The following is a 54,013-nucleotide window of genomic DNA, read 5'->3' as shown; positions in this document are numbered from 1 at the left end:
TTGGAGTCGTCTTTAGCCCTAACTTCACCGACTGCGGGCAGGAACGACGCGCTAGCGCATTCGTGGCGACGTGCTTCGCAAGCAACGAAGCTGTAAGCGGCGGCACGATCTGATTACTACGAGTGGCCGCACCGGATGCACAATCAGATTACTACGAGCGGGCGCGCGGCAGTCTACGAGTGCGGCGCGTTATCGGAGTCGGCTTTAGGCCTAACTCCGCTGACAGCGAGACTGCGGGCAGGAACGACGCGCAAGCGCACTCTTGGTGACGTGCTTCTTCGCAAGGAATGTACCACATCACTCGCTAGCTCCTCTGAATATTGTACGGGCATTTTACGCATCGGCAGCGGACAACACAGTCAAGCTCGTCACCCCCCCCCCCCCCCCCTTCTCTGCTAAGGATCGCTCGGAACAGCGGCTAGCAGTTTCGCGCGTCGTCATTCGAAAATGCGATGCCAAGTGCAGTGCGTGCCGATTTTTTGTCTTCGTAGTTACACATTTCGCACATCGTCATCGAACGCCGCCGGCAAGTGCATTACGCGCCGGCTGCACTGTCCGCGCGGCCGCGCACTCCACGGTCATATGAAGCGCTGTCAATAAGCTTTTGTGATGCGATTCAGACGTGCTTGGAGCCGTGCTTGATATCGCCACGAACATCGATGAATGTTCCGAGGTTAATGAATTGCTGTAGATTAGAGTTTCCACGACCGGCTGTAAGATGGTGCGTTTCACGGCTAGAGCGGCGAAAGAGCATGTGTAAATCAGGGGCACGAATTTTTATATGCCCGTTTCGTGTCATTAATTATACTGCTAGAAATTCCCGTGCCACCAGTCTTCTGCCCATAACTTTAGTTATTTAGGAAGAAGGCATAGGCCGTCATGGTGTGATCCATTTTTCTGATGCAATAAACTTCTCTCCAAATAAAAAAAAGTTCAGTGAATATATGTAATCAAGTACTTAATTATGCTAATTACAACTTCAGCACAAAAAGTATATTTAATAATTTCAGTATATGGTTTTATTCAATTACAATCTTTTCTGTCATACCTATCACACCACTCCTTTATACAAAGAACTTGGTTTGAAATTCATACTTGTTCTTTGTAACTCATGAAAAGGAGTAAATCATGAAAAAAAGTCAAATATCACAAGACAAACCTGAGATCACAATTTTTAGGTGTCTTAGAGACGTAAAGAAAAGTTGAAACCTTAAATGCAGCTTTCTCAATACTGTGTTTTTTTTTTGACATTATGCTCAGCCCCTCCACATGGTTCAATTAAGAAATAATTTGCTTCTCTTAAAGTATTCGTGGTATCGCTTGAAAATTTTCATGGAAGCACTGTGAGGTTATTATTAGTGTATGTGCCAATTTTCATCAATATCCAACGAGAAACAAAAAAGTTCATTGAAAAAAAGCCTGTCGAAAACTTCGACAGTCTTTTTCTCACAAGTGTGTTTTGGACATTGTGCATTGCTCGTGGAAAGAGTAGCACGAGAATGACTGGACCGATTTTGATTCTGTTTTTTTTCCCTGAATCCCTGAACACTGCTTGTGGGTACAGCAATCTTCAATTTCTGTTTTGTGGCCCTGTTATTTTTCCAGACGATGATTTGTCTGTGCCATTGTTTCTGACAGTGTGTGTCGGCAGCCATGATGATCTCTAAAAAAAAAAAAGAGAACTTATTAAAAAATTCCGAAAGTGTCATACCCTGTAGCTTTCTTTTGAGTAAAGATCAACATCATTCGCAGCTTCCTGGCATGTTTTGTTGCAGCGCTAGGCTTTCCACGAGCAGACCATGATTGATTCGTGGGGTTTAACGTCCCAAAACCACGATATGATTATGAGAGACGCCGTAGTGGAGGGCTCCGGAAATTTTGACCACCTGGGGTTCTTTAACGTGCACCCAAATCTGAGCACACGGGCCTACAACATTTCCGCCTCCATCGGAAATGCAGCCGCCGCAGCCGGGATTCGAACCCGCGACCTGCGGGACAGCAGCCGAGTACCTTAGCCACTAGACCACCGCGGCGGGGCCACGAGCAGACCATGTAATTGGATCGTGTAGCATTATGTAACTTGAGAACTACTGAAGCTATCATGATGAAACTGCATATTTCCCTATTCTAGACACTTATGAGTATGCATGCCAAATTTCATTGCTGTAGGTCAACAAATAAAAAAGTTTTTTTTCAAAGCCACCTCCCCCTTAAATAAAAATACTACCCTCACATCGATAAATTTGTTGAGTTTAAAAGCATGTTGTACAGACTTGTATGCTCTTAAGTATAGCAAATTTTAAAATATAACATACCTTACTTACGGGCTATTCATTGCATTCTATTGAAATTGAAATCCTGTTACTATTTAATGTTGTTTGCACTTCCTTTGAACCAAAAATGCCATTTTCATACAGCTTGCTTCAATTTTTAAAAAATATTGTGCAGGTTAGCTAAACTAGGCCATGACAAAAATGCCATTTTTCTTTATAATAATGTGTCGTATATGTACTATTCGAATTCAATTTGAAAGTATTCGACCAAAATCGCTGTTCTCTTCGAACCTAAACTTCACCATTCGCACATGCCTACTAAAGTTGGCGAAACTGTTTTGAGGTTGAGGACGTGTTTAAGATTCTTGAGTGCTTCAATGCAACAGCATTAAACTGCCCATGTCGCTGATATGCAGGTGGCATCATTATTTACGAATGAACAATACTGATGGACACAAAGAACAAAAATCCAGGTTCAAGCTGTAATCCAGGCATTCTGCATGGCATTTGGGTATTTTACTGCAGAGCCATGCTACTGGTTGAGACTTCTTTGCAAGAAGAAGACCCAATACAGGCATCGTGTTGGGCCATTAGTTGCGTTGACCGATGTATTGCGTGGCGAAGGTCGTGCAGTATTGCAATGAAGGATGCAGCTGCACAATGTAGAGCTCTGTAGGTGCCTGTATCGTATACTTCAAAAATGTGCTTGCGAGAAATTGCGATGGCCAATGTTGTGCACAACATGTTGCTTTTTCCAGCTTTGCAAGGTACTCAAAATTGCTTCAAAACCAGATCACATGGCTTTGACCTCGAAACTAAAGTGCTCCAGAGTGGCCTCGTTTCAGATGATGTAAGCATTGAGGTTATTCCTAGAGTTGAGGCATTTGTGTAATAATTAAAACTGTGCAAAAAGCAAAATTTTGGGTGCGAAGCAAATTCGAATATAGGAGTGTGCGTGCAAATAGAGTATTTTTCAAATACTTAACCAATATTTGTAAAATATTTTCCGAATACTTGAAAAAGAAGTTAGAAAGGACCCCTAAGCACATTCTTATATGAGATAGCAACATGAAAGTGTTTCTTGCTAGTTTGGCGAAGCACTGGTGGGCTGATGTTTTATACTAGTTGTCTTATCAAGAATGAGACAACGCAGAGGCCGAACTGCATTTATGCCCATGGTTTGGTGCAACAAAAGTGTTGTCGACAACACATTATACGTGAAAGGCAAGTATGCTATTTGCTATGCCTCACTTTCAACTTGAAGCCCAATTGATGTGGTGGACCGTCGAGTTCCAAATCTCCCTCGTGAATGTCAATACATAAGGACAGTTAAACTTTGGATGCTAAACATGTGCAGCGTTTGATTTTTCGCACTTCCCACCCAAATTTCAGGTACAAAAAACAGCATTAATTGACGACTCACCTTTGGCACGTCTGTTATCCTCCTGTTGAAAGCAGCGTTCTCTCGAGTCAATGAATTTGCCACAGTAGTGGAACCTTAAAAACAGCTGTGTTGCAATAGGAGAGTGTGATGAAGCAAAGCATATTAAAAGTCTTAAAGGGTCACTTTTTATTGGACGTTGACCGTATTTGTCGTTGAAAAATTCTACCGCAGCGGAAGCTGAAAGGTAGCTTTACTGCAATGCGAAACTGTGATGAGGTGAAGCATAGTAAAAACCTAATTGGATGCTGATTGTACTTGTCTTTTGGAAGCTCAAATAGTAAAATTTCCGGTGCGAATCAAATAGCAAACACTGCTAAAAACATTCCAAATTTGGAATATTCGCACGCCCCTAGTAATAATTTACGCGACGCATTTTGTTTCGAAAGAAGCAGTTAATGAAATTAACATTCCTCCCAAGCTGTTCCTTTTATTCTCAATTTCACAGAGCAGCCTGGCTAGACCTTCACGATCATCCTAAGGTGTGTTATAGATTATTGAGGTGACGAATGGTGCCTGCTTGGTCTCTTTGCCGCCAGTCACTCGGCCAATCGCATCGGTTGTGTGATGTCACAAAACAAGGGTGGCTGAAAGCTCTGTGTGGCGTTCCACGGAAACCTGTCGTGATTCGCACATCTGAACCCTTATACTGTCGAACCCTTTTATAAGAGACACCGCATATAAGAGACAAGAACTGCTTCCTGGTGCATGTGTTATGAAGCGTTTCAACAGTATACTACACTATATGTAGAATGCTTACATCAGTCTGTTGTTGATCCGAAGGACCTGTTCTAACAGCTGAATGTAGTTTTTCAGAATTGCCAAAATTATTTCACAGTCGCTGTAAGAAACACGTAATATTTACTCGGTTGTAACGCGAGGTGACTTCTCATTGCGTACTGAAAGAAAAAATAAAGCAATTGCTACGTGCCAGCGCATAGAGTTGAAGAAGACAAAGCAGATAGACTGGCGCGAGCTAATCTCTGTGGCTGGCGCTGCTCGCCTAACCGGCTGTAAATACATCGGTGACTACCCCTCTGAGTCAGTTTCCTTCTCGTAACACAATAAAAGAATTTCGTGCACTTTTTAACTAACTCGAAATTTGGTATTAAATTATAATACAGGGGTCAACCTCAGCTAGCAAAAATAAAAAAAAGAAAGCATACAATACATTCGAGCAAATGTGGTACTACTGCTCCACTCGACGTGAAACCTGCAGAAACGGCGCAGAAGTGGTTGGCGTCCATTTTCCTTGCGATTTTCCGCCATGTTCAGTGATTCTGCATGGGTGTCTGTGACATCTGTTGGGTAGAGATGCAAGAGAAGGGATGTGTGAGGGCCCCTGCCATACCAGTCCCTGCTACAGTGACGTCGGGCGCCGTTCACGTTGAGGCCATCCTTACCCATTTTACTGCGCGGCCAAGGCAGTCACCCCGTCATCTACGGACATGTTTGAGAACTGCAGCATGACATCATGGACACTCATCTGTCGTCGGGCCTGGCTCTAAAACAGCTGTGCTGCTAAAAACCTTAACTGCTGTGGTGTTGCTGCGGTTATAGCGTCACACTGCTAAGCTCCGAGACACTGGTCCGATTCTTGCCTGTGGTGGCCGCAACACTTGGAATCATTATTCAGATTTAAGCAACATTAAGTGTAAAACCTACATTCATAGCTTAATAGAAATTGAGCAAGTTTCGCTTGGCAGGAACTACACAGGTGTCGATATAGTCTGTTGGTTTGATGCATGGTCATTGCACATGAGAGCCGTCTAAAAATTCTCTATCAATTTTAATTAAACTCACTGTGTATGTACATTTGTGTGTTAATTTCAAATACATATGCAATTTTTTTCCTTGTACAATATGTGGTTTTTAAATTACAGCTGCTAGTTCGAGAGCCACAGTTTGCCTAAACTGAAAGCTTAGGCAAACTACCAAGTAATTAAGCATACCCTAATGATCTGAAATGAGTACCAAATGGAAGTGAGCAACAGCGAATGTTTTAAGCCAGTTTAGACTAAAGTTGTACATATGTCGAATGTTTGTGACTAAAATGCTAGCTTGACGAAGATTCGTTTGCGAATGCTCAACATGGCATAACTTTCATCCAAATCAGTTTGGAACATCCATTATTGTTTTCTCGCGTGCAGTGCTCATTCTAAGTTCCAGTTTAGGCAAACTATGGCACTCAAAAAGCACATGATGTTTGATATTTTAAAAATCATTTATTGGGGTAGAAAAGTATTTTCATATTTGAAATCTACTAACAAATATGCGTAAAGTGAGCAATTTTCATTCCGGTCAATAAACGAAAAAAATTTCAGGAACCATGTCTCCCTTAAAGGAGCACCGACACAAAAATTTTACACCTTGTTGTTTTCTGTCGCAATAAGTAGCTAACTACCCCCTTATCACAGATGGAAACCTCTTATTGCCCCATCGCACTTGCCAGCTGTTTCGGAAAAGTGATGGCGAGGATAATATTGACTTGCCTAGAACGGTACCTGGAGCATCACAAGGTATACCCTGATGCTATGACGGGCTTTCGGCGTGGGCGGTCCGCTATTGATAAGGTTATTCACCTGGTCTCATCTGTGCAGCATCAAAAAAGACTGATACGTTTATCTGCAGCATTGTTCTTGGGACTTAAAAGGCGCATACGGTAATGTATCGCATGAAGCCATTCTGGATGTCATGAAAAATGTTGGATTAGGGTGTCGGGTTTACCAATGAATCGACAGCTATTTGAAGGGCAGAACTTTCTTTGTACGGACGGAGAATGCCACGACAACACATCATTGCATCCGTCATCATGTGCCTTAAGGTGGTGTTCTTAGCCCCACGCTTTTCAATCTAGGCCTCCTCGGCCTGGTTGACGCACTTCCTGAATCAGTCTATCTATCAATATATGCAGATGACATCTGCATCTGGGCGTCAGGCGTAAAATGCCTTCATTTGTGTGCCCTGCTTCAGAGAGCTGCTACACTAGCGACAAAGTAGCTTGAAGAACCGGAACAAGAGCTGTCATCGGTGCAGTGCTCGCTTATAGCATTCGCGCATAAGGCGATGGATCCATATGTTATTAAAATCAACGGGCGCATGATCAACTACGTGAAGACCCACTGATTCCTCGTAGTCATAGTTGATCACGACATCTCCTGGAGCCCTCTCCTCGCCCACATGAAAACGAAACTCACCATGATCATCCACGTAACCAGGTTTCTTGCTGGAAAAACGTGGGGCGCATCGGTGCATCTTGTAATCCCCTCACCCCTTTCCCCTGCACAGGGTAGCCAGCCGGTTTAAGAACTGGCTAACCTCCCTGTCCTTCCACTTAATCTTTTCTCCCTCTCCTTGTTTGCTTGAGCATGCAATGGTTAATTAGAAAAGGTTTTATACCTACCAGTCCCTGTTATGGTTTCAGTAGGCTTGTGCGAATATTTGAACAAATATTACTGTACTCGAATTTAATTTATTGAAAAATTTCGTAGCATTTGAAATTAATGAATAAGTAAATATAAGTACAGATGTAACCCACTGTAGAAGTGGTTTCACTGCAGCAAAGAAATGCTTAACCGCAAAAGCACCTACTCGGGGAAAATCCACATTGCTGCAAAGCTCTACTTTAATTTAAACATGCGACAGAAGTGTGTATGGTTGGGTATGAAACTGGGAGATGGTTTAGACTTCAAAAAAAGTTTTGAAGAAACCTGACATTTCAAAAGCGACTTGGTTCCTTCCTCAGGGGTGACTGCAAGACTACGCAGCAACGGCGCCTTCAAAGCACTCGCGGGCGGATAATGACCCCACCTCTCTCTGGTTTTGCTGTGGAGCGCAGTCCATGTGAGACGTTGGATCACCAGATAAATTTCGAAGCGACGACCATCCTTTAAAGCAAGTCGAACTGGAGGAGAAGGTTATTACTCGAGTCGTGGCACATACAGAGGACAGCCGATAACATCAACCGCTCTCTCGGAACCCTTCCCCTAGTGTATACACATGGACTGCACTCCACCGTAAATCGAGAAAGAGGAAGGGGGGGGTCATTATTCTCCCCGCGAGCGTTTTGAAGAAGCCGCTGCTACGTAGACCTACAGTCACCCCTGAGGAAGGAACCAAGTCGCTTTCGAAACATCGGGTATCTTCAAAACTTTTGGTTGGTATCTAAATCGACTCCCAGCTATACTTAAGCATTAAGTGAACTTATTACTCTCACGTCAATTAGTTTTTTTAAGCTTAGAATCTTGTCATACTGGCTTATATGCTCCAAGTATAGTGAATTTTGCAATTTCATATATATTACAGGTTATCACTTGCATTCTATTGAAATTCAAATCCTGCTAGGCTGCTACTAATCAACGTTGTTTCCACTTTGAAGCAAAAAAAAAAAGACGGCATTTTCACACGTTTTGTTTCACCTTAAATATATTGTGCAGATTAATTGGATCATGAACCATATTCTCAATTTAAAAAATAAAATGTGATATATACTATTTGAATTCAATATGAAGTTATTCAACCAAAAGCAATATTTGGTTCAGATTCGCTTCGATCCTAGAATTCACTATTGACACAAGCCTAGTTTTTGTGTGGGATGGGGCCCAATGTGGTTTCAGTTTAAAAATTACATTAGCACAAGAAAACCATGCATGTGATCATGCAGACTGCATTTACAGCTGTGTTCAATGAAGGCTCTCTCTGAAACGTGAATATGCAAGACCCCTCCTAAAATTCACTGACTGCCAAGGCAAAGACATGAGCCTTTGTATTTCCATGCAAGCCTACCCCTTCTTTCCATCGAAAAAGGTCTGCTGAGAGAGAGCGCTCACAAGGATCGCAGCTGCTAACATGACCTCGTGACGCAGGTGGCGGTTAGCTGTTTACAAGGAAACCAGAGGCGCGTTTCACGTAGATTATGCGTGTGTGTCTACACAACTCTATCCCACAAGTTGTCTCACCTTAAAAATTTTGTGTCAGTGTTCCTTTAACCTTTGAAAGTGTTGAATTCCACTTGATGAGGTGTGCACTTGTGGCGTAATGGTAAGAGGGTTTGACTTTGGAAGCCTAGTAATTGAACCCTTTCGTCAGAAAATTTTTATTCGTGTTTACTCTTTAAACGCATGGGCTGCACAAATGTACTTTTGTGTGTGGTATTACTCACTGTTAAAGAGACCATTGAAATTGCTGTTGGTAGTTAGAGAAATGCTACATGTATGCAATAAAACATATCTGGCAATAAGAATGGATTGTTGAGCGAGATTGTACGTCGTAATGAAAATATAAAAGCACAAAAAATGAGCATGCAAAAGGAAGGCGACAACAGCAGTGCTCATTTGCCCGATAATTTATTCAATAATTCCACCACTAAACTGTGTGTCTTAGAATGCTCCTTTATGCAGGACCAGTGCTCATGTCATGGGACTGCAAGAAGGTGACAAACGAGAGACAACTCACACAGTTTTCTTTTTGTCTGTACAATTTGCGAGTCTTTAATAGTCATAGGGTCATTTCGGCGGCGACTTGGTAATCCTCATTCATGACGCCCTCTGCGCCTTCTTCTGGTGACTGCTCGACGTACACCTCGACGGGTTCCTGCTCGTCCGCGACGTTATCTTCCAGGCACACCTCCTGCATTCGAGTACACCGAGTTTCTGCTAAACACGAATGCCACAAGTCACAAATACCAAGTCTGTTCTGGCAGCCTCGGTCATTCCTTTTGAAAAACAGCATTGCATTTGTGAGGTTATTGCTTGACTGGTGGCAAACACTTAACTGTCCATCGCTTGGTCAACCCTCTCCTGGATTCTCACATATTTATCAGATGGCTATCGACTATCGGAGTTTCCGCTTTGAGCGCAACCCGCTCACAAAGCAACTTCTAAGCAGGTTGCGCTCACAGCGGAAACCCCGGTAGTCGATAGTTATCTGATACATATGTGGGAATCCAGGAGAGGGCTGACCAAGCGATGGAAACAACAGCGAATCAATAGAAAATTGCGCCACAGAATTGCTGAGATATCTGAGCGGGCGAACGCTTATGCGCAGCAGTTGGAAACGGCGAGCTGGGCGAATTTCGGCGACTCACTCCGAGAAAACTTACACACCTCCAAGACATGGGCAATACTGCACAGCATGATGGAACTTGGTAAAACCAAAACGGCAGCAACCGAACTCTTAAAAGCTCGTTGGGGAATTCCCAGGAACAGATGACACCCTCCTCGCTAAGCTCTGAGACAATTACATAGGCGCGTTCACAACTCCCCCGTGCACTTTAGCATACCAAGGCCAGGAAAACGCAGTGCTCGACGCACTGATCACTAAGGCAGAACTATTCGCTGCCGCGCAAGCAGCAAAGCGCAATACTGCCCCCGGACCTGACCAGCTAACAAACGCGATGATTCGGAATCTGAGCGATGAACACCTGGAACAACTTACTCGGTATTTAAATGAACAGGTATGGAAAAAGGGCGTGGTTCCTCAACATTGGAAGGAAGCCAAAATTATTCTTATTCCGAAGCCAGGAAAAACACCCGACCTACAAAATCTAAGACCAATATCATTAACATCCTGTCTTGGCAATTATTCGAAAAGGTGATTCACACACGTCTCATGATTTGCATTGAAAATCGAAACCTTTTCCCAACAAGCATGTTTGGATTTCGCCAACATTTGTCAACGCGGGACGTCTTCCTGCTGCTTCGGGAAGAGGTACTCTGCAATACCATGGTTGGTGCCGAACATGTTGTCGTAGCTCTTGATTTGAAAAGTGCATTTGACAATATGTCCCATGAGCTCATCTTATCTGAGGTAAATGACATCGGTTGTGGGCAAAAGATATATGACTATGTTTGCTCTTTTCTAACCTCTCGCACTGCTACAATATGCCTAGGCAGTACATGCTCAGATCCGTTTCCTATGCTCAATAGAGGCACACCACAAGGGGCAATACTATCTCCTCTTCTCTTCAACATCGGCATGAGATGCTTAGCAAGAAGACTAGACAGCGTTTCAGGGCTAGGGTACACATTCTATGCAGATGATATTACCCTATGGGTCAACAGTGGCTCTTTGGGACAAAAAGAGCAAATCCTACAAGACGCAGTGACTGCTGTTGACAACTTCGCTTATCAGAGCGGAATGAGCTGTCCTCTCGATAAATGTGAATTTATTAGAATCCGAGGCAGAGGCCGCCGCATTCAAGAGCCAGTCAACCTCTTTCTAGGAGACCACAAGATAAAAAAGGCACAGAAAATGCGAGTCCTCGGACTGTGGCTACAAAGCAACAAGCGAGTGGACCACACAATAAAAACCCCTAGAACAACGGTGAAGCAGATCTCTCGTATGATTTATAGAGTCACGTATCACCGAAAAGGTTTCAAAGAAGCTGAGACGCTCCGGCTGGTTCAGGCTTTTGTCCTCAGTCGTATAACATAGTTTTCCTTTTCAGGAGATCAATAAAACTGATTTAAAGGCCCTAGATGCGTTGATACGAACATTGTACAAGGCGGCTCTCGGCCTACCACTTGGAACGTCCACAGAACGTCTCGAAGCCCTCGGTATACACAATCATTATGAGCAGTTACACGCAGCGGTGTTCATCTCTCAACGGGAGAGGCTTAGCTTAACCACAACTGGGAGAAAATTGCTACGCAGTGTAGGTTACCCAGTTCGTCCTCAGTATGCGGGAGATGAACTGGAGTCCATGGCCAAACAGCTACGTGAAAAGATTCTAGTATCCCCTATCCCCAAAAACATGAGCCCTCGTTATCACAAAGGTCGTAGGAGTGCACGAGCTCGCAAGTTACAGCGGCAATTCGGGAACAATCCGGACACGGTGTACACAGATGTCGCCCTATGCGGCACGAGCAAGTACGTGCTCGCAGTCGTAGGAGCAGCCCCGGGTCAAGGCCTTATGACTTGTGCCACGGCACGAGCCGCGTCCGCGAATAACGCTGAGGCTTTAGCTATCGCGCTTGCTATTAAAGCTAAGGATATTCTGGGACGATCGTCCCTTGTTCTCACCGATTCCGTGGTCGCATGTAGACACTTTCTCATGGGAAAACTACCACACAACACCATTTGCCTATTAGGACCGGACCTAACGCAGGACCATGCTATCATCTGGTGCCCGGGTCACGCAGGACTTGATGGCAATGAGAGAGCGGACGGCGCAGCTCGTGCTTTAACTAACCGAGCGGCCTACCACTCCGACGACAGCCCCTTTTTACCGCGAGATATCCTTGAAAACCAACGGATTGAGCGACGAAGGTACAGTGTACCACACACAGCTTTACCCGGCCGGAATTCTTATGACTGGCACCGTATACAAACTAACACATATCCAAATCTTTCGTTGAAGCATGCTATTCACCCTGCGATGTACAGCGATAGTTGTCCGTGGTGCGGAGGCAGGCCCACTCTCGCCCACATAACGTGGGATTGTCGGAAAAGGCCAACCGAAATTAACTCGCCGCAAATAGTCGGCAAAATTTCCGCAAGGTAGCAGTGGGAGACTTTGCTCGCCAGCGAGGATCTGGGAGTGCAACTAGCGCTCCTCGACCAGGCCCAGCGGGTCGCTAAAACCAGTGGAGCCCTGGAATAGGGGCCCCACCCACATGCTCCCCGTATCTATTTTTTTCCTTGTTTTTTTTTTTCAAATAAACATTTTTTTAATACTTAAATGTCTTATGGGCGGCAGCATTTATGAGACCATGCCAAAGCAACTCCCTCATCAATGCGCTAGTGAAGGCTCTTTTGAAGTAAGATGTTTTTAGTACTCTAGCGTGTGTCGCTTGTGGTCTGTCACACTGCGCCGGTTTTGTCGCCCTAGCCGAAAAGGTTTTCCCCACTGTGCTTCGACATGCATGCTGTCAGCCACTCTCTTACAATGGCCCCCTCCTGGCTCAATGCTTTTCACTGAGGGGCTTGTAGGGTGTTTTGAAATAAACATGTCAACAAAAATAACAGTAAAAGTTGCAGTTTCACACCATGACGGCCTCGTCGTCTTCCTCGGGAAGAGACTCGTCCTCGGGTCCGCAGTAGTCGTGCTCCAGCTGCACCTGGCATGGGGTGTTTTCAGACAGTAGTGTCTGCGGGACACAAGACCAAGAAGTGTGTTTGAGAGCGCACTTAGCACACTACGCATGACAACTGAAAAAACGACAGTCGCGGTGAAACGACAGACTACGCTTTGTGCTCCGCAAGAAATTTTAACCTGAGGAAGCAAATTTCAAAGCTGGACTCTCTTTTTCTTCAGGGGTGAGGTCGGTACAATCAGCAGTCTCACTTTTAACTGAACGTAGTAAAAAAATTTCATCGTTTCGAGTCAACCTAGGCACAGACAGGCCTTGTACCAAATTGTTAATACGTTTGGGACACTGAAACTTGGCAATAAAACGTCAGTAACAATCAGATAAGCACTAACGATGGGCCCAAATTAAGTGCACAACCACAGAAATTGGGAACCACCATGAGTTTCCTGGCATGCACTTGACAGATTAGACAGCATGAGGAATTAACCAGAAACACTGGCGGCTACCATCTGGCATATGCATAGGCGCTGCACGTTCTATGCACAGGCATTGTCTGCTTGGACGAAATACAGTGGCTGTAAATAAAGCAGAGATTTATACAACTTACAAGCACTGCAGCTTTGATTAAATTGTAATGATGGCATACGTGGCCTTTTTAAGCTTTCATGTTGTGCATATTGTAGTCCTCCTAAAGAAAGATGCTACCTCAAAAATGCAGGTTCTTTCTAAACCTGCATATCTTATGTTTTTACTTGTTCTCACAGGCTGTTTTTTGAGCAAAAGAAAGAAAAAATCAAGGTAGTGATTAAACTCGAAGTAGGTCAAAATCGGTATTAAAAAGGCAGCTATTAAAAACTAAAAAGAGCTCATTGTCTAGGGTCCCTTGGAAATTGCCACCTGGCAGCTTGCTATTGCATTTTGCATGAGGAGTTCACCGAAGCCAAACACTAAATATACATGCTAAAAGTGAGCATAATTCCTAAGCTCTCACTATGGAAGAAACAACTTTAAAAAGGATACTTTAGTCACATAGAGGAACTTTTATTTCTACGTCTAAAGCGCACTTTCTTTCGCAACTTTGGACATCTTCTCGAGTTTGAACATCATTTTTTTGTATACTTTTGATGAAAAAATTGGGATGAAATTTTTTCCACATATTCTTTAACATGCAAAAAGTGCAATTATCTCCTTTAAGAGCGGAATGGATAGCATAGACAGGTGCACAACTAGTACAGCCCATCGCTCTATTATTTTTAAATCAAACTTTACAAAGTTTTGCAAGTGTCTTGAATGGGGATTTTACTATACGGTTTATGAATTTGGCAAGAAAATATAAAGCCATTCTAAAAATAATAAAAAATAAATTCCTTGACTGTTTTCATTTTTGAAGGAGCATTCATGAAAAAGCTTTTGCATGTAAAATGGTGAAATCTCTTCTGGCTATTACATGTATTCAGGGTATTCAAAATAATAATTGTTAGCATGACTACTCTTTACGACTAAAATTTCAGGGCTTCTCCCTCAAAAAAAAAAAAAGCTAGTAAAAGATACAGTTGTAGTGGCAAAACATTCTTTTTCTTTAAAAAGAGTGCATGGTATTCAGAACGAAGTCACAAAAGTTAGCATTCGATAGCTTCAACGGTTACAGAGAAAAATGTTCCTTTTCTGACGAAAGGTAGTGTTAAGAGAAAACGCCATTTAAAGCTCGAGTTTTCACGGTGCAGTCACGGGATCAGGTGCGTTTGGAACAATTTTTAAATGCTTCCCACTGCGCATACGAACAAGCCACTTCATGGAAGCACTTGTCAGAAATGCTGGCATATTGTGCCATGAAAATTAAAAAATCCCACTTTCACTCGTCTTTGCCCTTCATACCGCCTTAAAGTCTGATCTTATATCATTATTATAACTTGATGTAAGCGATCAGTATGGGCTGATCACTCTAGAACCTCCCACAAAAGAATATTTGTTAAAATGCTTTACACACACTTAAACATTAGTTATTTGCATTGTACAGTTAATGTGGACCAATATGAACCATTAACGGCTCACAATCATAACAGTTCAGTGGCAAAGAAAGTGTGTCCAAAAAGTGTTATATTTTACCCATTATCACGATACAAATTGAAAACTATAGAAGTTACTGTCAGACTAACTACACAATTGAAATAAGCGTAAACACCTACGTAGACAGCAAAAATGTCAATAGTTTAGGGCTACAGATTAAAGATGATGATGAACAAACTTTCATTATTTGCAGAAAGGTCCTCCTCCCCTTTTAGGTGCGAGAGGAGAAGGGAGGACCAAACCTAGACGACGGCCATGGGCCCTGGCGGCGTCTTCGGCCTGCCGTATTAAGCGGGCTTGTAATTGAGAGTCAGAGCTGAGGAGCGCGGCATCCCATCCACTCCCGTCTGGAAATTCGCCTCTTATGGGGGCCTGCGGGCATGCCCATAAAATGTGGCTCAAGTCCGCATTCTTGTGGCAAAATTTACACTTGTCCGAATGAAGTTCCGGCACGCAGCGGTTCATTGTTACCGGACTAGGAAACGTGTGGGTCTGGGGTAGGCGCTACGCCACCGCCTGTCCTTTGTTCAATGACGAGTGTGCCGGATCACTTACAGAGATATTACGCAGTATTACAGGCTATACAAATTAAAGAAAATTTTTTTTTAGAAAAGCGCCTGTCCTTAAAGAAGTACTGACAAAAAAACAGTAATCGATTCTTACGAACATGCATATATCATCTGCAAAGCATCAGCAACGAATATGGCTTGAAATACACGTTATATTTGAAGTTTGCACGTGCGATCCAGCATTATGCGCCAGACCTCACGGCGCTGCCACCCTCGAGAGTGACTCGACGATGACCGTCCCCCTACTTCCGTGATATCCAACACGCTGGAGCAAATACAAGTTATGGTGATGTCATAGTAAACATTACTCTTTCGCTATGCTTGTGGCAGCAAAATACTCTTCGGCAACAGCTAACAAGTACATGGCTGTGGCACACGCATTGAAAGTTTGGTGTTCAGCAGCACTGCTTTCCCATTTTCTGTACGAAAGGACCTCTTTATTCTCACCGTACAGAAGTGCGTCACGGTTCTCTGTGCTGACCAAGGTCAGTTTTGCGCATGCTAGGAGGTGATGGCTGCACCCGGCGAATTGTCATTCTTTAGGAGCTCTCTTGAACTGAAATTGAGACTGATAGGTAATGAGGACCCTAAAATTAATTATCTGCCAAACACCGCAGCAAACAATGTGCCCTGTTATGTTTAACAGACCTACAGTAATACATGACATAAAAAAACAAAAAAAACTGAGGCCAAAATGCTTGTGTCTGTATGCCTTTCAAAGTACAGTTGACACACGATAAATCTAACTCTGATAATTCATACTTTTGGTTATTTCAAGCAAAACTCAATTTTTTGGTTGGCCCTCTATTCTTTCAGTGTATTCAAAAGCCTCTTCATCCATACTTCATCATTCGATCAATTCATACTTTCTGCACTTCTGTACCAGAAAATATCTGCTGCTTTCCCACTACTATGCATGCTTATATAATCCTAACAGTGTAAAAATGAAAAATAAGCACCTCAGGCCTTCAAGAAAAGAAGGCCTTGCTATTAAAGGAATGTTTGAAACAACTCACACGCATGGTAAATTGTGATGCTTCTGAAGTGCTATAGAGAGCTTTGTGCTGAAGGCACGTACTTATAGCAAAAAAGCTATGTATTGGCAATGCACGACTGCTTCAAGAGGTCTGCTCAGCGATAAATGGCCAATAAACTTGTCACCCCTTCTCCAGAAGCGTGCAATGTTGAAGTGACAGATCGAGTGACCCCGCTCTCCTCACTGCACTACTCCTCTGCTCCTAGGTGATTCCACGAGAGATCGACACGGGTCCAAAAGTTGATATTTTAGATATTATTGAGTATTTTATATTTCATGCACCTCTCACCAGGTAGCCCGAAAGTCAACTTCGTTTTATGATTAACGGCATAACTTACGAGAAAAAAAATATCAAACTTCACCAACACGGAGGCACTAATTTCGTCGCCTGTCATTTTCGAAAATAGCAAATGATATAAAAATACAAATATTTTTGTTTTAAGGAAGATATTTTTTTACCTGAAATGCATGTCTAATGAAGAATGAATTCATACGGTTTCAAGTTTGTAGACCTTAAGAAAATAGCTTTTAAAAATGTCCAAGTTTGCCACAGTGTAAAATAAGTTATGTATTCCCAATTTTTTTTCTCCGAAAGTAATGCAAGTAGCGTTTTCAAACTTGACACGTTTTAAGGATATAGTGTGTTCATTAGGTACATAAACTATTGCTGCCGTAGGGCAAATGTCAACTTTTATATATTGCCTCAAAGTTCTCATATTGGCAAAAGTGTACTCCACTGAAATTTGAATAATAATAAACACCCATCTTCGATTTTTCTTAACATCTCGTAAATAAACAACCGAAGGCCAATCATACAGTAATATATAAAAACATGTTGCATTATTTTGTTTTTAGCGACAATATTTGTGCTACAAATCAGAGCTTTTCGAGAATGCGCTGATATGTTGAGAAATCTAGAAATCGGAACGGAAAAGCGGCAATAAGCTTCAAACGCGAGTAAACGTGACCGCATTTGATGAAGAAAGGCTGTTTTAGCAGATAGGAGTAACTATTTTGAACACGGTATTTTACAGTATCTGAATTCACTCTTATACGTAGAGCACTGAGACTTCTAATATGTGGTGCCTCTCCATTACTGACACACAGATGGAGCTGCTGTGACTGCCATGTTAGGGAGCCTACATGAACGGCCGTTTTTAGGGTGATGTCAGCCTTTGACCCACTATGCCGCCGCCCGCCAAAACACGATGTTGCCAGACAGCAATGCCGCGCTGTTGCCCCATCTTGGTGCCCGCACTGCGTCTACGCCCGGTTGCGTTTAGTTCTCAATAATACGGTGTCGAACGTTGCGGTGGCGTGTTAAACGCTGCCGGTGAAGCCTTAGAATGCCTGGATGCTGCGTACCACTCTGCACTAACCACAACAGAAAGGGGGTGCGAGTGTTCCGCTTCCCAGCGAGACCTGGCCGACGACAACTATGGCTGGCTCAAGTGAAGCAAACGGCTGGGAGCCCACCAGTGCGTCTCGTATTTGCTCTGTGAGTACTGTGTATTTCGTTCACTGTTTTTTCCTGCGGCACACGTATATGTGTTTCGCGGTGTTCGCGAATGAGTAGATAACCGAAGTTGTCGTTGCTGCGTCCACGCATTGCGAGTAGGAAGCCCACAAACGGGACGCGTCCGCGCGTTCGTACGGAGACGCGCTCGCTAGTCTGAGCTGTTGCCACGCTTGCGTTCGTGTCAGCGTAACCTCAGTATTATGTCGCAAGTGTTTGTGTGTGGGCTGCGAATTTCTTCGTGCACTCACTTTGAGAACTGGGTCGCTTACACGACCCTGAGAACCGCCGCTGTCAAAAGCCCAGGCTCCTTTTTGTTGCGCCATACTTCGCGTAGCTGGAGGGAGCGGCGGCTGGCTCCAAAATGGCGGCGCACAGAACACTATGCTGAATTTGGTGGAAGCTGGCAACAGCGTGCCCCGTTGCCCGCTAGTTTTGGCTGAGTTTCTTGAAGGCACTTATTAAGATGTCTCCACCCTAAAAACGGTCGTTTATGTAGGCTCCCTAGGCCATGTCTTTGCAACACGTTGGGTAAGAGAATGATTGGTGAATGAGTTCATAAACGATTCATAACAAATGTTTATCGTTTGGCGCACGAAGACTGCCGCATTAGACTGAAGAACACGCTTTAGGGCAAGTTGTCATCTGTCGTCTGCTCTACAGATGAATTGCTGTGCGCCGCATCTCGGAGGCAATGCTTTAGATCATATGGTTGAAAGTAGGGACAAAGATTACGCCTCCCGTAATACTTACGCACAAGTATCCACAGTGCGAATGCAAAACTGAAGTATAGTACGTTAAAATGAATTTCACAATGTTTTTGTCGATAAAATTACAGCAAATTACTTTTGTCGATAAAGTTACAGCAATTCCTCTGTAGAGCAGACGACAGATGACAACTTGCCCTAAAGCGTGTTCTTCAGTCTAATGCGGCAGTCTTCGTGACCCGAATGATAAAAATTTGTTATGAATCGTTTATGAACTCATTCAACAATCATTCTCTTACCCAACGTGTTGCAAACACATGGCCGTCACAGCAGCTCCATCTGTGTGTCAGTAATAGAGAGGCACCACATATTAGAAGTCTCAGTGCTCTACGTGTGAATTCAGATACTGTAGAATACCGTGTTCAAAATAGTTACTCCTATCTGCTAAAACAGCCTTTCTTCATCAAATGCGGTCACGTTTACTCGCGTTTGAAGCTTATTGCCGCTTTTCCGTTCCGATTTCTAGCTTTCTCAACTTATCAGCGCATTCTCGAAAAGCTCTGATTTGTACCACAAATATTGTCGCTAAAAACAAAATAATGCAACACGTTTTTCTATATTACTGTATGATGGCCTTCGGTTGTCTATTTACGAGATTTTAAGAAAAATCGAAGATGCGGTTTTTTTATTATTCAAATTTCAGTGGAGTACACTTTTGCCAATATGAGAACTTTGAGGCAATATATAAAAGTTGACATTTGCCCTACGGCAGCAATAGTTTATGTACCTAATGAACACACTATATCCTTAAATCCTGTCAAGTTTGAAAACGCTGCTTGCATTACTTGCGGAGAAAAAAAATGGGGAATACGTAACTTATTTTAAACTGTCGCAAAATTAGACATTTTTAAAAGCTATTTTCTTAAGGTCTACAAACTTGAAACCGTATGAATTCATCCTTCATTAGACATGCATTTCAAGTAAAAAATATCTTCCTTGAAACAAAAATATTTGTCTTTTTATAGCATCTGCAATTTTCGAAAATGACAGGTGACGAAATTGGTGCCTCCGTGTTGGTGAAGTTTGATATTTTTTTTTCTCGTAAGTTATGCCGTTAATCATAAAACGAAGTTGACTTTCGGGCTACCTGGTGAGAGGTGCACGAAATATAAAATACTCAATAAAATCTAAAATATCAAGTTTTGGGCCCGTGTCGATCTCTCGTGGAATCACCCTCCTGTTCTCTCACTGGAATTCGGCATAAGCTGTGCTTCCACATAGCACTACCTTAAGATATCAGGTCAGCGGTACGCACCTGTGCTAGGTTAGATCGTGCGATGAGCCCCGCTTCATCGTCTAGGTCCTCATCGCCCGGCACGCACCAGGAAAAGTCGCCCGCGGGCTCCATACTCAGAGACGGCTCGTCCGACACGTCATACCAGACGTCACCTTCGTCCACGCACAGGTTGTGGATCATGGCACAGATTGCCACTACCTGACATTGGAGGAAACGCAGTGAGCCTCCGGTCAATCCGAGTCGTTCAGAGCACGAAGCAGTGAACACATGGGCAATAATGTCACGGTTGTGACGATGGTACGAATGCAACACAGACTATGGTGAAGTGATGAGAATTTGTACAAGTAGAACGAGTACAGTGCCAAGATGACGAGAATGACTATGGCGTGACAATATGACGCTTAATATTGCCAGGTTATCTTAGATTGCCAATTAACATTATCTATTGCCCTTTACAGTACAGCATTACATGACACTATTTTACATAGTGCGGTGTTACAGTGACAGTGTCAAATTCTAATACCCCAGGCATGACTCCTGTGCACGTGAAAACAGAAGGAAGTGATGACTGGCCGTTACTGCATCACAAGGCAAGAAAATAAATCATCGGATTTTACATTTAAGGTGTCCCAAGAACCAACCACTTGTCTCGAAGAAAGAGCCCGCTGTATATTGAGGTTTTCCTGCAAGTGCGGTAAGTATTACAAAATAATATAGTTATTACAGGTCCCGATAAAACAAAGCAATAGTCGTAAACACATTTATTGAGCAAGTGATGTAATTCTGCATGAGAAACAAAAACACTAACAGATAACACTCACAGATACGTGACTATATGCAAATTTAGCATGCAGAGGTTGTGAATCTAAGATCAATCACCTATGCTTATTGGTAAAAATGAATCGCATTAATTGTAAGGGAGCAAGGGAACCTGCATCAGTATACCGAGCATACTGATGTTCGATGCTGGAGTAACAGCACAAAATTTTGCGTCGAAACTATGACTCTCATAGATGAATCTGTGATTGCAAAAATAACTACAATAGAGTTCCAAAGAATAACGTCTCCCTGAAACTGTTTTTCTTTGCCGTTCCCTTCTTAGCATATACCATCCAAGAAAAAAAGTGTATTGAAGGAGTGTTTCTGCCATAAAACAATAACCACCTGACAAGCTTGAGTTTCCTTCCTTGAAAACTTTGGGACTGCTGCTTCCTTATCAATGAGCTGTGTGATGATGATAGCTGAACACTGCTCATTACTGAGAATGCAAAGAAAGTGCAGTGACACTGAAGCTATCAGTGATCTTATGTGGCGATAGCACAACAAAAGCATGTGATAAGGATGATAGCTATGGTAGTGCAACAGAAACGCGCCCCAAATGTGTTTTCTTGTAAGACTGATCTCACTTGCCACGATTTCTTAGCAGTTAATGTGCTCGACTGCCGACCCGCCGGTCCCATCAAGTTAAAACTGTTTGAAGGCCGTGTGCTCAGATTTAAGTCCATGTTAAAGAACCGCAGGTGATTGAAACTTCTGCAGCCCTCCACTATGGCATCTCTCATAATCATATCATAGTTTTGGGACATTGAACCCCTACAATTATTATTATTAATGTCAGAGTGATTTGACAAGCCCTATATCAAACCCTCAACAGGCTTCTAAAGTACCTTTGCTGTGCGCTGCCTCACTGTTGACAGACGCCTCTCGAACACAAGTCTCCATCGTCCAGTCAATTGGGTCAGCGCGTCGTGAAGCACTGCCAGGCCTCGGTTGCAGATAGCGTTGAAGCTGGCTTCTGCTTCGTTTTGGAGTGGCTTGCGAAACGGTGGCATCACCGTTAACGGCTCCGTGAGGCATGGGTAGCCCTCGCCAGCAATCAGGAAGTATCCCTAAATGACACATCAGAGGGGGAAAAAAAATGAGGCTGATCCCTCCTTCTGGGGATCGGTATAACACGAAAATGAAACGTGTCTCCACCGAGGTAGTTGAGAATTTATTGTGAAGTGTTTCGCCACAATGACGAAGGAATTAATGCTACAGCAACAAATGTCAAAGTCGCGCAAAGAATGACAACCAGCTCAAAACTTGCAGCGCGCGCATCAAGCAGAAAGCAGGCATGAAATGAGAATACACAAAAAGTGTAAGGACTAAAAACTGTCACAGTTTTTTTTTTCTTTTTGAACAGCGCACTTAAAGTGCCCTGTTCAAAAAGAAAGAAACGTGTACGAAACGCACCAGTATGCACGGGACAAGTGCAAACAACTGTCACAATTCTTTCTATTCGAGTGCAAGCAGCGTGCTCCTTCCATAAGCGCGGCTGCGAGCGAAGTGACCTTTGTGCTCTCCTGAATCGCATGTTTGTGATTACTCCGTGGAGGCAGCCCTTACAGAAACGCTAGAAGATATGACCTTAAAAAAGTTTGGCCAACGTGAGATCTTGGCGCCATCTCGCTACGAATGACAAAAACGCGCTGAAGTTACGGAGATCTGAGGATTGCCAAATGGTATATACTGTATATATAAATGGCTTGCCATTAGCACTTTTGTCAATGTACACTTCGTGGCTAAGTGGTTAGCGCCACGCGGAGCAGATTGAGAGGTCACTAGTTCGACGCCGTGCAACAGAACCTTCTCTTCTCGTTTTTTTTCCTTTTTAATCTGTTAGTGGATATTTTACAACGTCATATCCATGACGGAAGTACGTCAAGAGAGCCGTGCCGAATCCCGGCATAAAACATTTTCGTGTTGAAAAAAGCATAGTGCTGTAAACCTTATTCCGGATCTGCAACATCGATCACCATGCAAAGTTTTAACATGCTGATACAGAATCAGAAGTTGGGCTGGTTGTTTGATTTTTATCATGAAATAAGTTATTCCTTGACAAAGTTGGGCAGCAGACACCAAGCTACACTAGAGCATTTCATAAATGATTTAGGTGACACGCGGTACTACGTATCGCAAGCCATCTTAGGGTATGGTCACCATAATTACTGGAATTTAACGCGCACTTTTTTCCCTGTTAAGCGAGCTTATAAATCGCATTCGCGTTGGAATCGAGTACGAAAAAAAAAAAAAATGAATACGGTCATTCTATTGCCATCGGCGTTCCCAAAATGGCCGCCCCCTACGTGCGTCGGCATGGCGCGTCGGCCATTTCTGCCTACGTGTTTCCCATGAGCGGCACTTCGTAGATGTGCTGAGGAGTTCGTCATCTTGTAGTGCATTAGCATCGATGGCATGGAAGGGCCGACTTTAAAAACTCAACGTGTGCACCACGATGCCGCTTTTAAAAGAAAAGTCATCGCGTGTGCCGAAACGGACGGAAATCGGGCCGCATCGTGGTCGTTCGTAGTTCCCGAAACGTGCGTGCGGGACTGGCGGAAACAAAAGCAGCAGATTGTCGACAGCAAAGATAAAGGCTTCAGTGGACCACAGCAGGATCGGTTTCTGCAAATTGAAGAGCTGCTCGGCGAGTATGTGATTGAGCAGTGAGCGGCACAGCAGCCCATGACAACGGAACTGCTCCAAGTGCAGGCTATGCAGTTAGCCTTAGAAAAAGGGCTATGCATCGCCAGTTTAAAGCGAGCAGGTGCTGGCTAACTAACTTTATGAAGAGGAAAGGCTTTTTCCTCCGAAGGCAAATGGGCATATGCGAAAAGTTGCCGGAGGAGTACAAAGAAAAGCTTCACAGTTTTCAGAGGTTCGTCCTAAACTTGCGGCACAACAAGGGCTCCCTGCTTGGGCAAATTGGGAATGCCGATCAGACGCCTCTTTACTTCGACATGCCTGTTACCACAACCGTCAAGAAGAAGGGGGCGAAGCAAGTTCACGTGCTGACATCAGGCCACCGTAAAACTAGAGTGACGGCAATGCTCCGTTGCACGCCAGATAGGCACAAGCTTCCCCCGTATCTCATATTTAAACAGAAGACGCTCCCGGAAGGAGTCCTTTTTCCGAGTGGTGTGATCGTGCGGGCCAACGAGAAAGTTTGCAGTACGTCTAAACTTAATTCTAAAAACAGTGGATGAAGCATTGAATTAAGTGCTTAATGCAATAAGATTTCACTTTTGCTAGATATATCGTGAATAAGTAGTAGCATACATGAGTGAAACAATGTTTGCCAAGACACAGGGCACGTAATGGAACAGTTTTCTTACTAGCAGCCTTCAAACACTGCTCCAACAGAAAACATATGCACAAAGTGGTTGATGACATTTGGTTTGGACATTGACGACAACATTTTTCTGTTCCGGTCCCTCCAGATGCACCTTCGTTCGTGCATAGCATAAACTGCTTTAAACTCCTGTTTTCTTTTTCACTAGTTTTTCTGTTCAAGGTGTCTTTCTTTTTTTTTTTTCAACTTGATATTGACGATTTCACTTCTGAAAATACTAAAAGCCTGTTTTGATCAATGGAAAAAATTGAAGTACGTTAGCATAATGAAATATATTCACATATGACCTATTAAAGTCTTTTGCGATTTGTGAAATAGTAGTGCCTTCATTGAGAAAATAGCGAATACAACACGTAAAGTCATGAAAGTAAACTCTCATTACTGAAATGATTAGCGCCTGAAGAGCTGCACAATGATAAAATGCTTCTTTTTATACTAACACATGAGTCATACATGTGCTGCATTCACTGGACAACATTTTGTAAGCACAAGTCGGAAAAACATGTGAAATGGCTCTTGAAGGATTACTACTGACACGAAAGCTTTCAGTTGATGTTTTTCTGCGTCAAATAGAAGGTAAAGCATTCAAGACCCTAGAAATGTATGGCTGGCCATGACTGCAACCTAGAGAAGTAATTACAGCATGTTTTTCAAACCTAGTTTCGATTCCTACTGTAACCTGACATCACAACACGGCACCATCTTCTTTTCACGTGCTCGCGCAAGATGTTGTGACGTTCTCACAGCAGTTCCACACTGTGATTCTATTCATGACGTAGAAGCGGCCATTTTTAATGTTTTGGTGACATACGAGCGGCCATTTTGGAGGTTTTGGAACCTGACGTCGTCACAGCTTGCCAGACTGCTGCCTGTGGTCACCAGGGTTAGTACTGTGGCCTGATGTCAAGCTAGTGCCGATGTCAGTAGGTGCACCATAAAATAATTGACTTTAATATCAAAAGAAAATGTCTTATCAGCGTTTCCTGAACTTCATACTTGCTCAAAGTCATCTCTGTATGCACTAGACTTGTACGGCAGAGTAAGCTCGCCCCCGAAAAAAAGGTGCCAGTGCCTCTTTAAAATAAAAAAAAAATTGTCAAACAAGTGCTGCCATCCGTGAAACAACACACAAAGTCGCAGCTTGGAAGCAAGGAAGTGTTGTGAAAAATGCTCATGGGCAGATATTATCTCAAGCGGAGGAGCCACACTTGTCCAAAACGGTTAAGGGGTTAAAAGGGTTATAAAGCATCTCTCAAAATTGGTGAAAATACACGCATCTTACAGAACGCAGCCGCTGCTACGAACAGCTCAGCCAAGTGTTGCAGTCAAATTTAAAAGCAGGACCTGAAGTTGCCATTTTCTCAGGCACCCTGTATTCATACAGTGGCCAGTATAACTCTCTTGAGGTTTGCCAGCATCTGCTATTTGGTGCCACGCAAGGGGAGGAGGAGGAGGAATAAATGAGGAAGGACGGGGAGGTTAGCCAGTTCTCAGACCGACTGGCTACCCTGTCCACGCAAGAGAAAGTGTGCTATTGGCCAACAGCTGACATAAATAATGAGTGGCGTTTGGCTCAGACGTGCTTCATCATGTGCTGGCATCGTGAACCGAGTGTTCGTGTTCCGTAGTTATACCATATCGCTTTTCATAGAATGCTAAAACTACAGGAATCACAACGGGAGAGAACGATGATGTTCCATCATGAGCTGATAATTTTTCCCTCATACCTTTCTTCCTTCCAGCCTGAGTGTAAGGATACAATCAAGCCTGAATATAACAAACATGGATATAATGAAATATTGGTAAACGCAAAGTAAATGAACAATAATCTTACAATTGATATAGCGTTACGAATAAACCTTTATAACGAGTATTCGGATATAACTTACTTTCTTGTAAGATGCAACTTTGTTAAAGTGAGGTTTTAGTGTAGATAGATATAATTGTGGGGATTAACATCCCAAAACCACCATATGATTATGAGAAACACCGTAATAGTGGGCTCCAGAAATTTCGATCACCTGGGCTTCTTTATTGAGCGCCCAAACCTGAGCACTGAAGTTTGAGTGTTTTCAGGTGTTGACAGTGTACACGACTGCGGCCACGGCATGTTTGGCCACTCCCGGGCACACTCTGGTGCAAGTCATTAGATGGCACCACAGCACGGACCCAGCAAAGTGATGCTGGCTACTTGAAATTGCTCTGGCTCCTGAACGTACTTGTGAACTTCTTAATAGTGGTGTGAGTAACACTCGAAACATGAAGAAAATTCGTTATTTCAGATCAAAATGAGAAGTGTACCAAATTAAAGGATTCGCTGGAATGAAAACACCTCATGCAGCCTGTGAATGTCATGAGCACGGATCCATCGTGCAACACTCAAAGCCCATCAAGTTCCACTTGCACACACTTATAGTTTAGCCTGTTCAGGGCATTCATCAATGAAAAGAAAAGCATTAGCCAGCATTTCATCCCTCCATGAAGATATTTCTCGGCGGGGGTGAAATGCAAAGAATACCCGTGTGCTTAGATGCAGGTCCACATTTGTGATCAAAATTAGTTAGGCGCCCTCCACTACGGCGTCCTTTAAAATCAAATTATTGTTTCGGCATGCAAGTCCTCACAATCACCCTTATCCCTTTACTGGAATGATACCCAAATAAAGGGATATTATTATTTATTACGACATTATAAACATTATTATGAAATCAACAAAACTAGTAAATTATTTCATGTATTACTATTAGCACCCATGTCAACTTCCTACCAACGTCGTTTGGGTGCTTGCACAGGAGGTTCTCTCTTCCAGGGTGCCTTTCTAGGTTTACGCGACTGTGTGAGGCACTTAGGAAAGTTCGAAAATAAAGTGGGAATGGCATTGATATACAGAACAGGCCACTTTGGATTGTCAAGTAGCACCCTGCCCTCGAACTCTTGTCTGGTATGCGGTTGAAATTGTGTCCTTTAAAATATGGTTAGTGCAGACATGGTCCCTATGTATTATAGTTCGGTTTGTCATTGGAATTGCACGGCACTACTGCTCCAGATGATCACTGTTGGACAACATTCTGACGAGAGGCGCACGATCGGCAAAAGCCCGATAGTCAGAACATGTTTTGCTCATTTGAGATGCCTCTCAGAAATTCGATGCCACCTTCGTTGATACAAAGGCATAAAATGCTAGCTAACTTAAAATAAAAAGCGCCCGGTTTCCAAACAACACGCCTTTCCATGCCAGCGGAATGACGCGAAATCAGCAGCTTGCGTGTTGCTGCCGAGACGACTGACCCCATTTTCGTAGCGTCATCAAAGAAGGAACCGAAGAAGCTGCGAAAAAAGCTGATAACGGCTCGAACATAACGTGGACACATGGGTATTGACCTTTCAATGCATTAGAGAAACAGTGTCAGTACCTGTTTACACGCAAACCTCAATATAACAAAATGACATATTACAGGAAAATAAGTGTATTATATCAGAAAATTTCAATACAAAGGTACATCTACAATACTATATCTATTGTTAAGACCATTTTTTAATTTGCTTTGTTATAATCGATATTCTGTTATATCCTGGTTCATTATATTGCCACGTTCCATTTCTCAAGTTTTGTTATCGCCCCAATACACTACACGATCCTCAGCGCAAACCGCGCCTGCAGTTTTCGAGAAGCTTCAGGACTGTAGTAGATCATTTCGATAAGATCACGGCCACTCCGCAAACTGTACAGACTATTGTAGAACCTACGTCACCGCCAGCGATAACGCTAGAACATTCTATGGCAAGAGTATATATGCCGACACGCTTCACCGCTTGTCAGTAGTTGATTGACGGCCGACGCTCCGCTCACTGCTATCTGTGCGAGACAGCTACTGTAATCAGACTTTCCGTTTACCGGGCACAGGTTCGCCCAAATAAACAGTTGAATCCTAACATAAAGTCTCCTGTCTTCGGCCACGTCATGATCCCGTGACATCTGGTGGAGGTGCTGCTTCGTTCATGTACCGGACGCCCCCGTCAAGCCGTGAACTCAGCCCACGTCGCGGAGAAGACACCTACGCCAACCAGGAGCAGAGAACAAGCCGCCGACAGCAAGGTCTACCACCGGAGTAAGGGCCCCTACAAGACAAGGCGCGGAAGACAAAGCCATGACCTCCACTGCAGCAACAATGACAACCGCAGCATCCGAGCCCGCAATGGTCATTCATCAACCCAGGGAAGCACCGACTTTCCATGGGTCATCGTTCGAAGACCTGGAGACCTGGCTAGAACATACGACCGTGTGGCCGCCCTCAACCACTGGGACAATGAAGAAAAGCTCCGTTGTGTGTACTTCTACCTGGAAGACTAAGCAAGAACCTGGCTCGAAAATCGGGAGTGCGCGCTTCAAACATGGGAGGTCTTCGGCGGTGCATTCTTGCAAACGTTCGCGAGCGTCATTCGCAAAGAGAGGGCCGCTGCTTTACTAGAGACCCGGGTTCAGCTACCAAATGAAAATCTTGCCATTTTCACAGGAAAAATTACCCGCCTATTCCGTCGCGCTGACCCAGACATGCCTGAGGAGAAGAAAGTTTGTTTCCTCATGCGAGGGGTCAAACAGGAGCTCTTCGCGGAACTGATGAGAAATCCACCAAACACCGTCCAAGAATTTGTACCTGAAGCGACCACTATCGAAAAGACCCTGGATATGCGCACCAGACAGTACAATCGTTGCCTGACTCCAGATTGCGCTGCTGCTCAAGCCATTGACTCTGAAGCCCTCCGTGAAACGATCCGAGCGATCGTGCGGGAAGAGCTGCGCAAGATGTTGCCTTCGGCGCAGCTTCAAGTGGATTTGATCGCTGACATTGTGCGAGAAGAAGTTCAGCAATCGCTTCAAATTCCCCAAGCAGTGCTGCCCGAGCTGGAAGCTATGAGCTACGCGCGCTATAGTGCGCCACAATGCTACTCCTCGTCCACGCCAAAACGCCACCCCATCGCACTTCCATCGCCAGGCGCCACCGACGTCCTACCGCTCGCCAGCGGGCCAGCGCAGTGCGCCGAGGAAAACCGATGTTTGGCATGCACCTGACAACCGCCCACTCTGCTACCACTGCGGCGAGGCCGAGCACATATACCGCCGTTGCCAGTACCGACAGATGGGACTTCGTGGCTTCGCCGTCAATGCACCACATCCGCAGCCAGCGGAACGGCCTTGTGACATCGCCAACTACCTGACAGGAACTCAGTGGACACCACGAAGTCCTTCCCGTTCGCCGTCGCCCAGCCGCTGCATGTCACCGCACCACCGGCAGTACTCTGGCCCAACACAGAGCAAGTCTCCTAGCCTTTATCCGGGAAACTAAGGGCAGCAACCGATGAAGGTACGGTTGCTGTGCGACGAACTACCAAAGATCCTCCTCCGACGACGCAACAACGCTTTCCGAACACGACGCCAACACGGCAAAGTCTTGACGTCGAAACTTCACTCACCCAAGGTGACCTGACGACGGAACATAGAAGCAGCGGAACAAGCCGATGAAGCCGTGACCCGACGCCACGGTCTAACTGCAACGCGAGACGGCGAACTAGCGACCTCGACGTTCTTATCTACGGCCACAGTGTGACCGCTCTCGTCGATACTGGAGCCGACTATTCCGTCATTAGTGGGTCATTCGCCGCGAAGTTGAAGAAAGTTAGGACAGCTTGGGAAGGCCCCGAAATCCGCACAGCCGGAGGTCATGTCGTAACGCCAGCAGGGATCTGCACAGCGAGAGTCACCATTAACAGCCGTATTTATCCTGCAGACTTCTGTCATAGGTCCCGTTAATTAGGGAGGCGATCGCCGGGCTGATTCCAAGGGCCGAAGTATCGGCCCCCCGAACCGCACCACGAAAGCGTGGACAATTTAGAAGTGGTCCTATTTGGCGCCCCAGCGGACGCCGGCTGTGGCCCAAAGAACAAGTCAGTGCCGAGAGTTGATAAACAAAACAAAATTATATTCTCAATAATGGCAGATCAAAACAATACACAAGTATGCACACTCCACAATAGTTGAGTACAATATGTCACCAATCAAACAACGTACTACACAGTACAATCGGCCACACTCGAAACAACGGACACAGACAACAATACGCACTACAATGCAGTCGCATGCATCGAACAACCAAGACACTTAAAGACTAAAGAGATAGGAAACCTATTCAGTCCAAAGTTCTTGGAACAAAAGTCTGGATGATACTCTTCCGAGAATCACTCACTCAAAGTCCAGCGTTGTTGTCGTTCCACTGCCCCCGAAGTTTCTCTTCCAGGAAACCTCGCGTCTTCACTTGGCCACTCTCCAAGCTCCAACCTTCTTCGCAGGAAGCACGTCGGCTTCACACACGCAGCTGTTGCCACGCGTCTTCGCTCAATAGCGGTAGACACACGCTCTTGCCTGTAGCTCGAGCCTTCACCCCTCAGGTGGAAATCCTCTTCTTCTCTTGCTTTGTCACTACGGACAAAACCTTCGCCGACTACACAGCGTAATACCCTACGCGCTCTGGCGCTAACTTCCGTCTTCTCCTGATCTCCCATCTCGGCTGCTCGATTAAATACCTTCCACGCGAGATTCCAGAAAGTTCTCATCATTTCGTCGGCGCGATACGCAGCGAAGGCGGGGGAGAGGGCGAGACAGTTCGAAGGCCGTCCGTGACGGATGATGCAACCCGGCATCACCACGCCCCTTTCCATCTAGAAATTTCCAGGGCTTGCTCGGCCGCCGATGTGGGGTGAGGAGGTTCGTCGGGGAACCCACGCTTCCGAGGGGAAAAGGACGCGCGCCCGGGGAGTCTTTGGATGCTTGTTTTTTTTTTTTTATCGTTGACCTCTCGGCGCTTCCTCGCGAGAATTTGGCGGCGCGCCCGTTTTTGAGCGCTCGTTTTGTGACACTGCCCCCCACTTTAAGAATATTATCTCATAATATTCAAAACCACACAAACGAGCGCGAACAGTCCCCACACTCTCAGAGACTGTAACATAGTTCGTCGCGCATGACACGTCACATTCACAATAGATCAGTCAATACAATTGTACATTGTAATTCAATCTCACAACACATAAAATATAACCACAGGTACATGAGTACAACACTCCACCACATATTCCAAACAATACAAATGTACAAAGTTCTCTCATTACAACAATTGTACAATACTATACATCACGTCACAGCACAAACACTTCGACACTTGTGACACAGGATAACACAATAACAACACAGCCAAACGCATTCCGATTTGACCTCAGCACCTATCCTAAGTACTTTGAGCTGAGCTTGCACCCTTTCTTGCGGTGCTCGCTCGATCTTTTCTTGTTTTTCCTCATTTTGTTCCGGCAAGCCCTTTCCACCGATGGTATCTGAGGCGGCGTCTCAGCCATCGTTGTCACTTTCGACACCAACGGGTCATGACGCTCAACCGATCCTGTCCGGTTATTCACCCGCTTGTTCATGTCCCGACATTTGGCCTGGCTGGCCGACTTTGTGATCTTTACATTGTCGGTCAGTTGAGGTCGAGCCGACGTAAGTCCAGCTGCCCAGCACGTAAACTCATTCAATACAATCATGTTCTCATTTGCTGTCTCTTGCGCCCAGGCTTCACCTTGGGCTCGAGTGAAATCCTTCACGCGATTGTTCTCTGCTGTATCTCGCGGTCCCTGTGTTGGCGGGGGCTTCATCTTGGGGTCTTCCCCCAAACATTCTGGATCATTCGGCCCTCACGCCCCGTCGATGTTTCCGAGGACGAGGTCGTACAGAAGGGTCGTCATGCATAGAGCCGTAACCTTCCCGCTGAAGTACGGGGTTTCGACCTCAATCTCTGCTTCGGGAATCATCCGAACCGTACTGTCAATTAGGCAAACCGGTTTCGTTCTGCCTGTCAACTCACTTTTCTGTACCAAATTTCTTCGCACGATAACGGTGGAGCTACCGGTATCTCTTAACACCGTAACCTTTTTGCCCGCAACTTTGCCAGGCAGCGTTGGCATTCCCTTCGTAACACCGGTTGGCTGTTTTGTCATTACAGCACCCACAATAAGAAGTTTCTCTCCATTTTTCAACTCTACGAATCCGTTGGTGACGTCATTAACGGTTTTTGGTGCCACTTGTGCACAGGATACCTGGTGAGTTTGACTCGCTCTGTTACGACATGCGTCTGCCTTGTGCCCAGTCTGACCACATTTGAAACATTTAACAACCGTGGGGCTCGTGAAGTTAGTTCGGCAGTTGTTAGCACGGTGGCCCACTCGGTTACACAGAAAACATTGCGGAATGCTCTTCGGTGCACGCTTCTTTTCTTTGGGACCCGATTTCTTCGAATCTTCAGGACACTCCTTCTTGACCTTGGCCAAATTAGTGCCACCTTGCGCTTCCAAGAATTGATCAGCTAATTCAAGCATGTCTTCAAGTGACTTAGCTCTCCTCTCTTTCAAGTACAGCGACAGGCTTGGGTGGCAACTAGTAAGAAATTGTTCTCTAATAAGGAGCTCTCTAAGCTCATCGTACTCCTGCGCTGTCCCTGAAAGTTCAATCCATCTGTCGAAATAATGGCAACGTCGGGCAGCATACTGTGTAGCCGTCTCACCATCAGCTGGCTTTCCTGTCCGAAATCGGTCCCGGAATCCTTCCACAGTAAATCTAAATCGCTTCAGCAAAGCAGCTTCCACCTTTGCATAGTTGGCTGCATAGGTCGGCGTCAGCCTACCGTACACACTGAGCGCTTCACCACTCAAGCAAGTACTCAAAGCAGTTGCCCATTGATGTTCCGGCCAATTCTGGCTCCTTGCAATCGTCTCAAATCTGTGAAGGTACGCGTCAAGGTCGTCCTTCCTCTCATCAAAGCTTCGAGCAGCTGGCTTGGGTACAAGCGGAAGCCAAGGTCCTCCCGTTCGCTGCTTTCAACTCTAGCTTGGACCGGAGTTTCACTTCGCTGTTGCAAACGGAGCCGCTCGAGTTCCATCTTGTGCTGTCGCTGCCGTTCCCTTTCCTCTCTTTCTTCTTTCAGCTGTCGCTCCTTTGCCTCTCTTTCTTCTCTCACCCTCTCAGCGGCCAGCTTTTCTCTCTCCACCGCCTCTTTCTCCTTCTAGCTTACCCACTTCTGTAGCTCGGCGCCAGAAAGACCCATCTTCTCACCAAGAGCTACTAACTTTTCGAGATCCATGGTGTCTCGCAAATAAAGTCTTGCCACGTGTAAAAAGTATCTGCCTAAATCAGTCTATCGGAACACTCTCCTCCACTCGTTGACGAGAACACTGAGCAACACACAAAATCGTTCCGATAGCAGTATACACAACTCGAGGCTCTTTCTCACTACTTTGAACACACTGTGAACCAAAAGGTCCTGTCGCGGACGCCAGATTAATTGTCACTGGTCCCGTTAATTAGGGAGGCGATCACCGGGCTAATTCCAAGGGCCGAAGTATCGGCCCCCCGAACCGCACCACGAAAGCGTGGACAATTTAGAAGTGGTCCTATTTGGCGCGCCAGCGGACGCCAGCTGTGGCCCAAAGAACAAGTCAGAGACGAGAGTTGATAAACAAAACAAAATTATATTCTCAATAATGGCAGATCAAAACAATACACAAGTATGCACACTCCACAATAGTTGAGTACAATATGTCACCAATCAAACAACGTACTACACAGTACAATCGGCCACACTCGAAACAACGGACACAGACGACAATACGCACTACAATGCAGTCGCATGCATTGAACAACCAAGACACTTAAAGACTAAAGAGATAGAAAACCTATTCAGTCCAAAGTTCTTGGAACAAAAGTCTGGATGATACTCTTCCGAGAATCACTCACTCAAAGTCCAGCGTTGTTGTCGTTCCGTTGCCCCCGAAGTTTCTCTTCTAGGAAACCTCGCGTCTTCACTTGGCCACTCTCCAAGCTTCAACCTTCTTTGCAGGAAACACGTCGGCTTCACACACGCAGCTGTTGCCACGCGTCTTCGCTCAATAGCGGTAGACACACGCTCTTGCCTGTAGCTCGAGCCTTCACCCCTCAGGTGGAAATCCTCTTCTTCTCTTGCTTTGTCACTACGGACAAAACCTTCGCCGACTACACGGCGGAATACCCTACGCGCTCTGGCGCTAACTTCCGTCTTCTCCTGATCTCCCATCTCGGCTGCTCGATTAAATACCTTCCGCGCGAGATTCCAGAAAGTTCTCATCATTTCGTCGGCGCGATACGCAGCGAAGGTTGGGGAGAGGGCGAGACAGTTTGAAGGCCGTCCGTGACGGATGACGCAACCCGGCATCACCACGCCCCTTTCCATCTAGAAATTTCTAGGGCTTGCTCGGCCGCCGATGTGGGGTGAGGAGGTTCGTCGGGGAACCCACGCTTCCGAGGGAAAAAGGACGCGCGCCCGGGGAGTCTTTGGATGCTTGTTTTCTTTTTTTTATCGTTGACCTCTCGGCGCTTCGTCGCGAGAATTTGGCGGCGCGCCTGTTTTTGAGCGCTCGTTTTGTGACAACTTCGTACTCCTACAGCGTTGCTCGAGAGATGTCATCGTTGGCATGGACTTCTTATGCCTCCATGATGCTGTCATCAACCTAAGAACAAAGTCGATAACGTTATCCACAGAAGAAGCACTACCGCCGCGCATGCCATCAGGAAACCATGCCTTGAATGTCCTGGAAGAACAAGTCACCATTCCACCTCGCTCTAGCGTCATTATTTCAGTAGGCGCTCCTAAATCACCTGACTTGGAAGGCATCGTTGAGGGCAGTCAGCATCTGTTGGTCACTCAACATATTTGCGTCGCAAGAGGAATTGCAGAGCTGCGGGGAGGCAAAGCAACGGTTATGCTCACGAATTTCAGCAATTAGTACAAACATGTGAACAAAAGAACGACGGTCGCATACATCGAAGAAATTGTGGAAGCCACCAGTGCTTTCGCCCTCGCCGATTCTGCACAACCTGCTCAGAGGAACCAAGCCCCACCCACAGCTTTCGACGTCAATCCCAGACTCCATACCATCCGAACCATAAGCAAGAACAGCTCAAGGCCCTGCTCCTGCAATACAAAGATTGCTTTTCGTCGTCATCGAAGATTCGACAGACCCCAATCATGAACCATCGCATCATAACTGAAGAAAATGCCAGACCACTTTGTCAGAGTCCGTACAAGGTTTCGATGCGAGAACGCGAGGCCATGAAGAGACAACTTGATGAAATGCTGCGGGATGACATCATCCTGCCATTCAAGAGTCCATGGGCGTCCCCCGTGGTGTTACTGAAGAAAAAGGACGGGACCCCACGTTTCTGCGTCGATTATCGCCGCCTGAACAAAATCACAAAGAAGGACGTGTATCCTCTCCCACGAATAGACGACGCAGTGGATCGGCTCCATAACGCCAAGTACTTTTCATCAATGGACCTCAAGACTGGCTATTGGCAAATCGAAGTCGACGAAAGAGATCGAGAGAAAACGGCGTTTATAACACCGGACGGCCTCTTCGAGCTTAAGGTGATGCCCTTCGGTCTTTGCTCAGCGCCTGCAACTTTTCAACGCATTATGGATACAGTACTGGCAGAATTGATGTGGCAGACTTGCCTTGTGTACTTGGATGACGTCGTCGTGTTTTCCTCGAGTTTCGATGAGCATCGATCTTCGGTGCCTTGAAGCTGTAATTCAAGCCATCAAGATGTCCGGACTCACAGTGAAGCCAGAAAAGTGCAGATTTGGGTACGAGGAGCTCTTGTTTGTGGGGCACGTGATTAGCAAAGTCTGGAGTTCGTCCCGATCCACGGAAAACAGCCGCCATCGCCGACTTCCCGCCGCCCACTGACAAGAAGGCGGTGCGCCTGTTTCTGGGCCTGCGCGCCTATTATAGGCGGTTCGTGAAAAAACTTCACTCGCATCGCCGATCCACTCACTAACCTTACCAAGGCCGACGTGGAGTTCAAGTGGGCAACGCCGCAGGAACACGCTTTCCAGGAGCTTAAACATCGCCTCCAGGCGCCTCTGTTACTTGCCCATTTCGACGAATTCTCCCAGACAGAAATGCACACTGACACAAGCAGTGTAGGTCTCGGCGCCATTTTTGTGCAGAGGGCTGACGGACTTGAAAGGGTTATTCGTTACGCCAGCCGATCGGTATCCAAAGCAGAAGCCGATTATTCCACAACAGAGAAAAGGAGTGCCTCGCCATCATCTGGGCTACGTCGAAATTTCGCCCCTACCTCTAAGGCAGGCCCTTCGATGTTGTGAGCGACCACCACGCCTAGTGTTGGCTAGCTACATTGAAGGACTCTTCAGGTCGCCTCGCACGATGGAGCCCGAGACTTCAAGAATATGACATTACCGTCATTTACAAGCCCGACAAGAAACACTCCGACTGTCTCTCTCGTGCGCCTGTCGACCAACCACCGCCCGATGACTCGAATGACGACTACTTTTTGGGAACGATAACTGCCGACGGCTTCGCTGAACGACAGCGGGCCGACCCGGAACTTAAGGCCCTAATAGAATACCTCGAAGGCAGGACCGCTGAAGTCCCGAAGGTATTCAAGAGCGCACTTGCGTCGTTCTTCCTGCGAAACGGCCTTCTCCGAAAGAAAAACTTCTCACCGCTCCGAGCCAAGTACCTCCTTGTGGTGCCTTCAGCTCTGCGGCCAGAACTTCTGCAGGCGCTGCATGACAATCCGACGGCGGGGCACCATGGTGTTTCCCGCATGCTTACGAGGATACAAGAAAGGTACTACTGGCCACGTCTTACCACTGACGTCACTCGTTATGTGAGGACATGCCGGGACTGTCAGCGACGCAAGACACCGCTGACAAGGCCAGCGAGACTTCTGCAGCCACTTGAACCACCTCGCCGATCATTCCAGAAGATTGGTATGAACCTACTGGGGCCGTTCCCGACGTCGGCTTTCGGAAACAAGTGGATCGTGGTAGCTACCGACTACCCCACCCGCTACGCCGAGACAAAAGCCCTTCCCAAGGGCAGTGCATCCAAGGTAGCTAAGTTCTTCGTCAAAAATATCGTCCTACGTCATGGTGCCCCGGAGGTCTTCATCACCGACAGAGGAATGACATTTACTGCTGACCTAACTCAAGCGATCTTGGCATACAGCCAGACAAACCATCGTCGTACGACAGCGTACCAACCACTGACCAACGACCTCACCAAGCGGCTAAACAAGACGATCGCTGACATGCTGGCAATGTACGTTGATGTCGAACACAAGACGTGGGACGCCATTCTTCCGTACGTGACCTTCGCATACAACACGGCGGTGCAGGAGACGACGCAGATATCTCCATACAAATTGGTCTACGGAAGGAGCCCGGCAACGATGCTCAATGCCATGTTACCCAACGTCACTGACGAAGAAAACCTCGATGTGAGTGAGAACCTTCAACACGCCGAAGAAGCCCGACAACTCGTGTGTCTCCGTATCAAGAATCAACAGACGACCGACAGCCACCGTTACAATCTTCGACGACGCTTCGTGGATTACCAGCCTGGTGAACGTGTTTGGGTGTGGACACCGATAAGCCGACGTGGACTCAGTGAAAAGCTTCTGCGACGGTACTTTGGCCCGTACAGGGTGGTTCGACGTCTCCGCCCACTTGATTACGAGGTTATCCCCGACGGCATCACGAACTCTCAACGACGCCGATTGCCACCTGAAATCGTCCATGTAGCGCGCCTCAAGCCGCTTCGTGCGCGTTAACAAACTGAAACAGTGTTTTTTGTATTATTGCTGTATCGTAATTTATTCATTGTACTTTCTTGCATTATTGTTGTACCTTCATCTTTAGTTAAAGCATCGGGATGATGCCTTTTTCAGAGGGGGGCAACGCCATGTTCCATTCCTGAAGTTTTGTTATCGCCCCAATACGCTACACAATTCTCAGCGCAAACCGCGCCTACAGTTTTCAAAAAGCTTCACGATTGTAGTAGATCATTTTGATAAGATCACGCCCACTCCGCAAACTGTACAGATTACTCTGGAACCTACGTCACCGCTAGCGATAACCCTAGAACATTCGATGGCAAGAGTATAAATGCCGACGCACTTCGCCGCTTGTCAATAGTTGATCGACGGCCAACGCTTCGTTTACTGCTATCTGTGCGAGACTGCTACTGTAATCAGACTTTCCGTTTACCGGGCACAGGTTCGCCCAAATAAGCAGTTGGATCACAACATAAAGTCTTCTGTCTTCGGCCACATCACGACCCCGTGACAATATCGAGGTTTGAGTGTACGTATATTTTTACTCTATGCTTCCAGTGTATTCGCCACAGTGAGAGAGGAAAATCCCTGTAACTTTGTTTGTTCTTGATAGATTCGAGAAACTTTTGGGGCAATCATTTCATGAGGCAATCAAGTCTGACATTTATCAAGGTAAGTCGATGATTACTTGAAAAAGTGTTTCGGGGCACCTTTAACGCGACAACACGGTGCGAGCAGTAATTTACTGGGTGCTGCTGCCCGTGCAAATTGTCCGCTCACCTGCGGTGGATAGCTGGGTTTCTCATAGAGCGGGCTGGCCTGAAAGACGTCGGCCGGATCCATGGTTGCTGGGTATCCCACCGAGAAGTCCAGGAAGTGGCCGTGCGAATCACACAGCGCCTGCAACGAGGAAGCGTGCGAGGGAGTGATAGACAGGGCCAACTTGTCAATCAACAAAATAATCGTGAGAGAAGAGCATTCCACAAAAGCCAGGGCTAAAACTGGAAAATTGTGTAACATTTTTAACGTCACAATGTTGCAATCACTGCACAGCTCACCAGGTTATGTAAAATATGGTTGAAGCTCATTATAATGAACCCTAAGATAGCTTATGATTGGTAATAGAGAACTCAGAGAAATATAGGTTGGTCATGCTTTATTTCAGTGAGGTCTATTAAAAAACTGACATTTTGATGAATATCATTTCAGTGAGGTTTATTTTTACAACAAAAGCTGGAAATGGGGCAGCTGCGACAATACCAGCTGTAATTGAATATATTTGCTTTGCATGAGGCTCAATGCTTGGCATAGAAAGCAAAATAAGTATTGAACAACAGTTCACAACTACTTTTTTTCCTTAATGTGGCTGTGAAATCGAAAAATTTGGTTCCAATGTTGTGGCCTGTGTTGCATTGCTCGAGGATAACAGCAGCAGTGACGGCAGAGATAACGAGCTGAAATTAGCGAACCAGCGATAAGCAGTGCAGACATGGCCAGGAGGCTGAGAAGCCACGAAGAGTTACTTCCGACGAATGAAACTGCTGCGGTAGAAAAGTCCTCGGGTGTACAAATACTGCGCAAAACTGAATTCTCGTGCAGTACTGTGAAAAACCACCAGATGAAGATCTTGCTCCAAATAAATGTTTACACAGGCCCCTCTTGTCCCATGAACCTTGTTCTGTTGTGATCTCACCGTATAATGTTCTAGTTTCTGTTACCTAAAATGAAACAAAACTAGTAAGAATTACCTCGTTCATAGAGGGTTTGGAGCCTCAAATAACGTAATTTGTGAGTAGAATTTTAGCAAGAGCCAGGCTGCCAATATATTTGAGCTCGTCAACAGCGCAAAGTAAAATAAAAAAAGAATATGCAACAGATTCACTACAGCTTTTTTTAACTCGCCTAAGCCTTTACACTTCACTATTTATATGCAACCATGCACTTAAGCAAGCCACCCAGATTGCTGCACTCGCAAGGATAATTTTTATCATCATGTTTCTTTAAGGGTCAGTTTTTTTTTCGTAAGACCATCTTCTCTCTATTTCCACTTTGAATGCTCAGTAGCGGCAGGCTCGCTCACTTGTACAAGGACGGAGGTATCGCCCAGTGCCGTCGTGATGCGGCAAGTGTCAATCACTCCCGCGGCAGCGCCGAAGCTTTCGCTGGAGCACAGCGCCGAAAAACCCTCGGTCACGACGCGTAACTTCGCCTCGGTCTGAGGTGGCTGGATCAGCATGCTCAGCTGGTTGGCAAAGTTGTTGACATAGCGGAACACCACACCATGAATCGTTGAGCGCGGTATTCCAAAGGTGTCTGCGTAAACCAAGAGGGCGTCATTTTCCACAGCTGCCACCAATAAACGGTTGGCCACAGTGTGCTATTTGTCATTCCATATACAGCAAAATGCTAAAAGCACTTGCATACGTGGGAGGCTTGAAAAAAAAATTAGTACTGACAACACAATGTTAGCGGAATTTGTTCTCTGTCGCGACATCACAATCACTTCGAGGTTTTTAGGCGAGCTGTAGTGGGAAAGTGAAACATGTCATAGCTATTTTATAACCATTCTAACTGATAAATGTCGTACGTACTTTTACGAAAGAGTACTTTGTAATAAAGTTTCCACAACTTCCTAAGTACTTGTCAATAACTCTTTTAAACAGCTAACTACCAAGGTTATATAATCATAGAATACTGAGAAACATGTTCCCAGCTTTTTAATTTTCTTGCGAGTTTGCACATGGTGCACTTCCTGAATATATACACACACACACACACACTAGAAAAAAGCCAGATAAGTTACATTGTATTTAAAAAGAATATACAGTAAAGAGAATCATGTTCCAAGAAAGATGCTGTTTCACAGAAAATATAGGCATCTTCATAGTAGGGCACAACTATAGCTGGCGGTAGCATTTTCTCCTCATAGACAGAGAAGCACAAGCACGCCTCAATGGGCATGTGTAATAGACAGATAACGTAAGTTGGAAGTTCAGCAATCCCAATGTCAGAAAACATTGCAGGGAGGGACTAAATTCATTATACGTGAAGGCATCCATGGTTCGGTCACCTGGGTGGGACCTTTTTCTTTTTTTCTCATCTCGAAGCACAGTAATATTCTCCAAAAAGCCCAGAAATTTGGGCAAGCTTATATTGATCCACAGTGGTAAATGAGATTGCATAACAGACAAGATACAAGAGACAGATTAGACAAACAAGCACTCACTTCAAAGTCTAGTATGTTGTCTGTTATGCGCTCCTAAACACTGCCAATATTCCCTCAACGTATATTGATTGATATGTGAGGTATAATGTCCCAAAACCACCATATGATTATGAGAGACGTCCTAGTGGAGGGCTCCGGAAATTCGAGCTACCTGGGGTTCCTTAATGTGCCCCCAAATTTGAGCACACGGGCCTACAACATTCTGACGTATATGTGACATGGATGCCAACATCAAAGTAATACGTGCGAGTGCCCAAACTGAGCAGAAGCAGCAAAAAAAGATCAAGTTAAATGAGGGTGCACCCCGAAATTGGACAATAGCCTGACATAAAACAGACCACAGCATGGGCTTTGCGAGCTTGCAAGGAGCACTTTGGTGAATTTTGACAGAGAACAGGCAAGCTAAAGCTGCTTTATTTGAATTTTGAAGTCTAAAAACCAAGCGTGGTTCCTTTTCCAGACGTATAGTGATAGGCATCAGTGAACAAGCTTGAAATAGAAATTCCCACACTACACGGCATGACATCATAGATTTTCAACAACACCTATGCAGATCTGACCATCCTACGTGGTCACTGATCGTTACATATGAAGTGCATTTTTCTCTAGGGGGCTCACTGACTACATGACAAGTTTCGGAAAATTTCATTGAGTCAATGTAGAGGAAATAAGTAAACTATGCTATGACATCAGTGACATCAACACGAAGTTTTAAAATAAAAGTTCTGATCCATACTTTCTTCCCTATCAATTAACCTACAATAGCGAAATCATCGATGTTTGACTTGTATGAGTTTAATTCATCATCAATTCTTATACCTCTATATTTTGATTCGTTGGTCCAGCAAGTTCTCCCGTCACCTGCATGCACGATTCAAACACATATCATTCTGTCTCTGTTGGAAAAAGATTCTGTTGGAAGTCAGCACGTCTTCTTTGTTAGTCCGCGTCTCTTTCGTGTGCCACACATATTGACATATTCACGATGTATTACCCCAAACAAAAAAGTGAAGAGGAAACTTGGGATGGGCAGAAATCGGGTGTAGGCACTAAGGGACAAAGAAGGCAAAATAACAACCCATACGGATAGGATAGTTAAAATAGCAGAGGAGTTTGTGATCTGTACAGTAGCCGAGACAACCACGACCTTAATACTATAAGAACTAGCAGTAACCCAGATTACACCCCACCAATAATGATAGAAGTCAGAAAAGCCTTGGAGAGCATGCAAAGAGGCAAAGCTGCTGGTGAAGATCAGGTAACATCAGGTCTGCTGAAAGATGGAGGACCGATTGTGTTAGAAAAACTAGCCACCCTGTTTACAAGGTGTCTTCTGACAGGAAGAGTACCAGTCTTGGAAGAATGCAAACATCATCTTAATACATAAGAAAAGAGATGACAAAGACTTGAAGAATTACAGGCCGATCAGCTTGCTCTCTGTAGTATACAAGCTATTTACAAAGGCAATTGCTAACAGAGTAAAGAAAACATTAGAATTCAATCAACCAAAGGAGCAAGCAGAATTTCGAACAGGCTACTCAACAATCGACCACATTAATACTATCAATCAGGTATTAGAGAAATTCTCAGAATGTAGGCAACCACTATACATAGCCTTCATTGATTACGAGAAGGCATTTGATTCAGTAGAAATATTAGCAGTCATGCAGACACTGCGGAATCACAGCGTCGAAGAAGCATACATAAACATCCTGGAAGAAATCTACAGGGGATCAACTGCTACCATAGTGCTTCATAAAGAAAGCAAAAAAATACCAATCAAGAACGGTATAAGGCAGGGGGATACAATCTCCCCAATGCTATTTACCGCATGCTTACAGGAGGTTTTCAAAAGCCTCGAATGGGAACAGTTAGAGATAAGAGTTCATGGAGAATACCCTAGTAACCTGCACTTTGCTGATGACATTGCATTGCTTAGTAACTCAGGGGACGAACTGCAACTCATGATTACGGAGTTAGACAAGGAGAGCAGAAAAGTAGGTCTTAATATTAATCTGCAGAAAACGAACGTAATGTACAACAACCTCGGAAGAGAGCAGTGCTTCGAGATAGGTAATAGTGCACTTCAAGTTATAAAAGACTATGTCTACCTAGGGCATGTAATAACCGCGGAGCTGAACCACGAGATTGAAGTAACTAGAAGAATAAGAATGCGGTGGAGCACATTTGGCAAGCACTCTCACATTATGACAGGTAGATTGCCACTATTCCTCAAGAGGGAGGTATATAACAGCTGTATCTTGGCGGTACTTAGCTACGGAGCAGAAACCTGGAGACTTACAAAGAGGGTTCAGCTTAAATTGAGGACGACGCAGCGAGCAATGGAAAGAAAAATGGTAGGTGTAACCTTAAGAGACAAGAAGAGAGCAGAGTGGATTAGGGAACAAACGGGGGTTAAGGATATCATAGCTGAAATCAAGAAGAAGAAATGGACATGGGCAGGGCATGTAGCGCGTAGACAGGATAACCGCTGGTCATTAAGGGTAACTGACTGGATTCCCAGAGAAGGGAAGCGGGTTAGGGGGAGACAGAAGGTTAGGTGGGCAGATGAGATTAAGAAGTTTGCGGGTATAAATTGGAAGCAGCAAGCACAGGACCGGGCTAACTGGCGGAACATGGGAGAGGCCTTTGTCCTGCAGTGGACGTAGTCAGGCTGATGATGATGACACCAAAAAAGTTCATTCTTACACCCTGTCTAAACATATTCAAGGTTGTTGTTTTTTTCGTATCCCTCTGCAGAAACCACTACACCTACTTGTCTACACCTCAAACTGGTAGGACAAGTAGAAGTTGTTGGAATAGTTGGTACATACTTACCGAAATACAAAAAAAGACGCGTACCATCAAGGAAGGATTCAAAACATACCCATCTTGAATATTTACGTGATGGTGTGTGCCTTTTTCCTGCACTTTAGCAAGCTGCTAAGACGAACAGATTGATTGATTTGATTTGTGGGGTTTAACGTCCCAAAGACGAACAGTTTGAGACTAGAGGGTCAAAGTGAAGGCATCCACTGACTGACGATGGCGCGGTACGACGTCCCCATGGCGAGCCAGTGAAGGAAGATGAGCAGCTCGAGCTCGCGCGCCCAGCCCGACACCCGAGGCCGCGCGAAGACGGACAAGATGCGCCGGAAGGTGCCACGGCCGATACGAAAGTGGCGCTCGAAGGCCAGCGTCTCGTTGTGCAGGTAGTCCAGCAGGAGGTTGCGCACGGCCGGACAGCAGTTGACCGGCACGCGGGGCAACGACCTCGGTTTCTCCTGCACGACCACAATGCGTCCCGCTTTAAAGGGCAGAACTTATTCGTTTATAGGTGTCGTGAAACGCTCCCTCTAAAGCGACAATGCGAAGCCACCGGCGTCCACACGCACTAACTAGGTGACGTCATCATAAGTACTGCTTTGCCTATCGAGGAACGCGGAACTGTTCGGTACTTGCGAGTACGTGAAACCGGGACACCCATTAGCGTCTTTGCCATACGCAATCGGCCCTACCTTGAACTCTGACGTCATATTAAGAAGCGTTATTGTGGGACGCGGATCGCGTATGGCAGACGCCGATGAGCGCCTCTTCCGCGCGCTCAATAAGCCATATAGAGTCCCGCGTTCCTCGATAGGCAAAGCGTCTATGCAGGTCCACTCGGGCTGATGATATAGTTAGCGCATGTGGCTGCCGATGGTGTCGCATTGTCGTTGTAAAGCGACCGTTTCACGACCCCTTTAATGAAGACAGCGTGTTCCGCGGCTTGCATACCACAGAAGCACGAAAATGCACGCGCCAGAACCATCAAACTAGAGGGCTGAAACTGCCGTAGCAGAAAAGTCGTCTCTCGCATCTTTCAAGCACAAGTGAGTATGTTCTTTCTGACAAGTAAAACCTCCTTATCGTGCACAATAGCTGAAAGAAACAAACGTGGTCACATAGGGTGCGCCCTGTCCTATCACATAAACTTTTTAAAACTTCTCGCGCAGTAAAAAGTTTTGCCTTGTCTGTAACATGTGCCGCCGACAAACAAAAGACCCCACGTTAGTTGGAATATGCTCCGCATTACACGCACTGCGACGAGAGTGTGACTAAATTTTAGTTTCAAGTCCATGCACGCACAACCAACTGCCTTCAACAACGCAACGCGGGAACCAAAGTAATCACCCTTTTCTTTTGCCGGATCGCAGCCAGAGCGTGGAGCAGCTTGCGTTGTCGATGCACCAGCTGTAGAAGAGTGCTCAGTTTGCTCACGTAGTCATTCACCATTATGCTGAGCACGGCTACGATGGCTTTCAGTTTTCGCGGTTCGATTTCGGCGGCTACCGCCATCTCCGGCGCCTCCGTAGTCTGCACGATCTCTTCCTTAATCGCCTCTGCGCTGAACATCGCCCGGCCGGTCAAACGACGCACTGTCGTACACCAGCGACGATCACAGGATGCTTCGCCGTGTCAGACACAGTCGACGGCAGTCTTGACGGGGCGCTGGTGGCCACGCATGTCCGCGAAAATGCTCAAGGAACACGCGCGAACGTAGACTCAAATCGCTTCACAAACACCGACATGTAAACACTGACGCCGATGTCAATGGAGATGACTGCAACCACCATAGAGTTTTTCAAAATTAACTAGAGGTAAAGGTGTGCGCCGACAGGTCAGCGCGCCGCCGCCGAGAGTTTTCGCCACGCCGCCGCCGCCGACGCGAACTGATCGGCGCGCCGCCGCCGCCGCCGCCGACGTTTTTCATCGGCGCAATCGGAGCGCCATTTATGCACCAGTACCGAATTTTCACAGATTTGTCTTTATCTTTTTCATCTTGATTTATAGCTTCGTTTCACATTTATGTAGCCAGTAAAAAACAGGCTTCTTAGTTATCTTCATCCAGCTTTAGAGACCGAGAGTACCACAATGAACTGCGGCAGAAGTTCGGCGGCCGCTGCATGAAATGACATATTGAACAAATTGACAAAAAATAAATGTAACAGTCACAGTAATGCATAGACGCTGCCATCTGAGGCTTAAAATCAATTTTTGCTGGTTTTCTATGTCGTAATTAGCAATGATTTCGGTCATACAACGTTGAATGTACTGGCCCAGCGTGTTGATGCGTGCGAGTTCACCGTAGCACTATTCGAATATTCATATGGATGCAAAACGGCATCATAATCAGTCCAAGATGGCAGCCTATGATCGTGCCCGAAGCAGGGCGTATACACAGAAGAAATGAAATGGTAGCAGTGCAGCACGAATGCAGCGCGTTAGGTGAAGAACTACACAAAGCCCCGAAGGATGAAATCGAAAGGGAAAAGTTTAATGGAGATTAGAAGCGTCGAGGCATAATACATGCTCGAACCTACTCAGGGTATATCATCACCTGTCCGTGGTGTTAAAGTTGATAATTTTCGAGGATGACCACTCATATGCAGCGTCTCATGCTGCAGAAAATATTTGATGCCTTTTAATTCAGGCATCAGATATCCGGGATGAAGATGCCAAGGCAGTAAGATGGCAAGAGAAAAGAAGGCTGGGGGATTAACCAGATCTTGGCATCCGGTTTGCTGCTCAGCACTGGGGGTGGAGAAATAGGGGCAAGAAAGGGGGTGTTGAGAGACAAAAGAAAACGCATGTGCACTCAGGAGTAGGATGGCAAACTTAACAGAGGATTTATTACATTCTGTACAGACAGGGCGAGAGATATTTCGCGAATGAGCTGGGTGGCTCATCGTAAAGTGTGCGTTTTGACTAAATCAGGGAATGGGTCCAAAATACGCTGTTGAATCACGGGGGACACACACCATTTCTGACGGTGCCGCTCACGCTCGCTCAAGTCAAGATCTTTGATTGGGGCGTGGCCACCACACTGCACCTGTGACACCAGGAAACCATTGTGATCGTCTCGTCGGACGTATTATGTTGTCGGAATGCCACCTCACTTCCGGCTAAGATGGACGATACACGGCGGACAGCAGGCTGGCAGCCCTTCGGTGACTTGTTTGATGAAAACAGAATGCGGTCCTCCCCCGTCGGCCCAGGCGCCGCGCGCAACAACGGCTATCTAGTGGTGAGAAGTGGCGTAATAAGCTTGTCTGAGACCACCAGTTTTAAAAATAACAAAACAAAATTAAAAAAAAAACTTGCCAGTAGAGACTTTACAAAAGACGGCTGGATTCATCAAAAATGCAGAGACCGAAATTTGAGCGACATGTCATATATGACATAGTCCAGCAAACTGGTTTTCATCACGTAACTTGAACGGACCTACTGGCACTGGGAGAGGTTAAGAATGATTGTCGCTGACAGATGTACTTCTGTTGCGAAGGTAATGCTCAAAATCAACCAAATAAATCTTTACATTATATTCAAGTCTTGATAAAAAAGTAAGTCAAGTTAGAAAGCTCCATAGGTGGCCAAATAATAAATTACTTCACCGTACTTTATGAAGAAGTAATTTGCAAATAAATAATGCAACCGCTGTTTAATTGACAATCAATGACATGACCGCAATCAACGGTATGTCGTCGCTATAAAAACTGGAAAGTTATATGTGGACACGATCGGGCGAATGCGGCGAAGAACGAATAGGTCACGCAATAAACGCGATGTGATGTTGCACATTTTCATCTTAACAACTCCGTGCCCTTTTGCTTGCTCGTGATGTATTCGAGGAGCTAGCCAAGTGTCAGGTAGAAGTCAAGCAGAGTAGCTGGTGCTGATAAGAGCAACGTTTATATACACTATTTACACACTAAAGGTAGCGTAATACTATATGTTGATGGTAGCATCATGGAAGCTCGATGAGAGCTTTCGAGAGCTGGTTCAGAACGTCTCGGTGCTCGCGTTTTAAGCCGTGGTCTTCCTAAAGTTCTCTGCAGGAGAAAACAATGGACAGTTTACAATAATCTGCAAGGCAGCTTTTCTGTAAGGTTAGTTTTCCAACTAAAAACTCTCGTTCGCAGACTGCTTTTCTCGCTCATTTTGTTTTTGCCATACACCTTTTTGAGATCTTGTTGTGCTCGCGTGCCTTCGCTGGAATTTGGAGAGGTGACATTTTGTTGTACTCGCGTGCTCGCGTGCATTCGCTGGAATTCGAAAAGGTAAAGGCACATAGAGGGAGAAAAGCAGTCTGTGAACGAAAGTTTTTGGTTGGAAAATAAACCTTATAGGAAAGCCGCCTTGCATATCACTGTAAACGGACAGACTGCATGTCCATTCAGTCCAGGGCAGTCCTAAGAAATTGCCGTCTTCATCTCCGTCCCCCACATGATGGGGGTTGTGGTTAGAAGAAGGCGCCTAATTTCTGCAGCCCAGCAGGGAGCACGGCGCAGCGAATAAGGATACAAAAAACGAGAGGGAGAAATAGAGAGAAAGTCAAACACTGCCTTCTTTTCTACCCAGGAAATAGAAAGGATGCACGTTCAGTTCGTCACACGGCGAGAGAGAAACACAACGTAGGTCATAATGCAATAATACGCACAACACAGCACAGTGCAATAACGTTGCATCGCACGTGCAGAATAGGGCCTGCAGCGCTAGGCAGGCTAGAACTGGGGGAGTGGAACACTTGAAAGCACCACAGAGTGTGGGAAACATACCTGACGACGAATCCCAACCTCTCGGCTAATTATTCAGCGCGTCTCGTGGCACGTCGAACAAATCAAGCTGCCTCAATTTCCGACAGCTCTTCCTAGGCCGTCGGTCAGTCAGGCGTGTCCAAAGAGTTTTTGACGAGGGGAGCCAACAGCCCTAAAGAATTCGATGTATGACTTTCGTGTTGTCGCCCCTTTTGACGCACCTCGAGAACGTTGACCCGGAACAAATCAGGGTAGGTGAGGTGACTTTCCGCGAACCTTACCTGCTTTCCAAACCAGTTACTGCATGCAAGCTTCCCATGAATGGATGAATGTGTGGTTGAAGAAAAAGAAAAAGACACTATCTTTCCTTGCGAGACCACAGCTCAGTTCCTTGAAGGGAAAGGGGAGATTGGAGAAAATAGTTTAGAAGTAGGTAGGAGGAGAAGGTTTGGAAGAACGTGAAGGTCATGGCTGCTAGAGCAGAAAGAGAATAGGGGCCGTCGGCAGGGCTGTCCGAGTCGTACGACTTGGAAATGTGGAGCTGCAACCATGTACGCAGATACCTATGGTCATTCCCACGAGAAAAAAAAAAATTCTGGATCACCTTTCTTGGGCTAGAATACAGAAAACTAGCTAAACGAGAAAACTAAAATAAGTAAAAAAATAACCGATAATCTAACCACCCATTGTCACCACAGCTGCGGAAGGAAAGAAGCAAAAACGTAATACGCAACCTCGGCACCAGCGGCTACACAGAGGCATTTCTTCGTAGAACACTGTGTATAAGAAAAGACACGGGAAACACGACACCAATGGCGCCGCAACGACGCCACGTGTCGACCAAACTTGAGCTCACGGAACAGGGAACGAAGCACAATGGCAGAACACTGCGAGACCACTCGCAACATATCTGCGTCATGCATACCAGTCCCGACGGCACAGTGTACAGCTCGTTGGGTTGTATTGTAGTCTTTCTGAATTCCTTGAAGTGCACAAAGAGCGCCAAAGGTTGGGTACAAGGAACTTGAACATAGAAAACGACTTTGCCATCAAACCTTTTGCAGTGTGTACTGGACGAACGCAGCGACGGGTGACGAACGACAGGAATTCAGTTCTTATGCGCTTCAGAAATGACTATGAATGGAAAAGTTTTTGAATGGGAATGAAAAAAAAAATCATCAAAAACATGGGTGTTGCTATGTCGGTGCAACAGAATTGCAAGCCTGTTGGAAAAAGATGGCAGCAATATCTCATAAAGAGACTGGAGAATTAAAAGCCTGTCTGATTGCCGAGAAGTAACAGAATTCTTCAATCACGTTACAGCTTGAATAAATTGATTTCCACGAGTGATGAAGGATCACGTATGGCATGAACGGTGCGTTTCTGCCTCCTTCCTTCTTGAAATATGGCCGCGACAATTTTCATGGTAACCTAAATTACGCAGCCACTGTTTAATTGGTTTAATTGGTAGCAAATGACATGACAAAACCCATGATCTGTGTCATCGCTACATTTTAACAAAACTTGAAATCCTGCCAGATGGCGCATTGCTATCGGGAAATTTCGAGCGCTAACTAATGCCTCCACGCGACGTTCACAAGCACCCGTCCTGTCTCTCTAATTTTTGTTAGTGCCTTGTTTGGCGCTCACAACTTTCCAGATCGCTACATTTATTCAAAAAGAAATTGAAGTGGCATCTCAGGGCACAAGCAGTTCAACGAAATAGAGAGAGAGAACGGGCGCGCGATTGTTCGCGAATCGTGCTGTTTTTTCGTCTTTGAAGCCACATTAATAATGAATCCGGAGCTTTGCTCTTTTTCTCCGTTGATTAGGTACATAATCATAGATCAAGCTCGGTGTGGATTCCGATGTCATGTAATAAAGGTGACCTGGAGTGGCGCATGTGTCACAACATGCTGCAGAACCCAATTTCATGCCTTCGTACCATCATGCTCGTTTAATACGAACGTTTGTAGATTGGAATACAGAAACAACATGAAAAGACCGAGAAATATTTAATTCTTCCGTTCGTTAGTAATGTATTTCGTTATGCGTTTTTCTGTTCACTGGGAGCGTATCACGAGAGTTTTGTAGCATGAATGAACATAAATTGCTGTTTCTATTTCACCACAGTCGTTGAACGGTGTACTCTATAAACGCATTATCTTCAATAAACTTTGTGCCAGCAGAATGCATAAAATGCTCAATTACATTGCCCCCCCCCCCCCCCAAAAAAACGCGGATTTCACCGAAAGAAACTCGTAAACCTCATTAGATATTCAAACGTCAAATTTAGAAATAGCACTGCCATGAACGAGATTAACTCCTTGGCCAAATTTCACTGCAAAAAGCGCTTGAATAACTGCACCTTGCAGGTATGCAATATACATTGCATGAGGTTTTAGAAGTGTGGTGACATTATTAGTTAAGGTTACATTGTTTTAGCGTTGAATCAGCTTTTTAGTCACGTTTACTGTGCTTTTAAAGTTAATATTTCACCTCATCGGTAATTTAGTGACGTCATTTCATTTCCACAACTTTAAATGAGAGTTATGAATAGTTGGTATCCAAGCATTTTTTTAAAGATATGCGACTGGTGTTTATCAAAGGACCAACCCTAGAACGAGTGCCGGGGAGGGGAGGGGGAGATATGAACAGTTTATAATTTGAAAATAGTTTATAATTTGAATGAAATTCAGGATTAAAATTCCTGAATTTCAACTAATTCAGTAACCTGTGGCGGAAGAGCCTTTTGAATTTTCAGTTTCGGTTTCTGCGCCGCCGACGCCGCCGCCGCCGACGAAAATTAGCCGCACGCCGCCGCCGATGAAAAAACTGGCGTGCGCCGACAACGCCGCCGCCGCCGACTCTGGACGACCCCCACGCCGCCGCCGGTCAAAATCGCCTCGGCGCACACCTCTAACTAGAGGGCACTCTGGCTGGCTGGATGGATGGATGGATGGATATGGCTGTACCCTTTAGATTGGGCGGTGGCTAGCGCCACTAAGCCGTAATACCCAATGAACCAAAAACTATATTTACTTTTTTTTTCTTTAAAAAGTGAGTTTGAGGATTCATACTTTGCAGTGAAGAGTTTAATTTTCACTCGTACCTTGACTTTAGCCACCAATCAGATAACCTCCTTCTAGTTAAGTCTACCTGCTTAAAGTTTATTTTACCCTCCCGGTCCCTAAACCCCAGTGCTTTGAAAAACTCTGCGCCGTCATCCTGAACTATAGGGTGAAGACCTTTACAGAACATTATCAAGTGTTCGGCAGTATCTTCTTCCTCTCCACACGCACTTCATACTGTGTCTACCCCTTCGTATTTGGCCCGATATGTCTTGGTTCGCAGTACTCCCGTCCTGGCCTCAAACAGTAGAGAACTACCCCGAGTATTATCATAGATCCTTTCCTTGGCAATTTCCTGCTTAAAAGTTCGATAGATCTCTAGTGCGGACTTCTTAATCATGCCCATTCTCCACATGTCAGTCTCCGTTTCCTTCACTTTCTTCTTAACCGATAGTTCTTTTTGGTTTTACCCCCTGCTGTTTTCTAAGTATTTACCCGTCAATTTTCTGGTTCGCTTCCTCCATTTGGTATTGATATTCTTCATGTACAAGTAGCTGAAAACCTTCCTAGCCCAACGCTCTTCCCCCATTTCTCTCAATCGCTTCTCGAATTTTATCTTGCTGCAAGCTTCCCTGCCCTCAAATGATGTCCATCCGTTGGTCCATCCCATATCACCTTGTACTCCCTGATTTGGTGTATTACCGTGAGCTCCTAAAGCAAGCCTACCTATTCCACGTTGCTTAATTTTTAATCTTGCTTGAACTTCTGATCTCATGCACAAGGCCGCATTGCCGAACGTCAGCCCAGGAACCATGACCCCTTTCCATATTCCTCTCACAACATCATACCTATTGTAATTCCACCGTGCCCTATTTTTCATGACTGCTGCATTCCTGTTACCTTTAGTCGTCACGTATATTTCGTGTTCCCTCAGATACTCGGTCCCATTGCTTATCCATACGCCCAGATATTTGTATTTATCTGTTATCTCTAGCGTGACCTCCTGTATTCGAAGCTCACTACCTTCGTTGTCATTTAAAATCATGACTGCTGATTTTTCCTTACAGAATCTAAAATCTAACCTATCTCCCTCATTACCACAGATGTCCATCAATCTCTGCAAATCTTCCTTGTTGTTGGCCATTAGCACTATATCATCTGCGTACATTAATGCTGGTAGTGCCTGATCAATAAGTTTTCCTTGTTTGACTAAAGAGAGGTTGAAGCCCAGTCCACTTCCCTCTAATTTTGCCTCTAACCTTGTAGGTACATCATGAATAATAAGGGTGACAGGGGGCACCCCTGCCTAAGCCCCCGCTTTACCTCTGCAGGCTTGGATACTTGTTTTTCCCACTTTATAACTACCTTGTTACCTTTATAGATACCCTTTAAAAGATTAGTGACTACATGTTCCACGCCTAGTGTGTCCAGTATTCCCCACAATTCCTCTTGAACCACGCTATCGTACGCTCCCTTGATATCCAAAAATGCTAGCCACAGGGGCCTGTGTTCCTTTTCTGCTATTTCGATGCACTGCGTCAGTGAGAACAGATTGTCTTCCAACCTCCTGTGTTTCCGAAACCCATTCTGCAGTTCCCCCAGCACCCCCTCATCCTCTATCCACGCCTGCAGTCTTTCCTTTATAATCTGCATCGCCAGCCTGTAGACCACTGATGTCACTGTTGTAGGACGGTAGTTGTTTATGTCAGCTTTGTCCCCCTTTCCTTTATATATTATGCTCATCCTGCTAAGTTTCCATCCATCGGGAATTCCACCATCGATTATTATTGTGCTCACTGCCTCTCTCAAAGCCTGCTTAGACTTCGGACCTAATGTCTTCATCAGCATAATTGGACTGCCATCTGGGCCTATTGATGTACTACTTGGAACCCATGGGTAGTACTAGTCACGGAGGAAGGAAAGGTTTCCTTCCTCCGTGGTACTAGTTCACACAATTGCCTAGTCTTCGTACTTGCGGGCGGCGAATTGTACTTGTGGCTTTGTTTATTGCTGTGTTTCGGTTTTGTTTTGAAAGAAAAAACGAACCCTTTTGAACTTAGTGACTTGATTCAAAATAGTAAGCTTAAAAGAATAATATTGTGAAGCACAAACGGTGAACATTTGCTAATTGATGTTTTCGTGAAAAAACAGCTCCATGCCACACGAACACACACGGAGCCAGAAGCAAGCCAGAAGTACTAAAATTAGACAAATGTGTGTACTACTCACACGGAGGAACCTTCCTCCGTGACTACCCATCATTCCCATGCTCGTTGAAGTGCCGTGCGTTGCACCTCCCATAGACATTGG

General features: G+C 45.3%; 1 protein-coding gene across 1 annotated transcript; it reads right to left on the bottom strand.

Annotated features, from left to right (window-relative positions):
* Positions 1–9,043: 9,043 nt before the first annotated feature.
* Positions 9,044–45,674, bottom strand: LOC119179796 (uncharacterized). Its single transcript, XM_037430915.2, has 8 exons — positions 45,229–45,674; positions 44,096–44,339; positions 39,910–40,142; positions 38,610–38,729; positions 21,606–21,827; positions 19,957–20,136; positions 12,702–12,803; positions 9,044–9,342 (listed from the first exon to the last, which is right to left on the bottom strand). Exons 1-8 carry the CDS (start codon positions 45,448–45,450, stop codon positions 9,211–9,213), a joined length of 1,455 nt encoding a protein of 484 aa, XP_037286812.2. The 5' UTR covers positions 45,451–45,674; the 3' UTR covers positions 9,044–9,210.
* Between the last annotated feature and the right edge of the window lie 8,339 nt (positions 45,675–54,013).

Source organism: Rhipicephalus microplus, chromosome 7, assembly GCF_043290135.1.
Source record: "Rhipicephalus microplus isolate Deutch F79 chromosome 7, USDA_Rmic, whole genome shotgun sequence".
NCBI classification, from domain to species: domain Eukaryota; kingdom Metazoa; phylum Arthropoda; class Arachnida; order Ixodida; family Ixodidae; genus Rhipicephalus; species Rhipicephalus microplus.
The sequence above is the reverse complement of the archived record's forward strand: the minus strand, read 5'-3'. Positions and strand labels throughout refer to the sequence as shown.

Coding starts and splice junctions, on each gene's coding strand:
- LOC119179796 (XM_037430915.2), bottom strand. CDS start 45,450: ATGTTCAGCGCAGAGGCGATTAAGGAAGAGATCGTGCAGACTACGGAG. Junction 40,143..44,095: donor GTCGTACCGCGCCATCGTCA/GTCAGTGGATGC, acceptor TGGTTTACGCAG/ACACCTTTGGAATACCGCGC. Junction 21,828..38,609: donor AACCCAGCTATCCACCGCAG/GTGAGCGGACAA, acceptor TGTGTCATTTAG/GGATACTTCCTGATTGCTGG.